Source organism: Heterocephalus glaber, unplaced genomic scaffold (assembly GCF_053883595.1).
Source record: "Heterocephalus glaber isolate CG9 unplaced genomic scaffold, H.glaber_assembly_v1.0 deba00000347, whole genome shotgun sequence".
In the NCBI taxonomy this organism is placed as follows: Eukaryota; Metazoa; Chordata; class Mammalia; order Rodentia; family Bathyergidae; genus Heterocephalus; species Heterocephalus glaber.
In genome coordinates, this window is record NW_028258143.1 from 3,392,559 (window position 1) to 3,455,000 (window position 62,442).

General features: G+C 38.0%; 1 long non-coding RNA gene across 2 annotated transcripts; it reads right to left on the minus strand.

Annotated features, from left to right (window-relative positions):
* Positions 1–17,776: 17,776 nt before the first annotated feature.
* Positions 17,777–50,304, minus strand: LOC147829836 (uncharacterized). 2 transcript variants are annotated; one of them, XR_015445966.1, is made up of 4 exons: positions 50,016–50,304; positions 33,499–33,735; positions 23,102–23,504; positions 17,777–18,334 (listed from the first exon to the last, which is right to left on the minus strand). It is a non-coding gene; the product is annotated as an uncharacterized LOC147829836 (long non-coding RNA). The 2 variants fall into 2 exon arrangements; XR_015445965.1 differs by lacking the exon at positions 50,016–50,304 and adding an exon at positions 40,377–40,667.
* Positions 50,305–62,442: the final 12,138 nt, after the last annotated feature.

Below are 62,442 nucleotides of genomic sequence, written 5' to 3' on the forward strand. Positions count from 1 at the left end.
GATCCCCGGCCCCTTGATTTTTTTTGTTAAAGATGTGGTCCAGGTTAGTTTCATTGCAGAACCAAATTTTGGCTGTATTGATCCCCTGTATTATATCTTTAATTTTCATTTAGTCTTTCTTCTCTTATTTTATTGTTTCTTTCCATTTACCTTGTTGTGTTGATGTTCCTCTCTGCTGTGACTTCAGGTTTGTGGCCTGTCACTAAACTATGACATTCAGGTTTCAGGTCACCAGGATTTAGCAGAAACCATTGGGCAAAAATCCACGTTAAATCTCTTTAACCCCTTGAGTTATTTGTCCTTGGATCCTATGAACTCATTTGTTATTAAGATTGCTCATCCGGGTATCACACATACATGTCTTTTGTGTCTTGTTCACTGCTCGTGGGTATATTTTCCGGAGAGACTTTTCAGAAACTCCTCTGCCTCAGAGCCTCAAGCCACTATCCATGGCCCCTGTTGTCTAGAAATAGTGTCCATGTTTCTTAACATAAATAACCTTCTAGGGGCTCAGGCTTCAACATTTCATGGCTTTTATTTTCTGGCCTTTTCTATATGAAAACTACGCCTACTTCTTCTCAGTATTGGTCAAAATAATTTATTGGTGATACCTTCTAATTTCTCTTCTAATTTCTGTTTTTCCTTTGAACACATATGGGTTCTGTTTTGTAACATGAGTGGTTATAACAATACTTCTCCTTTACAGCAGTGTTCCGTGTTTGCTAAAGGATTGAGTGTATGCCCACCTCTCCTGTTGGGCTTTGAGTTCCTTGACAGCAGGCACAGTGGTGACACAGAGCAGCTGTTTCCCAATCAGTGCTGGTGGAATGAACGAGTGTGATTTGGAATTATTCTCATTCAAAAAGTATTATAGCCCAAGTTTAACTTCAGCGCTCTGACTACAGAACTAATTACCAATAAAGTAATAATTTTTGGAATAGTCTCTAGGATTTCTTTTTTCTGTGGGTTCAAGTACCTGTAGCCCAGCTCTTAGATGGTATTCACCAAATTACACCAAGCATTTTGGTTGTACCTTTGGGTTATGGAGTCTAATTGCTTATAATGAAACACTGGAGTCATAATTTGATGGTCTGTAGGTTTCTCAGCTGTTTTTCTCTATGAGAAAATGTATAATGGGACATTTTGCACGTGACTGTCTATATTTTATATGCAACACATCAGTGTTGTGTAAATTTTGTGAACAACTTCTATTATCTTTGAAACCACAGAAGCAGCAAACAGTTATAATTATAGTCTGAAGAAGCTATAGTGTTTCAAATGTGCCTGCAGTAGTGGTATTACAATGGGAATGTTCTGTTTGCCCACAGCTTTCACTGTGCTCAGTGACATCACAATCGTACTAAATTTTAACAGAAACCTCTGTCCTTAAACAGAAACAGCTTTTTTGAAAATCTAAGAGTTTTCTTTCTTCTGAATTCTTTGATTCTCCACTGAATAAAAGTAGTAGAAATGGTGACTATCATGGCATAACTATGTTCTATGTTACTTCCCGGCTGGTTTTACTATCCTAGAGTAATAGGTATTCTACTTCACACCACATGGGGAATGAACACACATTATTTAAAACTTCTTTCTGTGCATCTGCTACTTGTCAACTCATGCTCTTCTGATCCTTGAAGATTTGACAACCCTGTGATTTGCTATAATGGAATTACTGAAAAGTTATCAACAGAGACATTGCAATGTAAGAATGCAAAGTAAGTCCTTAGATGTTTAGAGGGAAATAAACTTCAAAAAGGGAGTAGTGGCCACAAAGGAGTACCCGAATCATACAATTTTTGGTGTGCCTCTGTGTCTTCAATTTTGTCCACAAGGAGAGAGGATGTTTACATTGCTTTCTCTTTTCCTGGGCTGTGACTGACTTCTTTTATAGCTTATTCATCAGTACCTCATATGGCACTGAATATACCTCATATGGGGAAGCTAAGTCAAAAAATAGACTACTCGGAATTAGAAAAGTTGGATTCTAGTCCTGCACCCTTCTGTCATTTTTGCTACTAAGTTCAGCAGAAATATTGGATCCGTCTTTCAACTCTTCTGAGCCTTTGTTTATAAAGTTGAAGTAAGTGGTAGGTTGGATAGATGACCCTCAAAGTATAGTCTCCTAACCAGTAACATTAGCAGTCTGAGAACTAGTTACAGAGCTAACTTTTGGGTGTTCCCTGGGTACTAAGGAATCAGAACTCTGAGAGTGGAACCCAAAAATCTGTGTTTGAATGAGCCCTATAGTGGATTCTAATGCACATTAAACTTTGAACACCATGAGACTAGACAAACTTTTAAAAATTTTTAGCTGGAAACTTCCACAAGACTCAATGAATGTAAATTTAGCCCTCCATGGATGTTAAGTAGACATATTCCTCTACTTGTAGTAATTACGTTTGAAGTTTGTATTCCAAACACAGATTTAGAAGCATATGCAAGAAAAAAAGAGAAAGAATACTGAAAATATTGTCCAAAAAAGTAATTTCTTTGGGAATGTTTTTGAATGTAAGCATTTGGAGAATTTGCCTCCTCTTAACACTGTAAAATGAACTTGGTATATCTGTAATACATGTATCTTGATGTATATTTCCACTGAATGATCATCACTATTTAATGCCGTGTTTCATAAAAATAATTTAAAATTATTCATACTTATTGTGATTCAGTTCTTGTGTTTATAGAGGGGAACAATTAATAATTTGTTCTACATAAGTGCACATATGGCTAAAATTTTTGTTATTGAATATTTGGGCCTTTGGTCTCCTATATAGGAAAATGTCCTTGTGCTTAACCACTTACGTGCTTTGTTAACATATGCTTTACCTAACAGCCTATTTGGCTTCATTTTTTATTAGTATAGAAGAGATTTTGGTAGTGATTTTGATTTTTGAAGACTAGTGTAATTATATTAACCAGAGCTTTATGCTTTCCAAGGTCTCTGAAGGAAAGAGTTGGGGAATCCTTTATTTGTGGTCTAAATAAGTTAATAAATATGCAACAGAAAATGCAGAAAACCAGTTTTTAAATAAAAATAACATAACGTATTATAATAAATTCTGAAAGTAAAATGAGAACTTGAGAAATGGGAGAATTTTTTCTTTTTCTTTTATTTTGATGAACAAGGTAAAATCTGAAGACTTATTCTCAATAAGCAGTGGCTAGATTTTCACTTTAGGTAACAGAATCCAAAGTTAACTCAAAGGCAGAAAGTGAAGAGTGTGATATGCCACATTTCAAGTGACTGTTATCCTCATTGATTGCCAGAAGCTTGTGAAAATTAGCTAAAACTTTAATTGATTTGTTTTTCCTTTGTAGCTGGCAGTAGCCTAAAAGAGACAAACTAAAAGCAGTAAAAATCAGTTGCTATTATAAAATCAAGAAATATGCAGAAAACATTTGAGGCATTACTATTCACTGATACCAGGTACTGTATTTGAAACTTGGGATGGACCAGTGAATAAGATATTTACAAGATTTACCTATGGGAGATTAGGATCTAGATAAGAAGACAATTATCATTAAATCAGTTACACAAACTATGATTAAATATACAGTCCAATAAATGCTATTAAGGAGCTACATATACTGCAATGAAATGCGTAATACAGAGCCTACTTTGGGGACCAGGAAAGATTTTATGTAAGTTCCTGTGACTGCTCTTTTGGCAAAAGAAGGTAGGAGGAAAAAGCAACGTGAAAGTACCAGTTAGGGGACAGTGGTGGTTGTAATGATCCAGATACTCTTCAAGGCCTTTGGTATAAAAATCCTGGCAGAAGTGGAATTTACGTTCTAAAGCAAGAGTTGTACAACCTGATACAATAAAGTAGCAAGAACAAGCAATAAGGATTTGTATAACTTTTATTCTGGTTTTCGGTTATTGGATCACAAATCATATCATGATTCGGTGGCTAAAAACCCTAATGCATTGTACCTTGTGGTTCTATGAGTTTGCTGGGCTCCCCTGGTGGGGACTTGGAGAGTCTCATGTGATTGTGGTCATAGGACAGTGGGTGCTGGAGTCACCTGAGTCATCGATCAACATGGCCTATTTGTGCAGATGCCCGATATTTCAAGACACCTCCAAATAGCCATTCTTTTCACAAGAGCAGCCTGAGCTTTTATATGGTGGCTCACAACTCCAAAAGGAAGGAAATTAGAGAACTAAGTGTCCTCATGAAGGACTCTTAAGCTGGTGCTGGCATGCAAAGCATCATTTTTGCTGTATTCAATTGGCCAAAATAGCCACAGGCCTGTCTGGATTCAAATCGGTCAAAGAGCAGACTTCACATCTCGATGGACAAATCCTGAGTCACAAGAAATGACCCAGGTGAGCCCCAGTGACCTTTGCTGTCTGCTAGGCCGTGCAGAGCCCCCCTCACAGTGGCGAGGCTGCCTCACATGACCAGTACAGGGCTCTGTGACTTGCCAGGCTAGGTGTTAAGAGTCACCTAAGGCTTTTGCCTTATTCTTTCAGGTTGTTTTCTCTCAGGAGTTCTAGACACTATCTTGAGCAGCCTTTTGGGGGGCTCAGGTGGAAAAGAAATGAGACCTCTTGTCATCAGCCAGCACCACCTTGCCAAGTCTCCGATGACTCCAGCATCATGACAGACCCCATGCTGAAACCACCCATTTAAGTTGCTCCTGAATCCTACCCCACCAGAACTGCGTGACATAGTAAATGTTTATTATTGTTTGAAGCAGTAAAGTTTTAGGAAATTTTGTCTCATAACAATATAAAAATAATGCAGATGACTTTTTTGGAGATAATCTGAGAGTGGTTTTTATTTCCATTTCATTAATGAAGCTCATATAGTAGTTCTTGACTCACCTTTCAATAACCTTATGAAAGAAAGAAGGTCATGGTATCCTGGTCCCTCAATAGCCTGCCCATGGAGTGGCTTCTCAGAATACAGTAGCACAAACACTGGCTGCCAGCAAGCAGGATCTCATACAGATGGCATCCTGGGTGCAGAAGAAGTACAGTCCTTAAGCAAAGACAGACCAACTAAGACCAGGTAGATGGTCACTCTTTGGAATGGATGACCAACTAAGGCCAGGTAGATGGTCACTTTTTGGAATGGATGACACAATTGTTGACAACCCTGGCCATGACTGTGGAATTGAGAAAGCAAAAGTTTCCTGAAGATCAAAAAGACTGCGTCAAAGCTGTTTGTTTGTGCACATATCCTTTTCTTCTATCACAGAGTGTGATTAAACTGGTCTATGAAAGACCTTGCTCTTCAGGAAAACACCAGTTGCTGCTCCTGGCTTGAGCTCCCCTGGGAGACCGACTCCTGACTTCCTGGCTGACTTGCTCTTGTCTCAATATATTTCTGCTTTCTTCATATGAAAGATAAACTTGATGTTTTTATCTAAGGATTTTGAAGAAATAGCAGTTGAAAATCAGAAAGGAAGACCCATAAAACAAACTCTTAGAACTGCCGAGTGAGTTATAAACTAAAACAACTAACTATCCCTGTGTTTTACAGTTCACAAGAATTTCCTGTATCTTTGAAGTTTTTAAGAAGACAGCCAAGAGAACAAGCTATAAGCATAATTTATTAATATGATTTTGGCACAATTCTTCTATATATCAGTATTTTTCTAATATTTAATTGTGGAATGGAAAATAGGAATAATTACAGAGCTGAAGTGGTTTTCAGTTGGAACATTTTAGAATTCTTTCTGATCTACAGTAGTACTACAAGTAAGATACATGTATTAAATTTGCATGTATTGTCATTAAATGGACAAGAATGAAAGACAGGACAAAAGAGAGTATTCCTAGAGGGCCAAGTGACCTATAAGGTGATTGGGAAATGGGCCAGACAGAACGAAGCACATACAAAGGTCAGCAAGTGGATTTCTTTGGAGCACAGTGTGCTGAACAGTCCCCACTTGCTCGTGTACTGTCTCGCACCTCAACTTGTCCTTCCCTACAAGCAGCATGCACACATTCTCGTATAGGCTTTCCTTGCCTCCTGGAATGAGGTACTATAAGCCTTCCACCCTCCCTTAAAATATTCTGCTTCCATTCCCTAAATAAAAACTCTTGTGTTGATATTGGGAGCTAGGATTTAAAAAGGTCAGTCTATTTATGTATGGAAACAAAGGGTTAAGGTTAATTTTTTACATGTGGATACCAGGTGTTCTAGTACCATTTGTTGAAAATATTATCTTTTCCTCTGCTCTTGAGTTGAGTTTATGTTCTAGAAAATGTTAATGTTAAATAATCTTTCAAAAATCAGTGGACCATATATATGTTTCTAGATTCTCCTTTTTATTCCAATGATCTATATGTCTTTCCTTATGACAACACTGCCTTAATTACTGTAGCTTTAGAAGAAGTCTTAAAATTAGGTAATAAATATCTTCCAACACTGTTAAAAAAAAAAAAAAGGTCAATGTGAACAGAGATGAGGTAACCTACCAGAGTAAACTGGTGCAGGACTGTGGGCATGGTGAAGTAAGCTGGAAACGACCACGTAGGTGGACCAGCGTAGGCGGGGCCGGGGGAGGAAGGGCTATGGGGACCAGAACGAGCACATAGCAAGTGGTGACTCGCACAAAGGTTTGGTATTTTCAAATCAAACAGTGCAAAACATGATGAATTGCACTTTGCTCTTAGATGTATATCTGGTTCAGAAACTTTCAGTGAAGACAGCTAACAGAATTAAGTATTCTTTTTTAAATTAAAAAAATAAGCTTTTTGAAGGAAAATTGGAACTACAGAAAAGAACAAGAAGCAAGAAGAAAGAAGCAGAAGAGGGGGGTAAAGGGTAGACAACACCCATAAATTTACACTACTTATTTGGTGTATTTTCTTCTTTCAGCCTCCTGTCCCCTTTTGTGCTATGCATACTGCTTTGCACACAACACACACATATACAAATACACCATGTAATTTCATATTTTTATTTTTTCACTATTATAAGTATTTTTAATGAAAAAAATTCAGGGTAAACGTCACAACAAATGACTATCTCTTTCAATAAATGACTTTCACTGAGTGTGAAAATGTAGCCTTTGTGTCTTAATCATCCCTGTCTTTGAAGACATTTAGGATGGTTTGATACTCACTGTCATAGAATTATAATTACCACAAGTAAAGTTGCAATGTTTGAATTGGGGGCAAATAGTCACAGCTCTAATGACAGTCTCCCTGATGATCAATCTACCTTCTTTTCCAAACAGTTTGAGGAGTTGAGGAGCTCTAATAACATTTAAGACACAGAAATGCCTTCCCATTTTATTTGCTGTATTTAAAATACACACATACACACTTTTTGGAGTAGGTCTCTCTGTGAAAGCGCCACTGAAGATGCTGGAGTGGGGAGTGGTCGTGCACGCCTGTAACCCCAGCTCTTGGGAGGCTGAGGCAGGAGGACAGCTGCAAGTTTGAGGCCAGCCTAGGCTACATAGTTTTCAAATTCAGCCTGAACTCTATAGCAAGACCCTGTCTCAAAAGAACAAAAACCCCAAAATGTAACAAAGTTCCATTGAAATGAACATTTTACAGAATGTTTAGCTATACTATGAAAACCTTCATAAACAAAGAAACGATTGTGGTAGTGACACTGTGTATCTCTTTTTCTCTTTTAGAAGCTCACCTTCTCTAGATAAAGCATGTTAGTATTTTTACACCTTTTACTGTTTAAGACTGTTTGCTTTTCACTAACCTTTTATTATCATATAAATATTTTTATAAGTTGTTATGAGTGCATCCTTCTATTAGTTTCAAATTCCATCATGTCATAATCACACAAAAGACTGAAGTACTGATTATGCCTCAGATCCCCTAGTTGTTAATGATCAACTTAATGTTAAAAGCCATTACTACTCATTGACATAATTCTGAGAACATTATACTGTAGAAGTTCACCTTTTGTGTGGAAACAGAACGACAAAATTGAAATGTTAAAAGTTGAGTGTCTGAATAATAGCCTGTGAAATCATTTAGACAAGACCATTGTTGCCTCTATTGTTCAAAGACTAGAGAGTGACAGCGTGAGACAAAAAGCAGAAACACCACTGCAGCTCCACTTGCAGGTTTGAAGGGAGAGGGAAAGTAAAGAGGGTCCCTGTTCGGGGCTTCTCTCCTGTAAGGTCCTCTTCTAACCACAGAGCACCCTCCTCTGGCCATTTGCCAAAAGGGGACACTGCCTCAAAAGGAAACATTTGCCTGAAAAGGGGACTGGAGATAGGCAGGGTCTTGCTGCCACTGCTTTACAAGGATTTTCCTTGTATAATGTTGCCTGAGAGTGGCCCAAACCAGGCACCATGGCCTTTACTATGCTGCTGACTCCAGGATTTTAGCTCATAGAGCATATAGAAACTGGCAAGAGGCTTTAGGAGGGCACTAAGTATACAACTGCCTTCTCAAACAACCTGCCGACTCACTGGTAGATTGTCACTTGGTGTCCGTTTTCTTTGGCATCTTTGGTCAATTGAGGCAAATGAACCGTGAGAAAAGATGGTGCGTGGATGCAGTAAAGTAAAGGGTGAACTTACGTGAGCCTCATGCTTGTTTGATGGAGCCAGTGGGATATAAAACAGAGGTGAAGGGAGGGGTATAAGCTCAGTGGTAGAGTACTTGCCTAGCATGCATGAGGCCCGGGGTTTGGTTCCCAGCACCAGCTCTGCAATAAGTAAAAACAAAGCAAAATAAAAACAAAATAGGGGTAAGGCTGGATGAATAGCACAGTGAGGAGCACTTGCCCAAGCCACAGGGCCCTGCATTTGAGCTCTAGCAGTGGAACACAAAACAACACAATAAAACAACGCACAGTAAAGGTGGAGTCCATTGGCGGATCATTTTGGCTTCCCTCTTCATGAGTGTCTTTGGAAGGTGTGATCAGAAAATGTGGTGAATGCTGTTGCTACATGCCATCCCATGGAAAGGCAGCCTCATAAAGACGTTACAGTCTCTCCTCATCCACAGTGTTCATCAGATCTGTACCATACGACTTCTTGTTTTTTCCGAAAGTCAAAATGACTATCAAAGGTAAAGTTTTGAATCAATTTAGAACATCAAGGCAGGCACGATAATGCAACTAAAAAGTTCACGAGCGAAGACTTCCAGAACTGCTTTAGAAAGTGGCAAGAATGATGGCATAAGTGTATTTGAAGTGAGGGGGAGTATTTTGAGAGGGATCAATGGCAATGTGTCTTTCACTGTAATACATTTAAGAAAAAATTTAAACATTCACCACATTTTTCTATTATACTTATATGTTCCAGTGAGTTGCAGGTGTAGAACAAAAATTTCAGAATTCATTCTGAAAAATGCATCCTTTTCTTTACTTGACACCATTCACTGAACACCTCCCTGCTTGACAGACTACTGGGAGCACAGAGGGTACAATCTGCAATGGTGTCAGGTTGGTTTCTCAGTCTGCCAGGAAGGAGAGTCTACCAATAAAGCTTGGTAAAGAAGAGGATCTGATAGTTTCCACCCAAAACCTGTCACAGTGTCTACATCATAACCTTCCCCAGTTAAAACCCACTTGTTAGGGCTGGGGTTGTAGCTCAGTGGTAGAACACTTGTCTATTTTGTGTGAGGACTGGTTTAGTTGAAGCCCCCCAAAACAAAACAAAAAAAATCTACTCTTGTTTTTCTGCCACTGGAAATGGAGACTGACAACAAAACATTTATTAAGATCATTGTATAACCCAAAATTAAGTACAGTAGTAATAACCTAGCTGAGGTTGCAGCCTAGCAGTAGTATATCCATCCAGCATCCATGAGGTCCTGGGTTTGATCCCTAGCAAAACAAAACAAACAAACAAGCAACAATAAGTTGGGTGTGGTGATGTCTGTTTGCAATCTCAGCATTCAGGAGGCTGAGGCAGGAAGATCACAAGTTCAAGCCCACCTTGGCAAACTTAACAACTTAGCAAGACCCTGTTTCAAAATAAAAACACAATTTAAAAAGGGTATTTGGAAGAGTTACTTTAAAATCAGGCCCAACTGCTATTGATGAGTTAGGATGCATTAGCAGTGACTGCAGTGGACCCTAATTAGGAAAGGACAACTGCCTTGGGAAAAAGTAGCCTGAACCTTTCTTTTGTTATGCAATTATATTATTTTCAAAGTTAGTATTTTTCTAATTGCCTTCTATTTGAATTGTCCATCTTCTTTTATTTAACAGGTTGGCTTTCTGCTTCACCTTTTATGCTCACTGTACCTTCTCTTCTAATCAAATTGATCTGGGTTCCCTTTTTGCCATATGTCAATCTTTTCTTCCAAATTCCTCTACCCTTTTGTTCCCAAACATTTTCTTCATTGCTTATACCTACCATACTATTTTTAGTTTTTATTTTATTCCTATATATATTTATTTACATATTAATATTACCCCTTACCATTTATTACTGTGTTTATATTCTGTCATTACTCAATTTACCTGCAATGGCACCCCCAAAGGCAGTCATTCAGTTTACCCATCCAGTTTCTCCCCTTGCCTCAATCTGTACCAGCGTGGGAGATGTGAAAACAAAGAAGTCATTCCTATTTTTACAAAACTTACTCCAACAGAGAAACGTTTTGAGATAGTATCTTCTCTGTGTTTGGATGGCTTTTGAATGAGATGTAGGATTTGGGGAGGCCTGTGATGTCTCTTAGAACACCTAAAATATACCCAAAGAGGATAAAAAAAATTGGCCTCCCTCCCTGTGGAAGAAGAAATTAGCAGCTCCTATTAACCCTTGTTAGGTTTTCCAGAATGTAAAGATATGTGTAAGCTAAAACACGATGGAGGACAGGCAGAATTCGAGAGGGAGTGAGGGTGTGTGGGGGCTGTGATATTGGCTTTGTTCATAGCAAAGGGAGCTCGGGAAGGTAATGAAGGTCCTGAGGAGGAACAGGAAGGAGGACAAATGAAACCACTTGCTACCTTTGACATGGTGGAAAGAAATAGCATCGGTGTATTCGTGTGCTTCTGAACCTTAGTTCTCCCGGCACTTGGAGGCGGTGGGAAATCCAGATGCGGTTGTTGATCTCACAGAGTACATTAGGAGCCCATCCAGCCCTTGCAGCTCTATCTGGAGGCTGTGTTGGCAGCAAACAGATCCACTCCTAATGTAATTTGAAGGGAAAACTTAATGCCTTGGCTCTGTCACTGAATTTTTTGTTTGAAAGAGCATATAGATTATTTATAGTCCACCTAATAAACCTGAGGGTCTTTTAATAAAGTCATAGATTATATTGCCCAAAGAGTTTATTGAAATAATATCTGAGTTTGCCTGTGACAATGACGTACCATAAGTTTATGGCTCTATCCTGTGTGGCATAGGATTTCCCATCTTACTCCAGGGTATGTGTGCAACATTTTAACATTCAGAAGGAAGATGAAAGAGTGACTAGGTCACTACACTAGCTACTCTCACATTTTTTCCCCTCAAAATAAAAACACAGACCAAAGCAGGTTGAGGGTAACTAATAAAGGATTGGGAAGAGACCAACAATTTGCCTCCTAAAGCAGGGACATTTAAACCCTTTGAATAACTTTTTTGGGGGGAAAAACCCGTGAGTTTTATACTTCATAACCATTTTTGAAAGGAACTCCTTCTTTCCTGGTCAGAAAATGAGGGATTGAGGTAGTTAAAATCTTTGTCATCATAGCCAGAAGCTTTGACTTCAGCTACATCTATTTATTCTCTGACGAGCCTGAAGAGCTCACAGCGGTCTGACAGCACAGGATTACTGCTCACACCTTTCACACTGCCTCCCTCGTCCACACCCACATTCCCACAGGCAAGCATTTCACCATCTTTTTAGAATTATGGTTGTTTTCCCTTCCTTAAAATTAAACCACTCCGTCACATTGTATTGCGTGAAACCCAAAATTTTACAAAGTTCCTGATTGTTTTCCATTTTACCTTTATATTGTCTCCCATAAATACGTGGACGCCAAACTCCCCTCATTCCCTGTCAGGGCCTTGTTTGCTCTAGCTGGCTCTTCAAATCTCACTCCTCACTTGAAATTTCATTTAGAATCCCTAGACTCTCCCTGTATTCCTTACTCTTGTCTCCCTCAACTGCCATTTATTTAACCTTACAGTGACATTTTCTAACTCCATAAAGCCTTCTGAGGTAACAATCTTTATGAAACACACATGATTCTATTGTATTATTACTTTTTTTCCAAAGGAGAACATGGCCAGAAAAGAACAATGGAGAATTGTTTTCTTCCAAATAGGACAAATTAATAACAAAATCATGGAAACCTTAGAGTGAGAAAGAATTTTAAAAAATCATCTTGTCAAGGATCTTCATTTTATTATGAGAAAATAAGTGCCCCAGAGAGTTGGCATTATTTTCGCAAAGTGACATGTCACATTAACCATAGCTGGAGGTAGGTTCTCCAACTCTCATTCCAGTTTTGTTTCATTCACCACCCTGCCTTTGCTGGATACCCATCTCCATTAAGGATGGGTTCCCGTGCCCAGCCTACAAATACCAAAGTCCTAATACACTCAAATCACTTACATAAAATGGCATAGTATTTGCATATAATCTGCACACATCCTGCTGTATATGAATCATCTCTAGATTATTCATAATATCTAATGGAATGCAAATGATATGTAAATAGTTGTTATATTGTATTGTTTGTACAATAATGACAAGAAAAAGTCTGTTCATGTTCAGTACAGCTACAATTATTTTCCTGAAAAAAAATCTTGTTTTGCATTACTGGGGATTGAACCCAGGGCCTTCACACTGGTCCACATGCTTTATATAGTTTTTAGTTTTGAGACATGGTCCCGCTAAATGGCCAAGTTGCCTAGGCTAGGCTCAAATTTGCAATTGCTTGCCTCAGCCTACCATGAGCCACCACACTAGAGTCTCTCAGTTAGTTGCACTTGACAGTGTAGAACCTATGGATATGAAGAGCTCCATGCAGTTGCTCTAAGCTAGGAGTGATCTGATCATAGCAGTTTATATGGAGAAATGATTTTTCAGAATGATTTATTTCACTTACTAGGTATTACTAAAAACTCAATTGAGCGCTGTCTAGGTATCAGGGGTCCATAGTGAATAGATTCATGTCATGTTCATAAAGGTTGCACTGACGTGAAGGAGATCATTGGTACAGAAACAAGGGACTGTAATGACAAGTCATGATGTAAGCTGTGAAGAAAAATGAAGAAGCACAAAAGATAGAGGGAACAATTGGAGTGGGGCAGTATTGGGTTAGAATGGACAGGTGGACCTCTCTGAGGAGGTGAAATTTAAGAGAAGATCTGAATGAAGTAAAGGAATGATTCTTGAGACCACCTAGGGAAGAACCTTCCAGACAAAGTTAACAGAAAGGGCAAGGGGCCTCCAGTGGGCAAGACTACAAAGAAGTTTCAGTTTGAGAATGCAGCCACAGCTTTCAAAAATAAGTTATAGAGTGTTTAGTGTGTATTGTTTGACTAAAACCAAGAACGTTTGAGTTCTTCCAGCCAACACTTTTAGGACAGAATTTTATCAGATTCACTAATTGTACATATCATGTTCTTTGACTGTTTTTAAGAACTCAGAAAGCGGGCCATATCATTCTTGCCACAAAGATACACTTGCGGGAAATATTTTTTGAATGTGAACATTTCATAACAATCAGAACCATCCTAAAAATCTAGGGTTAGCTTTAGTTAAGTGCTTCTGTCAAAGACAGACTTTACAACTAGCAGAACTAACTGTTTCTTTGGAGTTCAGTACTGTCTTTCTACACTTCAACCCAAAGGGATGCTACAGGGGACTTTTCGAAAGCGAGCCTGTCTCATAGAACACTGGAGCAATGAGGGGAGTTTTGGGCATGAGCTCTTGCTATTTTTGTAAACCTATCTCCTGGGATTCCTGATCCCCTAATAAGGAAAAGGCTAGCCCACTTTGACCTTTATAGACTGTTGCAAAGTCATTGCTGAGCTATTATTTGAGTAGCTTGAGGTAGAATAATGTTCAACTCAGCTTCCTGGAGTTGCATTTGAAATGCAATTAATTGACTGCTGTTAGTTGTCAATTAACATTTATTATCAATTAGTTCATCAAATTGATTAGTTGGCAGGACCTTAAAGTCTAAATGCACTCCTTTCCATTATAAATATGTCTATAAGAGTAAAAGCTGCTCACTAATTGATGTCAAACTGGAATTGCTTATGTCGGACTTGAGTCTTGTCCATATTGCATTTTTAAAATCTATATCAAATGAACTTGGAAATACATGTAAAGTTTACACTTTTAAAATGTGCATGCTGCAGTTTGCTTTTTGGAGGTAATAATTAAATGTACCAGGTTAGAGCTTTATGCCAATGCCAGAAGTAATATTTAATAAGACTTGTTATTTTATGTTTACATGTCTAAAATGATTTTACTTTGAAATGAAAGCATTGTTTCTTAGTGTTACTGGAATTTTTGTACACATTTAAATCATGACTATATTAGTTTTTAACACTTTTTGAGTTAACTAATATGAGCATGTAAGCTTTCAGTAGGTTTCTGGGGGAAAGTAAAATATGAGTGTATAATATGCAGTTATTCCTATTTGAAAGACAGGCCTTTTAGTCACTTTCCTGTCCACAAAAAAAATCTTTTCTAAAATATACCCAGCTTCCTATGTTATTTGGCATTTTATGCATTATCTAAAGACTAATTAATAGATTTTCAATCCTTCCCTCAATTCCCCTTTCATTAAAAAAGACTATTACCATTTAAAAAAGACCCATTTTTGTTTAGGAAAAGGTGTCTTACAGATAAATGTTTAGGATTCGGCATATGATACTTTGTCTTATATTTTGTACAACCTGGGATGGAACATGGAACAGAAGTATAAAATGTACTCTCTGTCTATTTGACTAAGCGTAAGATACCTACAGGGACTATTCACTTTTATTGCTTTTGTATAAAAAGATAATTCCTACCTCCTCCCACCCCAAATTGTGACCTAAATATGGCTGAAAGACATAACATGTGACCTGCTTAGTGCTGCTCGCCATGGCCTGGAGCCACAGCAGGAACTCTATTAGAGGGAACAGCACAGATGCTACCAGATGGCCAACATATTGTCCAGAGATGACCCATGTATAATTGCAGAAAGTTCAATACATTCAGGTTTTAAATTTAATTGCATTGACCACCTTACCTACTGCTGCTGTGTGCTTTAATTTATTTAAGGTGGAAATATAGTTGCGGGGGGCGGGGGAGGGGGCGGGATCAGTGTTATTTTACTCTCTGTTCCCCAGCACCAAATTGCCCAAAAATGGGATTCCAGGTGTTTCTGGCTACTTGAACTATGAGCAATTTGTGACATATTTGCTTGGGCTTCATTATTTGGGGAGAGGGTTTTGTTTTTTAATCAGTTTAGCAACAGATAACATTACCTAAGTGCACAGAATGCATTTTCATGATCCTGGCTTTTTTGGAAGGGTAGATGGATGAGATGGCCTCTTTGGCCTTCCCTGGCTTACTTGAAAATTTACTTTTATCTCCCCAATTCAGCACTTCAGTTCTAACAGGGTGGTACCAGGGTAAGCTACTCTAGTCACCATGAATATATATTTTCGGTAATATAATACTTTATTTTTTGAAGGGATATTAATTTGACTTCAATATATATCCCATGTTAATATATATCCCATGTTAATATATATTGTCACTTAAAAACCTGCCCTTTAGTTACTATGGGTTTTGAACCTTTTCTCTTCAAAGAAAAATGGCAATTACATGTTATGTAAGGGTAGAGAACTATTGTTCCAGTTTCTTTTTGCAGGCTGTTATTTCTTAAAATGTTTCTGCTAAGCAAATGTAATCATGATGGCATGCGTTATTAATTCAAAATAGCTTCTCAAATGGCTCAAGCTCTGGGATGGCAGCATGTCTGTTGTGATGTTATTTGTCATAATTCTTTGCTCTTACATAGTGCCTTTTCTCCAGGCCACTCACATACTACATTTGCTTTGTGTCTATATTCAAGACAAAAGATAAATCCTCATTTTGTTGGAACTTCCCAATCTATTGCATCTTTTCATATTTACTCTGTAGACCATCTACTGATAGGTCTGATTGGTTTCCCTGATATGTCCTAGAAAGAGAATTCATGAAATTGTCAAGGAAAATTATATTCCCCTGCCATAATCTGATTTGAGAATTAATTTTTATGGTGGAAGCCATTTTATAATACACTCTGATGTTTTTCTGACCCTTGTTTTTCTGACACCATTAATTATGCTTTACAAATTTGAAATTTGAATCCAAATCATTTGTACCAAAAGAAGGATATTTTATGTGCTTCAGATATCTTTAAGTTTTTGTAAGCTTATGTTTTCATAAGATAGTAAGATGCAGAGCACTGTGTTAAAAGTGATAATTATAGAATTAAAAAGATATCCACATTATTGTTTTATGATTTGAACTCTCTGACAGGATTTTGGGATATCACAAACCTGGTTGGGTAGCGTCCCTTTAAAAGCAGAACGTCAGCTGTTGTCAAATGAAATAGACCTCCAAAACTTGCTGTTTATTCATATCCCAGTTAAAGCTGAAACAAACAACTGAAACTAATCACGCTTGAAGTTGGGTATCGCCTTTGTGAGCTTTATGAGCCTATTTTTCTGAAATTAGAAATTGCCTGAGTGAAATGTTTCTAGCTAAACTGCTTTCTACTGAAGTCATGATTTTTACAGTCAGATAAATGCCCCTTAAGCTTCATTTATGTAAGCATCAGTGACATCCAGTGGCTAGCAGGCTGATCACAAGTGCATCTCCCCACAGTGTGAGGGATCCATGGTACAGAATGGTACTGGAGTCTCCTCTGCATTTGATGATGCTATTTCTAGTCAAGAAAGTTGGTTTTACCAAAAGTGGTCTTCTGCTGAGGGTGACTAAACATTCCACCCTGAACTCTGAAATAACACTGATAGAAACGAGGCTTGACAATTGGAAATAAAAATGCACATAGAGACTACATAGGAAAATACTATTGCTTGGAAAACATAATTAGCATCTACACTAAACCCGAAGCTTGAAGCTCTGCAGGTGTTATTTAGAAATGGTTATCAGGGAGCTTACACAGCTTTCAGTTATACAAAGAGGACTTGTAAATTCTAGCAAGATTGGTTCATTATGCAGAGTTGGATGATGGTACTGCTAATGTTTCAAACACATATGCTTCGTAAAATGGTCCACCTTAATTTGAAAAAGGTATTACTTGCAATTATGTCAGCTACATAAATTTATTTGCAGACAGTCAATTCATATTGATCATAACCTGACCTCACAATGACCTTGAGGAAAGGTAGTCTGTGACGGGTATAGATATTGGGATCAATACCAGAGCACAATCGACTATACCTAGTTACTGATAAATGAAGTAAAAAGGTACACTATTTTCAGAAACAAAGATAATAACAGCTCATTTAGTCAACTGTTTATAAAGGTTTAATATTGATACATGTAGTTATAATGACATCCTTGGGCATTTTCAAATGGCAGAAAACAATAGGGTGCAGAGTCACTGAGCACATTAAGTGGAAAGAATCATTACTTTCCAACTCCAAATAAGAAATTCCACAATATTTATGTCAACATTGCCGAGAACTGGGCCATTCTGTAAGTCATACAGACAGATCATGATTCCAACTGCACAGGGCTGTTTGCTTCAGCGTTCTCTATGTGCCAGGTCTTGTGAAATGAAGCACCCTATTATGTGGGAACAAAGGCTCCAGGACTGCGCATTGTACGTCAGTACTACCCTCTCTTGCACATTTGCAGGAGAAATAGCTTGCCTATCCACAGGTATAACCAACTGTAATCATGAGGAAGAGAGCATTTGGTCTCAGCGCATCTGCTCCATATTGATGCATTCCCCTCTGCTGTGGAAAGTTAAAAGAAAAGATGTTAACAAAAATTTCCCTCAATCGTTCCTTTCTCTTTGCTGGGAATTCTGCAGGGTGAGCACTTGGCAAGTTACGCAGAACCTAAGTAAATAGAGTCCATTGGCAAAATGGTAACAGGTTGTGTAGCTTAATTGAAGGAGAGAAGTTCAGGAGCCAGCCTGGTGTCTGTGGCACCCAGTTGGTAAATGGTGCCTGTGGTGAGAGCAGAGTGATTTTGCAGGAAGCTCATTTTGGGGAACTAGTCAGCTTGCTACTGTGAGCCAAGAAATATGAGGATTTGGTTTCAGTGTGTTTTTCTTTTTTCTTTTCCTTTTGGTGTAAAATATATTTCTATATCTTGAGCTTTGTTTATCTTTTGCCAGTATAATTTTAAGAAGCCTGTGCCAGTACTCTGATATTGTCTTCCTTAGGGAGGGAAATGCTGAGAGACATTTGTGGCTATTAAAACCTGCAAACAGAAAGAAAAGCCTCTGTTAGCACAGATTCTACTTGAATGTTTTTCCTGAACGCTTAAGTTTCCTAGTTGGTCCCCATGGTTAATCCCCAGGCCATATTTCTTGAGTCACGTGCTTTTTTGCATGGTCTTTCTGTTTTGTGTGCCCTCATGTCATTTGCTACCTCCTTTTCCCTCGTCTTCTTTCATGAAGCTATTTATTAATAAACCTGTGTTTTCAATACAGTGTTGCATCAATAATCCTCGAGTGGTTCCGTCAGTCAGCATTCTGGGAAATCCTATGCTATATTGGAGAACTGTAAATCTCCATTATTGTTTCCCATAGCACAAATAAAGAACACTCTCTTACGTCCATGACATCCATCCCTGCTCATTTTTAAGGGTGAATGTACATTCTTGCCTAGGTGCAGAGAGGTGCTAATCTCATGTTTATCAGCACATGGAGCACTGCAGCCATCGGTGACACTTTGAAACACCTATTATCAAAGGACACACTAATTTAAAGTATTACTTGTAATAATTTAAAGTATTACTAATTTAAAGTATTACTAATTTAAAGTATTAGGAACCAAATCATGTACTTTGGTTTGCTTTGGTTTTCCCTTTTCCTGAAACCTTTAATCAAACTACTGGGACTGATGAATTCTGGTCTGCAGTATTCAGTTCTGTATATCTGATTTTCAGCATGTTATTAACTGCCACAAAGAAAATATCAGTATTTAGAAAGATAAGAATAGACTTTTATATACCTGCTTGGTAATAGACAGAAAGAGCAGAACATTCTTTGACTCGAAACTGGGATTTCCCCGAGGGGTTCCTTTAAGAGCTACAACTTGCATATATTTGGCAAGAGAACATCAACCTTTAATATTTTTAAAAGTGTTTTGTTAATGTAGTTCAGGAATCCTAAGAAAACTTCTGTGGTAATGGCCTAGCAATCTCTGTCCACTCTGATCCTGATTTCTTTATGACTGATATCTGCAGCTCATTTCAGAGCAGATTCACTTCTTTTGGAGGGGGCACAGCAGCTGTACTCTGGGTTTCTGACTATGTTGCTTGGGTCATAGTCGCTGCTCTGGCTCTGGGCTCTGACCAGGGGCCTTCCTGCTGCTGAGATGTGAACTAAGTCATCAGAAGGTCTATTGATTTTTGCTGCTGACTTCTTACTTTATTTTCTAATTTCAGTTTTGGTAAGAATCACCACTGAGAACCAGAAGCTGTCATTGCTGCTAGGGTCCTGTGATTCCTAGCACTCCGCTACTCTCTGTGGACTCCACCTGGGCTAACCCACCTGCCTGGTCCCTGGATGGCTACTTTGGCTGATCTTGCACTGTCTTTGTCCAAAATTTTCTTTCAGATTCCATGTCAGTTATATCCAATCTTTTGCCCATTCTTAGTAACTGCTATGGACTCTAGGATTCTAGGACCTATGATGGCATTTCACATGGGTCTGCCTGTTGAGCAATCCCATACTCTAGATCAGTGATGGTGAACCTTTTTGAGCTTTCAATGATAACAAACAGTTGGCTGAGGCATGTGTGCCATAGGTTCACCACCACTGCTCTAGATTGTCTTTCAGAACCCACAACTCCTTTAAAACTCTGATGTTTTGTTCAGTTGGAGCTCCTTTGTGTTGAATTGCCTAATGATGAAACTTTGGCGGATAAACAAATTATCCTACTGGACCTAAATATTATAATAAGAATAATGAGAAGCCTGAACGATTTTTCTCAACACTAGGGGTTGATGGTAGAGATTATTTTTAGACACTGATGTTTTGCATAGCAGCCATAGAATGATACCCTAACCCAGATATGTATAAGGTCAAACACCTACAGCATGGTACCCCAGGAAGTGTCACATGCCACTGTGCCATGTAGGGGCAGAATGGCAACAGCAATGGAAAGTGACAAGGTGAATTCCTAACTGAAGGTCACAGATGGGCATTCTAGACAAGTAACATTTGATTTAGACCCTGAACCTCAGTGGCTTACCATAAACCTATGTTCAACAGTTTCAACTTGCTGAAATTTTTGTGTGTATCTTGAACCTTCTGGTCATTCAACATCATTATTAGTACGTGGAATTCCTTTGTGGGCGGCCTTTTACTCTGACAGGGACAAATCATCCTTGGTGAGAGACAGACATCTCGAGGAAAATTATATCCTCATTTACGCTGCTCAGCCCAGTTGTGTTAAGAAAGTGGGTGTACTCGGCACATATGATCATTTTTCTAGGGGTTAAGGCTTTTTCTACAACCTTGACTTCTGGGACTGAAATCTCAAATATTTTTAAGACATGAACACAAAATTTTTAAAAAAGGGCAAATTTTCCATTTATCATTCAGAGAAATTGTCCTCCAAAGAAGAATCCCTTTGATACGTTTTCTCCTAGGGTCCCCCTGCTGAAAAAATACCTTAGATACATTAAAAATGTAAAATTGCAAAAGCAATAACACTTCACCATATTAATTAATTTTGAATTACAGCTGAACTCTTACGTAAGTGCCTAGGACACGTGATAATACCAAATTAATTCTTTATGATCAGTACTATTGCAATCAATACTAAATGAATTCATAATGATAAGATACTTAAAATAGAGAGTTACCACAAAACAATAAAAAGACCATCATCTAAACAATCGCACACTAATAAAGTATTAGCTCAATAAGCTGGTGCTATCCATGACAATCAATGGTAGATACTTAATTTATTTCAACTTATCCATGTCTTGCTTTCCTGTAAGGGCTGTTCAAAAGCATAGTTCTTTGCTTCTGTTGTAAATTGTTTTGAGGGGAAGAAATACAGTACTCTTATTATTAAATAATTTTGTTGTAACATTTATATATCACATCTCTGCCAAAGAATACAAAGCAAACTATATGTACTAATTTACTTTCCAAATGTGCTCCTGTTTGCCTCTACTTCTTCCTCACGAGAGCCATATAATTTTTCCTTTCTTAATTTCTCTCTCTATCCTTTCCTCCTTCCCTCCCTCCCTTCCTTATTCCCTCCCCCCCCCGTTCTTTATGGGTGAAGGTCCATGCAACGTGCATGGGACCAAAAACTAGGAAATGGCAACGCTGGCCTCTACATTTTGCCCTTTCACTTTAATACCGACACTGTGACAATGGATGTTAACGATTGTATCACGCCTGTTCTTTACTGAGCATTAAACAATTGATCAATCATGAAGTTAAGAAACAATAAAGATCCTGTTTTTCTTCCCTTCCTCACTCCCCTCTTACCTCTTACCTTCTCTTTTTATCTTTTTCATTTCTTTTCTTCTTCTTCTGTTTCTTTTTTCCCTCAATTCTTTTCTTCTATCATAAGAACTGTTTGAGCACCTTCCCATATGTTAGGTATACTCTGAGCCTTACAACTTCGAACGTGGAGGGAGTACTGGGCTTTGTATCAGATTTGGATCAAATCTTAGTTTTTTTCATTTTGTTTACTTTTTGATTCTGGGCACTGTGGCAAAGATAAATTTCATTTCAAATTCCTCTTTCTTAGGAGCATGGAAAGCATCCTTACATTTAAATAGGTCTTGTGACTAGCTCTGGATAATAAGTTATATGGGTAGAAATTGTATGTGTCACTTTTGGTCCAACTCTGTAAAACAGTCATATGTAATTCTTCAGTCTTCTCCTTTCCAACCCACAAGGAGGCTTCATGTTGAGGTGGTGGAGCCACAAGACAGAAACAACCTGGTTCACAGAGCCACTGTGTATTAGTCAACGTTCTCCAGAGAAATGGAACCACTAGGAGATTTAATAAGGGAAGTGGTTCATTCAACTATGGAAGCCAATAAATTCCATGATATGATGGCTGTAGGCAGGAGAACTGGGAAAACCAGTAGTATAATTCAATCCCAAGGCCTGAAACACTGACTGGTTGTTGGAATTTGAAGGCTTGAGAAAACCAGGAGCTTTGACATCTGAGGGTAGGCAAAGTGGATGTCCTAGGAGAGGGAGTGGGAGAGGGAGAGGGAGAGGGAAGAAACTCTGCCAAACTCTGCCTTTTCTCTTCTATTTTGTTCCATTAGGGTCAGCCCTCAACAGAAATAATGCCTGTCCACAGTGGTGCATTGGTGAGGGCAGATTTTCTTTTTTTCTGGTACTGGGAAGTGAACTCCCGGACCTTGAGTTGGCAAGGCAGAACCACTGAGCTAAATCTCCGGCAGGGGGAAGATTTTCTTTACTCAGTCTACTGATTCAAATGCTCATTGTCACAGACTCCCTAGAAATAGTGTTTACCAGAGATCCAAGAAACTTTTAACTCCATCCACTTAATGCATAGAATTACCTAGCAAGAAAATAACAGCCATAGAAAGGTGCCCAACCCATGGGGTACATAGTGTGATGCAGAAACAAACATTGCGATTACATCTTTTGAAATTGCTTGTTATTGTAGCTTGAATTTAACTTATCCTAACTAAAACAGGCAAAAACCTCTCTGAGTATCTGTTTTTTCATTTTGAAACAAGGATAATAAATTTCTTTTTTTTTGAAACAAGGATAACATTTTTCTTACCTACATAATGAAATTACTGATAGCTAACATCTTATGCAAACTATTGAAATCAGAAGAATATGATGGTTGAGTTGAAATACTTTGCATACTAGAATTACAAATCACAATTTTATAGACTCCATTTGGCCCAAATATTTGTCTGTCTATCACAGTAGCAGGCAATGCTATTTAGCTGAAGATTTTATAAAAACAAAAATGATTTTTTAAAGGAAGATTAATTACTCACTCTTGGAAATGATGGGCTTTGCCTGTAAGTATTCACCATGGTGGGTGTTGGTGGTGGTCTCCTTTTTCTTCCTCCTGAGGTACTGGTACTGTTGTACTAAGTTACACATTCCTCTCAGCTGGAGCTCCCTGAGTGAGTTCCACCCTATTGTACTCCATGGTTTGCATCAAGATTTCCAATTTATACTTAAAAGACTCATTTCCAAGCTTGAACTTCATTAGTACTTCCTGAGACTGTAAGACTTTATGAACCAAAATTTTATTAAAACGTTTGCTTCCTTCCAGTATTCTGGCTGTGTTTTCTCCCTACCAACCTTGAGAGCTGGGCCATTTTTCACTCTGTTGGCTTTCTGTTTCTGTGAAACACAATTCCATTCAGGTAGAAGATGGCATTTTGAAGTACCCTGTAAAGAACAAAGAGTTGGTAGAGTTTCTTTAGTTTGTATTTAAAACTGAGCCACTGTCCCAGCTCCCAATCTACAACAGTAGATCCCATTGACACTAATACCTTTGGTTGTTACAGTTGAAACCAATACCGTTTAGTTATTTTAGCCCTACACAAATGTACATCAGTACTATTATATGATATTAATGTACTAAATCAGTATTGTTATAGTTATCCTAGGATGTGTGAACTCATTCTCTCCTGTAGCTATTCCTTTGGCTGATATTTATGGAATGATTACTATACGCCAATCAATGTTTAGGGCAGTGTTGGGGGGGCAATGCTGAAGAAGACAGCCATTTGTGTCTCTGATCTCATGAAGTTTACTTCTAGCCACAGGAAACAGACTGTAAACATTGAACCCAGAATAAGTTCAGATTATGAGAAGCACAAAAAGTAATGGTGAAGAGAGACTGAGCATGAAGTGAGTGGTTATTATGGGATGGGAAATGAGAAAGCGCCTTTTGTGAAACGTGATGACATATGGCATGAACTGGAATGGCAACAGCAGGACTATTTCATCTATTAGAGATTAGAGCATGATATCTGTGGCTATTTTTTTAAGAGCCCAAGAAAGTATTTCAGGCCCTGAAAAAATGTTATTGGAATTAACTTATGGAGAGAATATTGTAAAATTGAAATAACTAATATTTATTTAAAATGCCAGTTGTAACTAATCAGCTGCAACACAACAGTTGCAATTTTGTATAACTTCTTCTGCTAGTGCAATGTGAGTATATTTGAACATGTTTGATCTATACTGGGAACCCACAAGGGTCTTGGATAAGAGAACGAGGTGAGTGAAGATCTTGGGGAAGATATTATAGGCAGAGGATGGTTCAGAAGAGAAATGAGTTTGATACAAATAAGGAAGAGAAAAAAAGACTTGCATGGAGAACAGGGAGTGAACAAGAGTGGTAGAGGATGAGGTTGGAATTAGTGTCTGGATAGTGTAGCTTCATACAAGGTAAGAAAAATGGAATAACAGGATTCTCAGCAAACTCACCTGGTCTCATTCAGAGGTGTGGGTTTGAGTATTATATGAGCATACTTTGTTCTCTTTTTCTTGTGTGTTTGTCATTGAGCAGTTGTTTAAGCGAGGAATGAAAGCTGTTAGTTATTTTTTATATATTTTGGCTCTTCTTCTACACAGATTCTTGCCTTGATGCCTCCACTTATGTGCTCAGAAACAAATACTCCACAGTATGTCTTTGTTTTTATCATTCAGGAATAGATGAGAGCATCCTATATACTGCAAGTAACTAATTTGATGATTGAAATAGAGTCTTGACTTTGACACTTACATCCAGATATATTTGTCTTGTTTTGTTTCACCTCACTTCAAAATGAGTTCAGACAGTTTCAAAGCCAAGGGGAACTCTGGGGAATCTGGACAGAGGTTGATGGCATAAGCTGGCCACTCCATGTCTCAGCATAGAACCAGGGGATCCTTCCAGAGTTATGCTCAGTGTCATTGCCCCAAGTGCTGGATCATTCACACTTGTTTCATAACTATGCTCAGTTACCCGGGAATGTGAAAAATATCTCAAAATAATTACTCTATCAGGTGTGGCCAGAACCTTCTTTTTTGCCATTTAGTGGAGAAGCCAGGAAGCAGGCAGTTTACTGCTTTGCCTGCCAAGCCACAGAACATCTCTGCTGCTTTACTTTTCCCTCCAATTGTCATTGAAAATAACTAGTCATAATGCCTTTGTAAACCCTGCCAGGCCTCTGCTATGCGTAAATCATGCTCCCTGCCAGGGCCCCTTGGTTTAGAGACCCCATTGTGGGAGTGATTTAGGTAGAGGCGGGATCATGAATAAAGAACACTCACCCTCTTCTTCAGAGGCAGGGGAGGGAGAGCCCCTCCCAAACATGTCTTTTCAGGACCAGTATTTGGCTAAGAGCTTTAATTTCATTAGACAAATGGGGGCTGGGTTTTTCCATGCATCTCAGCCTCCTTTTAATGTGTAAATGACCTAGGATTTGCCACTCATTACAATGGTGATATGATTACGGGCCTGAAACAGACCACACTGTGCAGACCTTCAGTGATAGGCCAGCTAAGAAGTGGCATATGTGGGAAAAATTGGAAAGCACATGTTTTCTGATCATAAGCTTTCGAAAGAATTGCATTCGCAAATGTGAGGCTCCCACTGGGTTTACTAAGAGAACTTAACGAAAAGTCAGTTTCTGTGTAGACATGACATCGTGACAGGTGACAGTGTGGTTATGCTGTAAATAGCACCCTGGGGTCAGAGGGAGTGGCACAGGAGAAGCTTTTTGGATTTAGAGGCAGGAGGTATAGACTTGGCTGTTCAGAGGAAGTTACATGACTCAACTCCTGTGAATTTCAGTTTCCCCAGGTACAAAGAGGGAATAATAAAGGCTTCTCCATTACCTGCAGGTTATTCAGAAACATTATTTGTGGAAAGTCTGCTATGGGTAACTGTGTGCATTCACGCTATCATGTTCATTCATTACATTACACTTGAGCAGTAGCTATGGCTGAGGATACAAAGGCAAGTGAGATAATCCAATGCAGCAGCCCACTACCGATCGATCACCTGATGATCCATGATCCATTTATAGCTTAGAAAGTTCTATATAGTCCATCCAGTCTTGTTGGCCCATTCTCAGGAGACTTCTGCACAAGTTAGCACATTAAAGGCTCCAGGAAGCTCCATTTAAAAATATTTATTTATTTATTTATTTATTTATTTTTATCCAGAATATCCTCTGAGACCTCCTTTCTTCTACCTCCACCCCAACAAATACATATACCCAGGTTCCAAGAGCTGAATCTCCCACCGTGGCAAAGGCTGTAGTACCAGTGACTGATTAGGGGATGGAGACTGTAGAAAATCCACCATTCTCTCTAAAGTGACATTGTCTACATGGCAGAGACCATCTGGGAAAGACGCTTTCTAGTGAAAACATTCTGTGAATACAAAATTACAATAGGAGGCCCATTCTGGCAGAACTGTGCCACTATTTGAGCATACTGTGGGAGGAATTTATTGTCCTCCTCCAACCCTACAAAGAAAATTTATTCTACAGTGATAGAACATGATACTATTTCTACTTTTTCTTCATTCATTTGGTATATTTTTATAAGCTGAAATATATCCCCCATCTGTGGTCTGTATCATGCTAGAAATTTAGACCTTCAGCCACACAAGGCAATTGTCTTCGTAGATCTATACCATATAAGAGCCAACCTTTTATTGATGGCTTCTAATACAACCATTTTACTTATTTCCATGGGCACACATTGACCACAATAAACAATATTTTATACCTATTTAATACTTTGTGTTATAATATTTTATACCTGTTTAATACTTATATTTTATACCTGTTTAATACTTTGTGTATGATACACATTTCTCAGATTTTCAGAGACAATTACAAAGGACACTAGATCAGAAAGATATAAATGTTTCTGAAATAACAATTACATACATGTGCATGTTTGTTGGGATAATGGGGTAATGGTTTCATTAGAAATTCTTTTTTTTTTTTTTTTTGGTACCTGGGATTGAACTAAGGACCTTCTGCTTGTGAGGCAGGCACTGAGCTAAATCCCAGACCCAGGATAATCACTTCTTTAATACAGGTTACCACAAAGATTTTAATATGCATTGTGATTGTCTAAGAGTATAAGTAAAAGAAGGGGGAGTGGCTGTAGTAAACAGCATTGCCCAATCTACATAGTTAGCTATTGAGCTCATTGTCCATGGCACAGTTTTGGAGAAATGCTGCAAGGACTTTTTTCTTTGCTGGTGGGTGCAGCAGTGACTACTTCTGAGAGTTATTATGGTAAGGAATGAGGGACGTGGATGATGCTTCCTAGCACAGTGCATGCATCATGGGGCCCCAGCAAGTGGTGTCCTCTAAAAATAGAGGAATCAGGCAGGTCTCGGCCTTTCTCCCTGATGTGCCTGCTTTTCAATCTGGCTGCAACTTGTGCTGATTTTTTGGTGCTGGCCTTGCTTGTCATTCCTCTCTGGGTCTAGAGGTCAGTTTACCCTTATCAATGGGCCATTTCTTTTCTCTTCCCTTAGGTCCTGCCAATAAGTGGACTAAGGCTGGATCTACTTCTCTCTCGTCCACCAACCTCTCTCAATGGTGACTCAGGCACTGCTAGATGATGACAACTAGTGGTAGTGAAACTTTCAGACATCTAGTGGCCAGACTACAACCCCAAACCCAGTTGTTTATGGTCAGGTGACAAACATTGCCCCTCTGTGAGCTGTTATCCAGTGCCTGGCTGCTGGGGCAACTTGGCTGCATATCAACAGAGAGGGGTCTGCATGCCCACTGTGGCACACATGCCAGAGGTTTGCCACCACTGCCCTAGATGATGTGTTACCATGTCTTACCATTAGATCATAACTTAGATGTGCATGCTGGCTTGGTCTGCCCTTGGGTTTACTGTTTCAGGGTCCTGAATATAGAATATCCTCTCCCCAGTCCTGCCTGTCTCAGCTCACTCTATCCTCCCAGTGGGGAACTCCCACGTTGCTACATATCCAGGGCTTCCTGGGATTTGATTATCTTACAGATGATTTAGAACTATATCTCACACTGTATATGAGTACATGTGTACCTACTTTATAACAGTGTCAAATGACAGCATATGGCTAGAACTCTGCCTCTAAACTACAAGTGTGATTCTCTTTCCAGAAGACTATGCTAGTTGATTTACAATTCTTTTTTTTCCTGTTTACTGGGAAAGGAAGATAACACATGGGAACATTTTTTTCCATAATATATTTGGCTATTTTATGTGTACTAAGTGGATGGGAAAGTTTGGCCATTTTCATAAACTTTCTGTATAGGAAGGATAAAACTTAAAAAACAGTCTTTGTAGCAACTTATGTCTGAAATCGCTGTTCCTTCCACAAGGCATAGGATGGAGCCATTTAAGGGTAAGCTGTGAATGCCAAACTCACTCCCAGTAGTACTAGCTTTGGAGACAGGTTTCTGAAAGAAATAGACTTCACTGTCTCCAATGCTTCTAGCAGCGATCCCAGAGAAAGCTTAAGGATGACGACATTATAGGACACTGGAACTAAGACTCAACACTGGAGGCAGGTTTTCTATGGCTTTCCCAAAGGCTTGTCCACAGCCTGGAGTTTCTTACTGCTCTGTCCCACATTCACTGGCCTGATCATGGTTTTGCTCAGACCCTGGGACCAACCATGGTTTCTTAGAGGTCTGAACTTTGTCAGTGTGGATGTAGCATCATTATCCCTAGAAAATGTCAAGGATGAATACTTGAATGTGGACTTGTCACGCTCACATCAGCTCAGGATGAAGGGCACCAGAGGAACAGAGCTGAGGTTGAGCAAGCAACAACAAAATCACTGAAGGTTGCTAACCACTGTCATTATATTGGGCATCAGCATCAGGGAATATTACCTGCCTACTCTTAAACAGCTCAAATTCCAAAATCTGAATAAAAGGGTTTGTAAAGAAAAGAATTAAGGGATTGGGGTGGAAGAAATTCTTTACAAAATCTGGCCAGGATGTTGTCAAATTTCATTTTTCTGTCTAAAAACTAAACACAGAACTTGTTTTACTTTATGTAGAAAAATAATGGTTCTCTAGAGGAGCAGAGAATGTCCTCCAAACCAAAAATTTTTGATAATTTATCTATATTTTCTTAAACTATATTTGTGATCAAGGATGTAAATTTGAGAGACAGGAGAGATGCTTAAAAGCCATCATGTTACGCCCAGGTAATGACCCGCCCAGAGAAGAAGTTAAAATCTTGCTCTTAACTTGCATAGAATTGTGCCAAGAATGACTAAAAGCTGAGTATTTCCTATCTGAATTCTGGAAATTACACTGTTTGTCAACTGCCGAATGTTTCATTCTTTGCCCTAAACTACAGATGCCATTTTATGAATTCTTCATCAAAAATTTTTGAGGAAAAATACAGTATGTAATGCAAAATATTTTTTATTCCACTGTAATTCCTGTGATCAATGAGTTTAACTTTCAATCTTACTACATTTTGAACTACTGCAGATTGTGTAGATGGTAAATATTACACATTTGGTTAGAAAACCTCCTGGATATAAATATCATTGTCTTTTTTCTCAGATCAGTGGATAGCTTTAAGAACAGGCTAAATACCTACCTGCCTGGAAAATTGCCAGCAGGGTGATGGACTAGATGTTTTATTTAGGTTCCTTCCAACCCCCTGATTTAGCTCACTCCACTACTGCCAAGAAGAGTTAGTTCTGGTGGGATATGTCCGGAACTGCAGCCCCTTCTGCATATGTACAGGATGCCCAAAGATTGATGTTTTCATTGACTTTAGTTAAGAACAAGCTCTCCTAGTCATCTCTGTGGAAATAGGGTGCTTCTGAAGTGCTATCTGCAGACTTGACTTGACTTGTGGGGGTTTGGTCAGAACTGATAAATGAGAATGGATTAGGTGGGGCAGGTCACCTTTTCAGGGGGCCAAGCATCTTGATGATTCATGTGTCTTCAAGGGGGATGGCATGGAGCCCAAAGGCATTACCTAAGCTCTCCTGCCAGGTGATGGCCTGGTGGGATCAATGTGGACTTGGACCAATGACCCATGGGATGTATTAACTAATGGTCAACTTGGAATGTCTAGCTGAACTGAGTCAGCATGGTTCTTGGTGTGGAAGACCCCCCTGAAGATTGTTACCAACATCATAAAACTGGAGGGGAAGATCATTTGGTGTTGATTTTCTTGGAGATGCTTGCTGCAGGGGGTTTTCCTGATGAAAATTTGGCTGTTCTCTCATCTTTGGAGTAGCTCGGATTCCTCCCTGTTGCTGGGAACAGCTGCTCTTCTCATCAGCGGAGCTCTGGTCTTTACCTTGAGCATGGATTCCTGGCTCTAGTGCAGATCCCTCAGTCTGGTGGCACAGATCCTTCACCCTGCTGGTGTAGACTCTCTAGCTTCAACCACTAGCCTTTGGGCCTTCCTGGTGCAGATCTTCCATACAGACAAGCATGAGGTATTGCCATGGGCTCTAGGCCATTGGCTGGACTCCTGGAGGACCTTGCCTTGGACTCTAGGCCTTCAGCTGGACTTGTGAGAGACATTGCTGTGAAATCCAGACCCTAGGATGGATTCTTTGGGTCTCTAGTGCTCGGCTAGATCTCTTGCACTCCTCTGCTTTTGACCTTTTGGGTGAATAGTATAAAATAATCCTATAAATTATGTGTCCTGTATTAAAACTACTCCCTTGCAAACTCTGACTACAACAAAATAATTCTATCTTAGTTACTTTTCTCTCATTGCTGAGACAAAATACCCGACATCCAAAGTTAAACGGGGAAAGGTTTATTTGGCTTACAGTTTGCAGAAGTTTCAGCAATCAGCTGGCTCCAAGGTAGGGTGGTAGAGGGATAACAGTTCATGGCAGACAGTAGCAAAGCAACAAAAGACCTTAACAGCATCTTTCTGCCCCCTTTTGCCCCTCTAGACTACCAGGATTAGAGTGGTGCAAAACCAATCACTCACTTGTAGTGGTTTAGTAATCACACACCCTTAATCCCAGCATCACACAGTCCAGATTCAGCTACCTCCAAAAAGACTGCATGAGGCTTTGAGTGGGCCATCTAGACATGGGCCACAACAACCTGACACTGTTGATGGTGCTTCCACCTGTGCAGAGGCAGTGTGGTGTTACAGTGGAAAAGGTGTTCCAGATATGGCCCCAAACTTCTCATTCATAACTCTTGTGAGAAAAAGAGGGCTTTTTGCTTTTGTTTATATATATGAATGTGTTGTATTTTCTTTTAAAAAAAATTTAAAGCAAGCTGTACTCTCTTCAGAAAATTTTTGAGAAAGAAAAGTATGAAGAGAAAACAGAAATAACCTCCAATTCCTCAGCACAAAATTAATCACTATGAACACTATGACGTGTTTTAGACACTTGACAATTCCAAGTGGACATACTGAGCACACGAAAAATTGACATTCACTCATCCCTTGCATGGCATATAAGTTTCCCCTGAAAAACAGCATGGTTTAATAAAAAATGTAAATGTTCACTTCAGAACACTAGTGACTAAAAATTTTTCACTAGATGAGTAATTTTTGCATTCCTGGAATACAGCCTGAAAAGGTTGAGTTAGTTTTGCTTACTTCCAGGGAGGAAGTGATGAACCCATTGGTTAAGTACCCAACTTAAACACCTCTTCCCTGCTCTTCCTTGTCACATTTCTTCACTTCTGTCATCAGCTCCAGAAGTTGGCTTCTATTTAGACCCATCAATGTTTTTGTATTTTTAAGAATTTGGAAAAAAGAAATAATGTTGTCTTTGGAGGAATTTAAATCACTTTGCAGAGTGTTACTTTATTTGTAACAATAGTATTATTTTGAGCAGTGGCTGCTGATGGGCTGCCCAACTACAGTTGTACTCTATGTAAATTGATCCCTCCACCCTGGTGCTGTACTTCTAATTTTTCAAATTCATAATCTGCAATGCAAGTAATCTATATGTTTCATGGCCTTTGAGTTGCTCATGATTAGAAAACTTGCATATGAATGTTACAATTTTACTATTTTTAACCTTTTTTCTTTCTGGTTCTGGGTGTAGGGTACTGTATGTGTACATTTATCCCATATGTGGGATATACATATACATATACATATATATGTATATGTATATGTATATATACACATTTCCTACCTATTACATATTTTACTTAATGATTCTCAATGGAGAACTTTCCCAATTTGTTATTAGTGTTAATTATTTTATTTATTGGTTCATTTGTTTTTTGCCTCACCATGAAATATATACAAATCATGAAAGCAGGAACTTTTGCTGTTGTTGTTCATTGTTATATCCCCAGCATCTAGGTTAAGCCCTGCCATGTAAGGGATGCTGGATAAACATTAGTTTATTGAGTAAGTAAATGAGTAAAATATTCACTGGATACATAATTTTTACTGACTATATAGTATTTCCTAATATAAATGTACCAAAGCTAAGTTAGCTATTTCTCTGTTGTTGACATTTTATGCGACCAATGTTCTGTGGAAAAATCTTGGACACTAATTTTGATTTTTCCCCCAAGGACAATTTCAAGTTGTAAAGTATACGATATCAAAGCATATGAATTAGGTAAAGTCCTTATGGTTTAATATATTTTGATTATTTTCCCTTTCAGAACACTAGTAAAAGTCTTATACTCCCATAAGCAATGAATGAAAATGCAACTTAAAGCATCCTTGCATCCTGGAATGTGTCTTCAACTTTCTCAATTTTGCAATTCAAGGGAATTCCATTTTTATCAGGGGCATTCTAGTCAAAGCACCTCTAGCAGTTGTAGCAAAGGCTTCCCAATCTTAACAAAATAAAAGTATTTTTCCTTTGTTCATAGGGTCTGATGTTTGAGTGCATCTCCTGGGTAGCCAACCTCTAAGCAGTGACTTGAGGATTTTAACTCTTTCAATCTGTAGTCTTCCAGAATTTCACTTCAAGATGTGTAAACGTTTGTGAGTGTATATGCGTGTCTGTGTGTGTGTGTGTGTGTGCGCGCATGTATGTGTGAGTGTGTGAGAGGGTGGGGGAAGAGATAAAGATGGGCACTTTATGTCTGAAGTAGAATTCAAGTATTTATTTCCTCCCACATTCTATTGGCCAGAACTCAGTCATGTGGTCACAGATAGATGTCAGATGGATTGGAAAACAGTCTCCCTGAGTACCCAGTAAACAAATGCATTATACCAAATTCTAAAAATATTTTCTTTTCACTTTTTGATACCTGAAGAGTCCTGGGTACCTCTCAGTCAGATGGTCTACATCCTTCATTACCTGTGACAGTGGCTGGTATTTGGCCAGCAGTATTTATAAAGTTAAGACAAATAAATAGAACAAGTACCAGTCTTGTCAGAGACAAGGTGGCTTGTTCTGCAATTGAGTAGAAACGCCGTTCAATTTACTTACCTTTAGTGTGTGGCTTGGTGTCCTGGAATGATTCCAGCTTGGATAATTGCATTGGGCTGATCTAAAATGCCTGTGTAGTTTCCTTTGGATGAGCTCGTCTTCATTTCCCTCTTTGCACATTGCAGTGTACTGTTACTGCACCTAGTGATTGCTCCATGCCACAGAAGAGCTGCTTACATTCACCACCAGGAAGCGATCCCTGGGTAAAGATACAGAGTCTGCAGGTTTCTTTGGTTCCTTAAGCATAGAAAACGTATATGTAATAGATTATTAACATTAGTGACTTGGTAGTGGATGAAGTTAGTAATTTTTTCTTATGCTATACTTTTAATTCTAGGAATTAAAAAAATAAAGAATCTTCTCAAGAACATGTAGTATCTTTTTATCCAACAAATAATGCAGCACATTTTCTATGGGGGAATAGGAAATATTATGATGTCATCTTGGATGATATTGATGGGGTCTATACTACAGTATACGCATAGCAATATGTTTATCTCTATCCAAAATAATAAATTTTTTATCCCAGATTTCAATGAATAGAAATAGCATTTAGAAAACTACTCATTTATCTCCCAGTAATATTTATTTTGCTAAGTAGTCCACAACATCTCCAGTTAAATGTGTGTGTGCTAAAATAGAAAGAGATGATCTTAATTTTTATACAAAATAAAATACTGCTTGGCAGTCGCAGATTCTGTTAAAAATTGAAGGCCAGTTTGCAATTAAAGGGTCTTTTAACAGAGTATCAGAATAATGTACTACTCATTGATGTGACAAAAACAGGAAAATGTATGGCTTTCGAGTAGTTATCAAGGTTGAGTTTGAAACTTGTAGAAATCTTCTTTTTTGTCTAAAATTAAAAAAGAAATCAGGCTTACTCCTGATTTATGAATTTCAAAGCACCCCTGGCCAAAAGGGGGGATTTTCTAATAGTAGGGGGCTATACTATTACAATTCATCATGATTCTCCTTATGGTAAGAAGTAAATAAGAATCAGTTTTCTTAGTAAAGAAGTTGGCTGCAATGCAATTCAGCCTAGGACAGGCTTGATGGATTTGTATGAAACGTTTACAAAATAATTCAGAATCAGAATGCACAATTTGCGTGCAATTCTTTTCCTTTCCTTTTCCTTGGGCAGGGGGAGAGGGTGAGAGGAAATCTGTATTAAGGAAGAAAAAGAAAGCCCTGTAACACACACAGAAGGATTTTATAGCTCTTAATTCTGCTAAGCCACCAATACATAGAAGATGCACTGTACTGTAATTATCTGGCTAGAGAGATGTAATTGTATCTATCAAACTAAATACAACACTGCCAGATGACAGCCAAGATTGGATTGTCTTTAAGGGTCAGACAGAAACCTAGAGTGACCTCATTCCTCCCTTCTCACCATGCCTGTTTTCCTAGTCTTTGATGGGGACCCATTTTGCTACCCATGTGAGAGCATATACAGTAACACTGTCATTTTGCTCTATGCCAGCAGCCTCCCTAGAGATTATGTTCGGTTTACTTGGGCTTGGGGGATTAAGCCTGCCCAGACCTCCCTTGTATTTGAAATGTATGATATTGATATCAGTGCTTAGAGAGAATCGGGCCTCAGCACTGAACAGATCATGCCTGGCTCCATAAAGTCTACATTGCACAGAGGGATGTATAGGCTGGGTGGAGAGGGGCCAATTCAGGCTTTTGCTCTGGAAAGCAACTATTCGGTACTGAACTGAAGAGTGTTTTCCTGGCCTTAATATCAGTACATTTCCATGGGCTATAGAAATAGATTTGAACCTCTGAGTAGTCTGACACTTGCTATAGTGGTGATTCCCTGTCATCCCATAAGTGTTAGCTGGGCTGCTGGCATTTATGTTTCTTTGCCATGGTGTCTTTAAAGTAAGCAGACCCCTCCCCTTTGCTCATTTATAAGCAGTTGGGATCTATTTTTATGGACTTCCTCCAATCTGGACCATATCCAAACCATTTTGGTTTTTTTTTTTAACTTTCCATACTATATTTATTGTTTAATGAAAAGCCTGGATTCTCCCTCTACTAAGTAGTGAACCCACAATGGTTGAAATACTCTACTAGTCTTGTTGCATTTATGAAGAGACAAAACACACAGAAGGTGTATGGTTACTAAGTGAGCTACTCCATCTCCTCAGTAGTGTGTGTATTTCTGGCTATACTGTTGTATCTTGCTAGCCCTGATTTATATGGCCCCCATTGTTTGTAGCTTCTGCTTCACAGGGGATCAAAAGTCCACCGAAGGCAAGTTTGCCTTGTGCCTATAGCTTAAAAAAGTTCGACTCTCCTACATATGCTGTGTGTTAAGCCTAACCAGGTTAACGCCCCTCTGCCGGGACTTTGGAAAAGAGTCCCAAATTGTCACATGTAAAGGGACATTTCAATGCTGATTTTTATTTCCATGAGATTAAAAGTGAAACATGTAACCACAAAGCTGGTTTATGTCATCCCCCGGTCGGAGTCAGCAGTCATGCCAAAAATTAGATATTTGATAGGTTTGTGAGAGAAACAGATGCAGAAGGATGCCATTCCCACAATTTAGACTCCTTCGTATCTTTAAGTGAGAAAGAACATTCCAGATGAACAAAATCTATTTTATTGGCTTTAAAAATAGCAAAGAAAATGAAGAAATAAAAAAATGGTAATTTAAAACTGATGTCATTCTTGGGGACTTATAAACTGCAAATTGGTGTTTCTAACTAAAAAAAAGTCATTCAAGACATACATACTTGATGGTTACATTTATGTGCATTTTTCACCTTGGCTGTGGGTTTATAATTCAGAGAAAATGTCCATGGATTATTCACATATAATAGTATGTGGCCATAGGCAAACAAACAAACAAACAAACAAATAACTAGAGAGAAAACCATAAACCTCTAAAAGGCTAAAGCATCTAAAAAGTATTTTCTCAGCTTTTTTGGGGGAAGCATTTTGTGTTCCATTCTTTTTATTTAATTCTGCCAGCTGTCTGCTAAACATATCTAGCCAGGTGGGGCTTACAACCCATGACTAAAAAACTTACCAATGCAGCTGTCCAGCTTGCCCGGAGGAAGAATTCAGACAAATGGCAGCAACAAAAAGATTGTTTTGTTTTCAAGAAAGTAGCTACTGTACCTTCTTTGGGTTCAGTTTTTGTTCTGTTTCCTTAAGTTAATCCATAACTTCTGAAGTTTATATGGTGAAATAGAAAAATAATATCACGTTTTAAAAATGTACTGCATTTTTGTTATAGTCTAGCTTAATTTATTATAATTTGCCTTTAAATAAATGCTTTTTAAAATATTGCAACCTGGGACTGAAGCTGCCTGTTTTTTGTTTTTGTTTTTGTTTTTTTTTGACTTGCTAAATCCCTATGTCTCTCTTAGGTGGGTGCATGTTATTAGTGAACTGTGACTGAACTTTATTTCTAAATATTGCATAATTAAATATGTAGCTATTTAAAGGTGAAGGTTGGCATGGCTTATTCATGAGCAGAGGAACAGAACAGGCTTCTTTGCACTGCATCATCAGTCGACCTCAACTGTGAATTTCAAGTCAGCAAATGGGCCCTTCATTTGGTACATGTGAGCGGGGCCAGAGAAGAGCTGCAGTAAAAATGATGACATTGCCATCTGATCTGCAGCTCTATTGATGACAGATCAATGCAGAAACTACTCAGTTACTTTCTCCCTGTATGTGACACTTATCAGTTCAATGAATCTCTTCTATTATTATCTCCTGAAAAGGCTGTGAGAATTATAACTGGTCTTGGTGTTTGGTTCCAGCATCTGTTCAAAAGATATGTTGTTCAGGATAAGGGCATGGCACCGACTGCAGCCAGACATTTGTAGCGCTCCACAAGGAAGTTTGTGGGACACCAGTGTACTGGTGTCCTTCAAAGAAGCAACTGGAAACCCAGCATCTTAAACATGCACAGGATAACACTATGTGCATTAACTGTAGTTTGTGTTTGTGTTTAAAAGAAAATGAGTCTCAATGGGATAGTCAGAATTTTCTTAGCAAGGGCATATGCCATTCTATAAACTGGTGAGGATATTTGGTTAAATCTCACAGCAGATTTGGCAAAGTGTAACTGAAAGGTTCACATATTCAGCTGTCTTATTCCACCACTTATCAGGACACAAAGAAGAAATGCCCCAAGTCTGAGTTGGAAAGATCCAAATGGCCTTCAAGAGAAGCAAGCGAAGCCAGATTGCCTCTTGAGTTGCCTTCATTTCCTTTTGTTACATAAGAGCGGTATTGGAAGTGCTCACAAACCAAAGGAAAGAAGGACAATTTTTCATAAGGAAATTGAGGGCTGATGCAGAACTAACCCTCACAGTTCATCGTCATTTAATGAAGAGGAGTAATGGGGAATTTTTGGAAAAACTGGTATATATTCATAACAAAAAAATACCACAAAAGAGTAACGACTCTGGTTAACATTCAAAGGATTTACAAACACTTTTAAATATTAGAAGTGAATAAATTGCACAGATGCATTAACAATCCAGATTAAAGGAGGTAAAATATCATTTTTTTCTTTCCCTCCCTGTCATCCTGAAAACCCAGATCAGGGGCAGCTACATTTAGTAGTAACCACCTTTGTTTAAATTCATATTTTCTTAGAGAATTTAGACTTTACTCTTTGGGACAGTGTGAGCAGCCAACATGTTGCTACACTAGTAACTTTGTGGTTAAGCAAGAATAAACACCAAGAACAATTTCAAGAATATTATAAATACAGTGTTACTTGTTTTCAGTGTTTTACACTGATAAGAGGAAAAAAAGAATATCTGTTTAGGAAAAAATACCTCAAAAATATACATGTAAGAAGTGGTATTTTGTATAAAAAACTAGAAAGGAAATTCCATAGCATTTTCTTCCTTTCTTTCTTCCATTATATATGCACGTGCATTTGAATCTGTTTATATTTAAACTCTCTTTAAATAAATCTTAAAATGTGGGCAAGGATCGCTCCATAGAGTGCAGACAAGGAAATCTATAATACATGCATTTTCTATATTTTCTCCATTTACAGATTGATGAATGGAGAACTGAAAGAATAAATAATTTATACTTATAGAAATAGAAATGTGTATATGTGCTAGACAAAGATCTTAGAAATCTTAATTTCTAACCATGTGGTTGGCATAAACTAATATGATTGAGGGAGAAAAATTTTCTTCAATGTTGTCTCCATTAAGAAAAAACATGTACAGTGGAAACAAAGATGTTCAGTATGAAATAAGTTTGTAATTAATATAACAATTTGCCTTTGTAGACATTCATATATGGTATGTTGCTTTGTAAAAAGTAATTTCATAAAGCACATGCTCCTATAATATATTAATCTAAAGTATAGTTGTTAGATTTCTTGTTTTACATCTACATTATAAAAGAAATATCAAGTATCTTTTTTTTTTTTTTGGTACTGGGGATCGAACTCAGTTCCTTGTGCTTGCGAGGCAGGTGGCAGAACCACTGAGCTAAATCCCCAGCCCTAATATCAAATATCTTAGATTTATGTCTTCTTCATTCCTAGGCTATTCTGAGATGTGGATCCTAGACCTTATACAAATTATTTCCCTTTTTCTAATTCAACATCATTTTAAAGCATTTTGTTCCCCTCTAATTCCTAGGATCATGAACTGAATTTGAATGTTTGGGCTTTAAACAATTTCTCCATGAAGAAAATTAACAGTGAATATTTATCATACTTTAAGTATATTTTTCTTATAAAATGGTGGTATGTTCTTAAAACTCTACAATTGATGAATACAAAAGCACAGGATCAAAACTATATAAAATATAAATGTATAAATTCTATGCTTCAAAACTAGAGGAGCACAGACAGAAGAATCTCTGAGTCTTCCATCGTCATATACTTATTTTGACATCCTTTGGAGTGTAGCCCACTGCACTGTGTTTCTGTGTCATGCAGGTAGCAGTGAGAATCTGAGGCTCATTTAACTGTGTGAATTTTACCAGTGTATCAAAATTATAGAGACACCTGTGCTTTCTAACTTTTTGCTGATCCACTCTGAAAGTGCAGTGTTTAAATCTATATGTTTGTATTCTTATCTTCCACATTTTATACTATTCTTTATTCGCCCTTTTATCCTTTCTTCTGTTTTTTCTTCTCCTTCCTCTCTTCTTTCCTTCTTCCATTGTTCAGTTCTTGCTTTTTCCAATCTATCTTCATGTTCTTTTCTTTTTGTTTATTTTTCTTCTTTCTCTCACATTTTCTTTCCTCTTCTTGAAGTTTTAAAGTCTGCCTTTAAAATAATAGTTTTTTCGTAATGGCCATGAAATCCTAATTCAACATTCTCTATGGTCCATCAATCATTTTGCACACATGATATTTAATGACTTAATTTTCTCTTGAACTTGTTTTCAGTTTCACAATTTAATAATAATGAAAATAACAATGACAATAAAATCTACAGGGCTCTACAGTCCTGCTATTTACGTGTAAGCAGCTAGGCTAACGCATACTTCTGCCTTTGCACAGGGGTTGCATGCTGAGGCAGAACAGAGAGTCATGTAGGCTTCTTCTGTTGTACTGTTTACAAGGCAGTCCTGTACTTTTGGTTTACTGCTCTGCTTAGATCCGGTTACAGTTTTTAGATCTTTCCTTTGGTATAATGGAATTTAATGAGAAGAAAAGTGTGCTTTCAGTTTGCACTTTCAGAAGAATTTATGGTTAAACTTAGGGTATGTAAAACCACATTCACTCCCCCAAATATGCAAAGAACTCATTTACAGAAAGAACAAAATGTCCCACCTGAATCAAAGATAAAGGAATTCTTTCTCAAAAGTTTTTGGAGTACGCCAAACATCAAAACATATTTTTCTGAAGCAAGTGTGTTTCCTACCTTTCGCTGAAGTTCCCCTTAAGGTTGATTATGACTCTGGCGTGCAGATCATTTGCAGAGCCCACTGTAGCAACCAAGCAAGGGTGGGGCTGCATCGGGAGACATCTGTGGGCCAGAGTTGCTGGCAGGGACCATAGAGCTTTCTACTGAAGTGAGTGCTCACACAGGCTGGCTGAAAGAACGCTCGACCTGAGCTAACTACTTCCATGGATCAACACCTTGTCAGCAAAGGTCTGAAAGACACCAAGGCTCCAGAGAAAAGGAAGTACCTGCTTTATAGAAAGCCGATCAGCTCTCTCTCCTTTCCTCCACCAGATTTGCAGTATGAAAGAGAAAATGGAAGCCACGTAAGAGAATGGTAATAAGGCAAATTAAGTGTCTAAATTATGGCACTAGTTGGCATTGGTTGTTGGTATTTAACTACATAATGAATTTCTGAAAATTCAGAGCACATATGATTATCTAAATTTAGGAGAATTTAGTCAATTTGAGTCAGTCGTTCTAAATACCCCGTTTTGGCGCATACATCTGTTGTGATTCTTTAGGGGGCAGTTCATAAGTAATTTGTGATTAATAATCATTGTTGAAATGATTTACTTAAGAATAAATTAGATCAGAGGATTCAAGGTTATTCCTATCCTAATTCCATTCTCACTCACTGATATTCCCATGTGCATTCTTGAGCGAATGAGAAGGGGGGCGGGGTTATAGCCAATGTCCCAGGATTGTGCGAATCCTTAAACCTCCATAAAACGACGCCACGTGTGAACTTCATTTGCCCTGTGTTTTGCAGAAAGAACAAAAACCAAATGCTGAGATCCATCGCTTTAGGATGTGAGTTGCTAATATGTTTCATTGGTCTGTATTTGATCTCATTATGACCCTTGTGTAATAATGAAAAAAAGCATGATTTTGTTGATTACTTAAAAATAGTGATAGATGAGGCCCTTAAAGACTGTGTAGTTGCTCTTTCTCCGGCCTGGATCACACTAAACGTGCCCTGAATAGTCAGAACGACTCTCTGACCATCTCAATTTAGATTCAGAATATAAAGTTCTATGATGATTCGCTGGAATTTATAACTGGGAACTGTTCATGGGCCTCCAAGATGCAGTTGCTATATGAAAGATGTGTTACAAAAGAAGCTTTAATTCAAATGAGCTCAAAATTGATCTTAGAATAAGTAGACCCTAGTTTGCTTGCTTTTGCTAAAGTGTAAAGTACTTTAATTTTAGTAGGGATACCTAGCACTTCCCGAAATTATAAGATGCCATTACTTTACATATTTATTGAGTTTGTTTCACGGCCATATTCTTTTCTAGAAAGTAAGCTTCATGAAGACAAAGATTTCATATTTTCCCTTGTGCTGCCGGCAGCGTCGATAACAATGTAACAGCACCTATGAGGTGTGAAGGGCAACAGACGTTTATTGAATAAAGGAAAAAACCCTCTTCTTTTCCCTAGCAAAAGTCAATGTCACATTCTTATCTTCCCACTCCCTGTCCCAATAACCCTTTCCAGGTTTTACCTTACGGAGCCCTTCAGAAGAGATCAGTAGATATTAGCCATTGCTTTTTAATTTTCTTTCAAGTAAAAGAAGAAAAATTGGATACAATTTTCACGAGTCAACATAATATTTCTCATTTCTTGACTTATTTGGCAAAGAAAAGCACAGGTTGAACTGTTTAGAAGAGATAAAGGATCCGTTCTCACATTATGGAGACCAAGGCTTTTAAACAAACCTTTCAAAGTTGATTGAGCATATAAAATCTAATGAAGACAGATTCTGCAAATGCAAAGAAACCCTATCTGATGAGAGCCACAAGTGTGAACACACCACACCATAACCATGTGGAAATAATAGCCTATATTGGCAGCAAAGATTTCTATTGAATGAGAGAAATGCCATTGTCTGAAAGTCTAATTTGGTAAACATCTTACAGCGCTGACTCATCATGACTGAAAATCCAATAACAAATCACCACTGTGATTTAGGACCAGGGCTGGAATTCACATCACGCAGTGTGCTATGGCATCAGCTGAAACTCAAACAGGTCGCTGAAAGGTGCATTTCATCAGCAAGCAATTTAATTCATATCAAAGGAACTTTACCCCAAGTGAATGGCAACTTGCTACTTTTGAAAGCAGTTAACTGGTGGGGGAGATGAGTTGTATTAATCCCCTATTAAAAGGTAATAATCTATAATCTGGATGTTTTAAGAGCTGTTTCCTCAAATTCCACAGCAAATCATATAAAATAACAGCCCAATGTCTTTGTATCTTAATCATATTTGGTAACGAAGCCCTTTAGATAATTGGCTCTGCTGCTGTAGTAGGCCAAACTTTCTTTCAAGTTACAAATCTCACAAAAGGTTTACATCATAAGGGGCTACTTTGGAGATGTGCAGATTTAGTTTGTAAGTACAAAGTGAACATGCAAATTGCCTTATCTTGTGGGATTCACAAACAACCATTATTCAGATTGATTTAATACATGGCTTTTTATCTTTAAAAGTGTTAATTAGAAAATAGGGACTGTTCTCTGAACCCTTAAGAGCAATAAATAGATCAAAACAGCATCCATGCTTCTGTGATGGAACTTCTGAAGGCTTTGTAAAAGGATGAATACAATTGTCAAAAAGACCACAGTATACATATTTAATCGTGCTACCAAGCTACAATTACATTTTTAGACTTTAATGCTAAGTTCTTCCATACTCGCTATGCTCAAAAAAACCAGATATTTTATACCATTTCTGTTCTATACTTTGAAGTTAGCATCTTACTTTAATTTTTCCACCTTGGATCTCAAACATGCTCTTCTCAAGAGGATTCTAAAACAAGGTTTAGAATACAGGAAGTTATTTGGAGAAGAATGAACTGTAATGTTGTACAAAATAAAATAGTAAGGGAGAAATAATAAAACTATTTTCTGATAAGTTGCTTCTACTTTGAAATTTGTCTATACATCTTCCAACCCCCCTGCATCACCCAATCCCTTTTGAACAGAGACTCACACTCCCCGGGCCTTGGCCTTTTGAACTGTCATCTTCCGCAGGTCTCCCAAGTAGCCTTTTCCTTATTTTCTCTATCTGCTCAATCCTGCATCTAGGCACCTACTTGCCCATCAGAAACGTTTTAATTTCCTCTTCTTCCCCGTACTATGAATCCTTTTCACTAACTGCTTTAATCCATTCTCCCTTCAAGACAACAATTGGAAATCACCATGGATTTCTTCCCTTTTTCTCAGCCGTATCCTCCTCTTATTTGTTTCAACTATAATGAGTTTGTTTGAGCACACTGATAGTCCTGGCAATATACTAAGAGCTACACATATTATTCATTTATCTTTTAGTTATGAAAATCACAAGGGAGCCATTACTCCCATTTTGCAGGTGAGGAAAGAGGTTTAGACAGATAAAGTAGTTCCGCTAAGGTCCCTCAATCTGTAAGTGGCTAATTTAGAACTGGCCTGACCTGCAAAAATTTCAGCCACTGTGCCTGGCAGTTTCCCATGGTGTATCTTTAGCTATTTCTCACTGGGTTCCAGTACCCTACATGATCCCCCATTACCATCACTGGGCCACATTGCTTCCTGACTTACTGAGTGTATTGAAGTGGCCCAAATCTTGTTTTCCCAATTCTTCTTCCCTTCCACATGTTTATATTCTACATGTACCTGATCAGCTGTAAGCTAGAATGATCTAGGACATTTCCCTCCTTCTTGAGCAATGGAAGCTCAGAGAGATGAAACTTCCGCATAGGGGCAAGAAAAGGACTAAAATGCAGGCCTTCAGACCTTTGGTCCAGTACTCTCATTGCCCTGAGTCTCTGAGGAGATACTGCAACTTCAATTAGCTCTCGGCCCAGGCACTGCTTACATATCTTCTTACTTTTCCCTTCCTTTTGCCTTGAGATCTAGTAGCTTCAAAAATGACTCCTCTTTCCAAAAATGACTCCTCTTTTATTTTCATTACTAAAAAAATAAAACCACAAAGAGAAAACTCTCTGGACCTGGCTACTTTCCCCCCCAACTTTCCTACCCTCATCCCCACTGCAGAAATTCATCAGAGTTAGTTATTAGTTATCACTAAATTGTTGTCCATCATTCATTCTTTTATGTTGTGCTGTTTGGCTCTTATACCAGATCCTAAACATCCTGGTTGAAACTGCTCTTCCTAAAAGCACTCCTGGGCATTTTCTTTCTTTCTCTTTTTTATCAGTACACTTTTGCAGTACATAGTCATTACATTCATTGCGGAGAGTTGGTACATATACATAACACATTTTAATTTTTTTCACATCCTCATGCATCATCATTGTCAAATTCCATTGCCTCCATCCAAACAGTCTTCATGATACTTACCACTAGAAGCTCTTGAAGGGTTATACTTGCCCCAGATTTCAGAAACCATCTTGACCCCAAGGAGATATTTTGGAATCTCTAGCCCTATACCCTAAAACTAAGAAGTTAGTCGTGCTTGTTGCTTTTTTTTAACCTTGAGTTTATTCCAACTTTTGTCCAATTTCTGCCTCGCTGCTTTTTTCCTGTACTTGAATCTATATTTTGGAATCAGCCTAGAATCCCATGTACTTTAGTATTTGGACTCTATCTTTTTTGTTTTTGGTACTGGGCATCGAACTCGGGACCTTGTGCTTGTGAGGCAGGCGGCAGCACCACTGAGCTAAGCCCCTGGCCCTTTGGGCTCTGTCTTGCCACTATCAGTCTGTAGAGTTCCATAGCCTCGTGACTGGGATTATCTCAACCCTTGGTAGATGGACAGTTCTGGCATGTGCTCCCAATATCTTTGCCTTTAGGGACCTCTCTACCTCCCTGGTTCTTGGTTCTTTGGGTTTTCTGGCATTACAGAGTTCTGAAGAGCACTACCTGCCCCTCTGACCCATCTCAGTGTTCTATTGCTGCACTTCCTTCCAGCTCCAGCAAATGGATCTGTTTTCTTCACGCAAGGGAGAGGCCAAATTCTAGCTTCTAGCTTCTTTCAGAAGCTGTGTGGTTAATTGGGCCATACCTACTTCTCTCATGACCTGTTTTATTTTTAGAGTCTCTAGCATCATTTCTTGCTTGCTCAAAAACTGTCCTCATCCTTTCTTCTTCATGGTCTCTAATGTCAACCCAATAGACATTCTCTTTATATGTTGCTGATGGCGTTCTTACCTCTTTGGCTGGTTCTTCTTAATATCTTCCTCCTTTCTTTTTACTATTTCCCACTTGGAATTCTCATTTATTTCTGCAACTGCATCTAGATGTAACACATATTTATAGCTCCCTGCTCTGGAACACATGCTAATTCTTCTTTTAAGTTCCCTTCCCCTCCTACTTTGACCCCCTTCCTTCATTTCCAGTCCCCTTCCCATCTGCAGTACACCTAGCTCCCTGGTCATGTTTGAGTTTTGTTTCTCACAGCTGCACTCCCAGTGGCATGACTTAGTCTTCAATGATTCTCTAGTCCCCACTCCCCACTGCTCGCCTTCCAGCCCTGTTTTGCAATCTAATATTTTAGCTGCTACATTCTTTCATCACATGTTTTGGCTTTAGATCATATTTAAAATCGTTCTATTCAGAATTGACATGTATGGCCTTGATGCAACATTACTAATATCAATGGGAAGAAAAAGATTACCTATAATCTTCTCATAAGTCATAGAAGCAGTTGAAAAAGCATGAGCAAGTGTAATTTATCACCCAGAGAAGTGGGCATGTAATTACTTGCAAGGCTGCTTTTAGTTTATAGCATAGTTTTCTATTTCTATCCTTAAACATTTTCCATGCGTCAAAGTTTTGGAGAATTTGGCACATTAACAAATGCCTTGTGCCGATGCTTCTTTGCCAAAATCACATGCACATCATTTCAATGTCCAACTATGAATGTGCAACTATGTCCAATTTAGCCAGAGGGGCCACTAGTATTTGTGCTTCAGATTCTCTTAACTAGTATCTTGGCCAAGTTTTAGTTTCCCTGTAAAATACAATTAAGGATGATGTGTACTACCAAATAGTGTTTACCTACTTAAGCTCTCACAAAACCCTCTCATAAACTTTCATAAAATTAGATGTCAATTCTTCTGGGTGTTATTGCTATTGGCAGAGTACAGCCACTGCATTCAGCAGGTTGAATCCATTTATGTATTTGTTTAAAGGAAATATTAAGTGAATTTGATATAGATTTTTAGTTTGAATTTATCCCTGAATTCCAAAATTTATATTGATTCCTCTACATAAAGGCTTTCTGTCACATTGTTAATTTTGAAAGTTTTATCCTTCTTGATTTGGAGATTTTTAAGCTTGCACACTGGAAGTCATGGAGCATGTTCTCCTATTTTTCTTCATGAAAATGTCCATTCAAAGTAGACTTGAGAAGATTTCTCAGGTTAGCCCTTCTGGGCATGACTCGACATGGCCATTGATCCTGACATTGTCCATCAGGGCTATGATGACCATCATCTCTGTGGCCCTCAGAAAGAACATTCCTGGGCCGGGAATTTAGCTCAGTGGTTCTGCCACCTGCCTTGCAAGGGCAAGGTCCAGAGTTCGATCTCTGTTACCAAAAAACAAACAAACAAGAAAGAACATTCCTGACCAAGAGTTTGGATGGCTTAATCGGTGGATCAGTGGCTATCATACGGACAGAACGACCTATTGTTATTTCTCTCTCAGGGAACTGTAAACTGGGCAATTTCAGCAAAACTTGGACACAGAAAACAAATTAACCAACGTATTTTACATAGTGCTTAGATTTTAGTTATCTTAGTTAATAAGTGTTATGTTACATCCAAAAATCTTTTTAGATTCGAGATTACTATTCTATCAAATAATTATAAATAATGAAGCTGCTCTGATAGAAATGAATTCAAAAGTTCTCAAGAGCTGTTGAGTTGTCTTGGCTCATCTTTTTTATGTCTGTGTACCTCATTTCTTTCTTCCAGTTTAACTGAGGACTGACTGAATTAATCATTAGCTAGTCATAATTGAAAACAATAACACTGTCTATATATCAGTGTTTGTAATTAAGAGTTGAGGATCAGGGCCAGGGATTTAGCTCAGTGGTTCCGCCGCCTGCCTCCCAAGCACAAGGACTCAAGTTCAATCCCTGGTACAAAAAAAAAAAAAAAAAGAGTTGAGGATCACCTTAACTGTACTTCTTGAATATTCTTACCCAAAAGGCATGTTTTATAAACACCTTAGATAAATTTAAAACTCTTTAAGATTCAGACATTGATATATAGTTTGTACTTTATTTTCTGCCTTCTTTTATTCTAAATCCTAAATAATATTTCTTTTGTTATAGAGTCATACAATTGTGGTCTTTTATTGAAAACATGCTAAATTTATTTCTACCGTAGAAAAAGAGATATACAGATACTTGAATTCCCTCTTTACCTTTATTATAGGAGGCAAGAGCCTAGTAAAATGCACACACCAATTTGAGTGGGAGAATATGGCACATTTTATGACGACTACATTTAGGTGACATCATGACTCCACTGACAACATGAGTTGAGATAAAATATATTCATTTGAATTCAAATTCCATCATGTCATGGATAACTTGTGATCTCTAGCTTTGGAATGTTAAGCCTTGTAGATTATGCCAGGGTCTATGTGATGTCTGTTATTAATAAGAATAAATTGTAACCCACCACTCCTTGGGTCATTTAATTCACATCAACAGTCAGCAACTCAACACAACGTTTAGTAAAAAGAGAAAATCTAGCACATTCTAATGGTTTGAATAATTGCTTAGAAACTTGATGATGTGTTCATCTGCTGAAAAGTGGGACAATGACAGTTAAGCAATTTTATCTTAAGATGGATGTGTGTCTATTTGTATCTATCTGTGACTGGATAGCTCCTTGGTTGGAACACTGGGCTCATAAAATGCAGATTTGCAGCTTTTCCTCGTGTGATATTGCCAACTTTTTTCTTCATGGGCCAAAGTTTTCTCCCTGCTTCTAACCTGGTCTTATACACATCTTTACTACTTGCCAATAAGGAGATTTGACTATAAATGATACATTGCTTAAAGCAAATCCATCACTATATTTAAGAGAACAACTTATAACACATGACTCATAGTGGGTGACTCTACAGTCTCACATCAAGAAATGTATCTCTAGGCTTGTGCAAAAGGCCATGTCTAAATGTAAACACAGATGTGCACACACACACAAACACACACACACACAACAGATAGGCACTAATCATGCTGCCTTTGGAGATTCATATGGGAAAGACCATAATGAAACAGTGAGCTTTTTGTATCAAACATTAGTTTAAAGACAGCTGTAGATTTATTATTTTAAAAACTCTGGATGAGGCTATTGGATTAGATAAACTTTAAAGCCCTTCCAGCTCTAAGTCCTTCCAGCTTCCTACAGTCTCTAAGTGCATTGATTAACATACATAATGCAAAACAATGTAGTTTTGTACAGTGAAATTGGCAGGAAGAGAGTATTCTCTCAAGAAAAACTACTTTCTGTGAGTCTTCCCTTTAAGCTACCAAAAAAAGGTGATCAAGTAGAGCTCAAAAATAATTTCTGGGCTTAAACTTAAAATTCTTTTATCTGGAACAGATTATTTCATTCCACAATGAGAAATGAGATCCAAAATGCAAATATTACTCAGAGAGATAGCAACTTTGCCTCATAGTCACACTATGGTGTTAACAACTGCTATAAGAGCCATTTTACAGAGTAAGTTTGAGAGGGGGGAAGCATACCTTATTCAAATATATGAAGATGATTTTACAAATCATATCCTATTTTATTTCAGTCCCAATTCTGCCAACCCTTCTGGGTATGTAACAGTTTTAAAGACAGTGCTTCAAAATTTGAAGAAGGAAAAAAGTGGAAACAGCTTAAATGAAAATACAACTCTTAGACTTTCACCAAATACATTTTCATAGTTTTCAGGTTTTTTATATTTTCTTGGGAAAGGGTGAAAATTCTTGGACTCAAATGTATAATAAAATACCAAGTATGTACTATTCCTTTAAAGCTTTGTATCTCTATTTTCCTAAGCTACCTTAGTTCAGACCGAATCTCTCTCACTTCTGAATTTGGTGAAACATGCTATTAATCGTTGTATTGACCAGAAGGAAGTCTGTCTAATATCTGAAGATTTGTTTCATTAAGAGTCTGTTTCATCACATTAAAAAGTTATTTCGATTTTAATAAAATGAAATAAAGTAGGAGAAAAGTAAATCTGTAAATAAACTGAATTTTGAAGTTGCAGGATAGCTATTCTCCATTGTCATTGTTCCTAGAAAAAGAAAACCAAGCTCCAGATGTGATGAAGGAATGTAATTTGGGTTTACAAATTCCGCATTTTGATGTAAAGGTTAAAGGGGTTACAAAAAGACTTAGTTACATTTTGTCTCTTTTTGATTTGGCTGCTCTGTCTATGTTGGATCATGTGGATGTAGGCTTCCCTGGGGATAGCTGGCCGGCCATCTGAACTTCCTAAAGTCAGCTGAATAGAAATCCCAGTCAGAGAATAAGTCTAGGTGTTTTTCAAAGAGCATTTCCTATGCCCTGGCTGAAAAGGATTGGTAATCTGATCTTTAGTGCTCAAAAAACATCAGGGCACTTGAATAGTAATGAGAACAACAACCCACTTACCCCGCTTCACTGCACCTCCATGGCTGTTTTACAGAGGCAAGTTGAGTCCTTTTCATCTGTGAAGCTGAGACTGGAAGCCATTGGCAGCCTCCATTGCTGTGCCCTCTACTCTTGCGCTCATCTGGCATCAGTGTTTCTTGTTCTCGATTCCAGCCTTGACCTTGAGACTAGATGTGTGCCAGATCCCTTCTCTGGCAAGAGCAGCTGTTACTTTTGGCCCATTTCAAGGCAGTTTAGGTTTTAGTAACTCTTCAATGAGATCATTTTGTTTATCTTTTGAATGTTAGGTGACCAGACCTTTGAACAATTGATATTCTTTCTCCCCTATAACTATAAACTAGAAACTTCACTCATGTGGGTATGGTGTATTAGAAGACCAGGCTTTTATTCTTTGCAACTTCCCATATAATCAAAAGAACCTAATGAATTCAAGTTGCCTATAACATTCTGTGTGTTTCTGAGTTGAAACCAAATCCCCAAACAACCATGTGAGCAATATGTAATGAAATTCAGGCAAAGGGGCTCTATTTTCCTGCTGTTAGAAAAGAGAATCTTAGGGATGACCTCCTGGGTTCTACTCCCTGTGATTTAAGATGACATAACACTTAGTACTGATCAATTGCACTTTAGGTCACAAATTATTTTGCAGGCACTGAAGAAAAGTAATGGTTGAATTGAATTTGACTGGGGATGAAACATTTAGAATTATATAAACTTTCACTCTACCATGTTAAAAACTACATGGCATACTCTGTGGATTACAGCTTAATTGTGGAGATGACACAATAAAAGAATTCCTCATACTTTTATATGAAACTTAGGTACAGTAAGAAAACCATAATTATTCCAATTGGAATTTGGCCAGAAGCTGAGGATTAAAAACCCTTAATGTTATGAAAAGTTCCATGGGATGTTTAATGGCTAGAAATAGCCAGAAGCTTAGGTTTATGGAATCCAAAAATAGTACCTCTAGCAAGATTAGTTCACCCAGGTCATGCTGGGGCACAGTTTGGGCAATGGTCAAAAAACCCATTTATTGAATCATAAAGGTAATTTCTAGCAGCTCTGGGCTGAAAATTGCACTTGAGCACTACTTACCAAATTTCAGCAGCATCGTTGGATGCAGCATCCCACTGGTATTCAGTAAATGCACAACAATAAGGGAAATGTCAGGTAGGCTTAACTAGTAACAAGGATACTTGGTTCAGGACAGCAAGGTGCAAAGTTGACTTTAATAGTAGGCTGCTAGTGTGACTCCATTTGTGATGTGGCTTCCAAAGGAATGGAAAGATGCAAAACACCATCATGTGTTATTTGCTGATGTGTGCCATTTCAAAAATGAAATTTAGTTCTCTTTAATTCATAGCCACTCATTTCAAAGCAAATGTACTTGAAAGTTAATGCATAGAACTCAGCTGTCATACAAATCATAAAATAACATGAACTTTTCACATGGTGTTCTAAGGAGTTTTGGGTGAACTTGAAAATGAAGGATTTTCACAAGATATTGGGAGTGTAAACGTCTCAAGAAGGAAAACTTAATGGGGAGGAAAGGAGAAGACCCGAGTAAGACGCATCCTCCAGCCTCACTGTTAGGGGCTGAATTGTGACTCCCTAACATTCATATGTTGAAGCCCTAGTGCTCAGAGCCCCAGAATCTGTATCTTGAGATAAAGTCTTTAAAGAGACAATTAGGTGAAAATTGGTTCATTAGCATGTGCTCTCATTCATTCTAATTGGCATCCTGATAAAAAGAGGTTAGAACAGACAACACAAGCTGAGATGTGATCACACAAGCGTGAGGAGAAGATGACCATGTGTGAGCCAGGTAGAGAGTCTTCCTGCTGACACCTTGATCTTGGGCTTCGATCCTCTAGAACTGTGATCAAATAAGTTTTGTTGTTTAAATGTCTCAGTCCATGGTATTTTGTAATCACAAACTTAGCAAACCAAAACACTCTTTTTCAGATGGAATGTGTCAGGAATACTAGTGAGATTCCTGAGCTTTTTTGAGGATGCAGTTTATATTAAATGTGGTTCTAATATTTCTTGGCTACCTCTAAATGCAGGGAAAAATCCTATGGGTCAGGTCTATCACCTCGCATTGCTTTTGTAAGGCATAGTTTAAATAAATTCAAAATGTTATCTGGGCATATATAATACAAAGAGAGGTGATGATTAGGAGAGACTGATTGACAGGTCAAAGTTATAGTTAGATAGATATAAGAAGTTCTGGTGTAATAGTGTTATATAGATGCATGTAGATGTTCCCCAAATGCCTCATGTGCTCATAGGTGGGGCTTTTTGAAGGTGACTGGATCTAAATTGTGTGATACTGGCATTAAGGGTGTGTAATGACTAAATTAGTTCAGCATTGTTTTGGGTGTGGGTAATGAGAGGCCCCACCCTGGATAGGTGGCACCCATCAATAGGCTTGTAGCCTGGATGGAAAATACAGGGACAGAAAGAAGGCTGCTGCTGCTGCTTGCTGCTTGCTATTTTGTTGCCTTCTGCCTGCAATGCTATGAACTGTTTCTCCTCTGTGATGCCCCTCTGCCATGCTGCCCTGCCTTGGAGCCAGCCAACTATGAATTGAAACCCCTACAAACCCACCTCCTTGTGGGTGTTGGGTATTCTGTCTCAGCAACAAGAAAAGTAACTAAGACAGTTATTGTACAGTAGGGTGATGATTATAGCTAACAATTATGTACTGCACATTTCAAAAAGCCAGAAGAAAGGATTTTGAATGTTTTCACCACAAAGAAACAATAGAGATTTGAGGACACAGATATATTTAACCAGATGTAAACATTACACAATGTACACATGTATCAAAATACCATGTGTTGCCCCTTTAATATATACATTTTTGTGTTCTTATGTGTAAACTAAAATAAATTTAATTATAAAAAAGAGAGCAAATGAGGCAATGAGCAGAAATTAAGCTGGAAAGTACTAATTGTGGGGCTTATCAGCCTTGTTATTAAGACAAAGTCCAATGATTCATGGCTGGAAGCTATGGTTCATTGGCCAATCCTTCATATTAAAGTTGAGGTACATATATCTCCACTACTTAGAAATCATGGGTAATATGGCATTATGGTCCTCTGTTGGGTGCTTCTGATGTATTAAATAAAATTTTTTGAGATAAATTTAAACATAGGCTTTGAGATTGTTAAAATGTTGGTGCCAGCAAGCAAAAAAGGACTTCTTGCATCCATATTTAGGAATATGAATGTAAAATAACTACAGTAACAGCACGTTGGAATATTCACGCTTACAACCAGTATTAACTGTTAGTAACAAAAGTGTAGCTTTTTAACACATTGTTGATGTGCTGCTTGTGGAACCTGGAAGTCTTGAGGGCAAGGATAATTTATACTTGCCAAATTACTGAGAAAATTTCAACTATGTGGAAACGTTCATATTCAGTATTAGAAAGGGTAATTAAGGATAGGCTAAATATTTACTGAGTTCTTCTCTTTTTAAATCACAAATAAGGTTACTCTGGTTCCAGTTTTCTAATAAGAGGTGGGCTGGAAAAAAAAGTGAGAGGGATAGTATTTTTCTTTTTCTAACCAAAATGTATCTTACAGCTCATGAAATGTAATCTCCTTTTATTTTTCTTTTAGAATTTATTCTGTGATTACTTTATTTTACTAAGAAACTGCTAATGAGACTTAGTTTCTGTTGCATCAAAAATATCAAAGGCATGATATTGAATATGCATATAAGAAACAAAGTTAGCAGCAAATTAAGGGACAGGTAGAATATCTGCAGAAGATTATAATGTTCAAACATTCAAGGAATCCTAATTGTCATCATTTTAAAAAGCAGTCCCACAGAGAGCTCATTTGTGAGAGAATTGTTGTATAGGGGGTGTCTTATAAAGGCTTTTCTTTCAGGTACTCTTTTCTTTTGCCTTCTTTCTTTCATCACTTTCTCACGAGCAGACTCTCAAAGGGACTGACCCCTGAGAAGGCAGTTTCTAACCACGATTGTCCTGTCAGTCACAATCCAGGCAGGGAAACAGCAACCATGCTAGGTTTTTCAAACAGAGGAAATGTAGTACAGGGGCTTGCATACATAGATGATAGAAGGGTAAATCAGATGAGGGAACTCAGAAATTAGAAACATTAGGAAGCTGTTTTCATATCTATAGGAAAACAGTGGGAGATATCTTTCTCATAGCTCAGAAATGAGAACCACCTTTGAGGTACTAGAACCCTGGCAGGAACTTTACTGCTGTAGCTGCGACCACTTGGGGAGAGGTTTCTCCAGTGGCAGTCAGAATCACAGGGAAGGCAGAGACATTGCCACGGGTGCAGATCAGAGGAGATAAAGAGCTGAAAGTATAGCCTGACTCATCTTTTTTTTCCTCCACCCAGTATGCTTCAAGTACTTCCCTGTAACCAATTCCACCAAAAATCCCTTTGGCATCTGGGCAGTGAGGTTTCCAGAAATGAAGAATGACCAAGGCTAGGTAAATGACTTGTGCACACAAAATAGCATTGCTTTTGTTTGTCTGTATTTTTCTTTATTTAGTTTAACTTTATTCCCTTAAGGCTGTGATACAATGAAAATCACTTTGCGCCCTTATGAAAATTGTAGATTTTGTTTTGCTATGAGATATTTAATGGTGTAGTTAGAATCGCTCTTGGTTTCAGAATTGGAAATTTACTGAATGCTAATGTGGTAATGAAAATGGGGACAGCAGAGGCCAAGAAAACTCAAGTGGTACCTGTTGCTCACATTTGTGTTTCAGACCTACACTCTGAATAGTCTTCAGAATATCAGCTAGTTACATGACATTTCAACTTTGGCAATTCTGTACTAATGAACTCCTTTATTTCTGCCTGTCTCATTAGGACACTCCATGCTTTCCAGAAATGCAAGTGAAGTTTAATAGAGATAAAGCTATTCCACTGACACTGCTATGATCAAGAAGCTACAATCAATCTTGTTTTCTTCAAGCATGTCATAAAAAGACCCTTTTCCTTCTGATTAGCATTCTTGAACACAGTTCAAGCTGATGACTTGCTTGAAGTCATTCACTGTAGGCATACAGCACCTACTGCACGTGATAAAATGACATAAGGCATATGAACTGCTCATTACAATCTAATTAGTTTGGGCTTTTCATTTCATTTTATGTCCTGAATTGAACCTGATTCAATATGATTCTGAGTTGGAGTTTATCATATCTTGTCCCTGCTTCTCCTGGCATGCAAGCTCATGGTGTTTGCTTGCTAGAGGCCATGGTTATTTAATGGTTCATTTTTTCTCCCTTTCTCTCTTTCTCTTCTGTTCTCTTCTTTCCCTCCCCTCTTTCTTTTATTTACTCCAACCCCACCAGGAGCTGCTTGAAATAGCAGGTCATTAATACAAAACAACAGAAGCCTTTGCTATTATATTTTCCTCTGTGAGTAACCTTGATTTAACTTAACACATAACTCGGTTGTTGAAGTATTTCAGGAAGGTTTGGCCATTATATTAAGCTAAAGCTGATTTATCTGACTCATAGGCTCATTTCCTTATCATGCTACAGAAGAAATATTCCTAGCCTTTAGCATGCATTCCAAAGGTTAAAAAAAAAACAAAACCCAAAAACCTGGACTCATTTTGATGGGTGGCAAACTTAATTACACTGAAGTCTTCTTGAAAACAAGACATCTTTCATTTTCAGGCTGCTTCTAATAACTTTCCGTGTTTTAAACTAGTAGGTAGATTATATACCCCTTAATTTGTTTGAGCTCAATGTGTTAGGTTTGGTAAGAAGATACTGTAACTTTTTTCTCTTTTCTTTTTTGAAGACATACACACTGTTGTCTGGATCCTTATTTTTGGCACAATGGAGATCCAGATATTTGCTTTTTCATTTGTCATAACAAGGTTATGGGTATTGATCAGACTCAGTCATTTTTCTGTTTTTTTTGTGAAATTGTTGAACATGGGCAATATTCATATAAAATACTCAAAAGTATTCTTTGATTGCTACTTATAAGAGCTTCACAATTTGTTACATCAAATGGAAAGCAAAGATTGTTTTTATATTCATCTCATAAAACACTTTAGGCTTTTTCCAAACCATTGTCTCTTGGTTCCATGCCATCTCAGCAAGACCTTCTGGAATTTAAATAATGAAATAATTTTGAACACAGTACATATCTTCATGTTACTAATTCACTGTGCAAATAATAATAGAAAAAATAATCACACATATTCAGTGGCTTTGTTGAGGGCACATATTCAGATGATAAATATAAAATACTTGCAATTATATGCTTCAAGAAATCTATGTTCACCATACATTCTTCTGCCCGCTCTTTCTTCAACCCTACTCTGGAGCAATCTAATTTAACCAGATCCTGGTCTTAAATAATATCATGAAACTCCGTGTGGCTCAGCTGATATAATTCCTAGATCAGCTATGCTCTATACAAAAATGTTTCTTTTATGAAAGATGAGGTTAATTTAATTTAATTCAATTTTTTAGTTTTTAAACTGATGATCATCATGTATGTTACCAATAACAGTTTTACCGTGAATTGGATATTTGGAGCCTTCTGCTTAAACTTATTTTCCAAAACTCAGAAAATAGTAATGTTTTTATAATAGTCATTGACCCACTTGCTAGAGAGACTTAACTAAACAAATATCTGCTTTATTTATTTAGGTTTTATATCCTAACTGGTAGTTCTTTATTTCTGCATTAATTTGTTGAAAGCTTGTGGTTAGGTGGTATGTAACCTTTAATTCAGCTATTGCTAGCACTTTTGTATGCCAGAGAGAGGTTCTGAAATGTTCAGTAGGCCATGGACTTTTAATAGGGAATCTTAATTGTTCCCTTAGTACTTAAGAGCCATTATGACATCTGAGTTATATACCTTTCTTATGTATAACCTTCAGTTCAACATTGAAGGAAGGCATTTGTCCCACACTTCCTACAAGAAGAGGAATTGAGAGCATTTTTTTTTTACTTACATCATCAAGGATTCTTAAGGGATTGGTCTTGGTTAATTAGCAATTAGCAAAATGAGTATCAAGCTCCTGATAAAATATTGCTAGGGAAATTGGGAAACATAAGGTTACACAAGCCAATAATCCACTCTTGAGGGAAGAGGAGGAGGAAGGAAGAGAGGGAATAAAGGAACCAGAGGAGCCCATGGCAGTGTATGGTACTGTGGCTGCCTGTGTCCTCTAGCATATTATCTAAGACACTCACTTTTCTGCCCTGAAGCTAGTTTTGAGGCCCATGAGACTGGAATAAACTCAGAAATTATCACTTGATTAAAGACTACTGAGATGTTCATATTGGAAGTAGAAAATGATATTAAGAAAATCAATGTCCTTTTTGTTTACAAAAATAGTGCAATTAACTTGCCATCATTTGCATTTGAGCTAATGGCAGGCTTGGTCTACATACACCCTGGAGAAAGGCCTCAAGTGTGCAAGATAATTGTACATAAACTGGGGACAGGGTGGAGAAGTCCATGCAGTGAAAGGCAAGCCAAGCCACCTGACTAACAGAGTCAGACCCAGTGACCCTGGCATCCCTAGTGCACTGAGGATGACCAATGCCATTTTGTTAATCAATATGAGTCTTGGAACAAGAAGAGACCCAGAATAGCAAAAACAATTCTAGGTAACAGAGACATGGCAGGGGGTATTACAACCCCCAGTTTGAAACTATACTACAAAGCTACTGTGATAAAAGCAGCATGGTACTGGCAAAGAAACAGACTTGAGGACCAGTGCAACAGATTAGAAGATGCAGAAACAACGCCAGACACACTCAGCCACCTCATCTCTGACAAAGGAGCCAAACACCCTCGCTGGAGGAAAGATAGCCTCTTTAATGAATGGTGATGGAGAAATTGGGTTTCAACTTCCCAAAGACTAAAACTAGACCTGTATCTCTCACCATGCACTAAAGGAATATCAAAATGGATTAAAGATCTAAATATAAAAACAGAAACACTGAACCGGCTGGAACAGAGGTTAAGTAGAACTCTTGAAGACATTGGTGTAGGAAAAGATTTTATGAACAAAACCTCAGTTGCCCATGAACTAGCACAAACAATCAACAAGTGGGATCTCTTCTTATTAAAAAGCTTCTGCACAGCAAGAGAAACCACCGGGAGTGTGAAGAGACAAACCACAATGTTTGAAAAAATTTTCACCAGCCGTCCCTCAAACAAGGGTCTACTATCTTGAATCTATAAAGAACTTAAAAAGATCAGACCTCCCAAATTTAAAGACCCAATCCAAAAATGAGTATCTGAAATGAGCAGACATTTCTCACACAAAGAAGTAGAAATGGCAAATAAACATATGAAAAAATGTTCAACATCACTGGTCATTCAAAAGATGCAAATGAAAACAATGCTGAGATTCTACCTCACTCCAGAAAGAATGGCTGCTATCATGAAATCAACCAATTACAAATGCTGGCTGGGCTGTGGGGAAAGATGAACCTGCTCCACTGCTGGTGGGAGTGTAGACTGGTGTAACTATTGTGGAAATCAGTATGGAGGTACCTCAAAGAACTAGGGCTGGAGGTCCCATTTGACCCAGCTATTCCCCTGCTGGGGATCTTCCCCAAAGAATTAAAAGACTCATACCACAGTGATATATGTGCACCCATCTTCATAGCAGCACAGTTTGTAATAGCTATAACTTAGAAACAGCCCAAATGCCCGTCAACTGGAGACTGGTTAAAGAAAATGTGTTTTTTAAAAACATAAAGTGGAGTACTACTCAGCCATAAAAAATGAGAAATTAGAGACATTTATAGCTAAATGGATGCACATTGAGGCGATACTCTTATGTGAAATAAATAGGACACACATGTGTGAATACCAAATAGTTTCTCTGATGTGAGAAACTGAAAGTGTAAATAAGGACTAAAAGGTATAATAGATAATGTGAAATAGGAAGAAAAGGGGCAAAGGGGAAGGGGAAGTGGGAGAGGTAGGGGAAATGAAAGAAGGGAATGGAATTAATACGAGAAAACGAAAAAAAGGAAACAAAGTCTTTGTAAATAGGGAGGGATAGAGGGGTTGAAGGGCAGGGGAAGGGGTAAAAATAAGAACCAAGAGAGTATGTAAAGGTGCAATTTCCAATGATGAATGTCATTGTATTGTATGTCTAAAATGTACCAATAAAAGGATATACAGTTAAAAAAATGAGTCTTCATCCATGTCTTAAGGGATAGACATGTAACAGTCTTCATACTTAGATTCGTAGAGCTGAAAAAAGTGCAATAAAATCTTTATAGGGAATGGGCCAGTTTCAGTGAATGAACTGTGATTTGAGAACACAGAGAGGTTATCTCTTACAACATAATTCTTTAATTTATTGATATTGAAGTAGAAAAGCTTTTCTTGAATCTTGATGCTCACACTTCTTCTATGAGATGGAATTAGGGACATTGAGAAATGAAATGAATTAGAAAGCACCTAATGGATCAACAGCTGATAAAGGGAGTATATATTTTCTTCAGATGGTTGTCTCAGGCATTTCTTGGCCCCACTCTGATTGAATTTTTTAGATATGACTGTATCTTTAATTAGCATTATATGCCCGATTATATGAGATTTCACATGGTACTGATTTTTATGTCAATTTCTTCATTATCTTATTAATTCTAATACAGTAGCAAATGAGTATAGGAGACTGCCGTGGTTTTGAATTCTGATCCTATACTTACTGATTTTGTCTTCTTAATTCTTTATCCTCCATGGACCTCAACTTTCCTTCTCCATATAATGAGAACAAATTTATATCTAAGGCTTGCTGTGTGATGTCCATAAAATAATGCATGCAAAATACATGAGAAATAGTGCATGCTAAGTATTACTTTATTTCTTCTTCCTTTCCATGCCTAATTTTTAAAAAACAGGACTATCTTACTCTGTTTATGCTACTGTAATAAAATACTCAAGAGTAAGTAATAAATAAATAATAGAAATGTACTACTCAAATTTTGGGAACTGGAAAAATCCTTGATCATAACAGATGTGGTGTCTGCTAAGTGTATATTCATGTGGTGTCCTCATGTGGCAGTAAAAGTGGGAAAGAAAAAGTGCACTAAGAGTTTGTCTTTACAGGGTGGAAGGCGTGGAAGAGCCAGACAGCTCTCTGAAACCTCTTTCATAAGAGCCGCAACTCCACTCATGAAAGTGTAGTATCTTAAACCCAGCCCCAAAGACTCCTCTGAATCTCATCACTTTGGGTACTAGAATCCAACTTGTGACTTTGGAGGAACGCATCTATTCAAACCATAGCAACAACTGTGCTGATAGCTTTCCACAGACAAATCTCATCTTCACAATAAGCAATATTTTAACAGAGAAATAGACATCCAAAAATTCATTTTTGGAACTGTCCACCTAACTATACCTTTCTTTACTTAGAAAACTCCAGTTTTCAGATTTAAAAGAATCCCAAGTTCTGAGAGGTCTGTTGAAATTACATTTCTACCCTGGTGGATAGTTGCTTCACAATGAGTTTCAAATGGCAGGGATGTAAAATTAAAATAAATCTTTGAATCTATTTCATAGATTTTTCATGGTGTGTTCACAATAATAAAAAAGTGAGAAACAATGGAATGGTATTGGTTGACTTAAAGAAGAGTCCTTGTATTTGTATGTCAGATTTCTTAATGTGTGATAATAAGTAAGTCATTGTTCATAAAACTTTGCAAAAATATTTTTAATTGATACAAATCCCCTTGTACTTGTAGGAACAGGCAGCTATGTTGAATCTATTCTGTCCAGTTAAAGACACTTCTAATATTATTCAGGAAATATTCGGGTATGTGCTTTAGTCCCCAGGGATTGTTTTAAGCCTTCTCCAGAGATATTTTTCTGGGACACTGTCAACAACTTAGCTATTATATAAGCGATGTTGGATAGAGTCAGATTGCCAAGTGCAAGCTTGGAATGCCCGATTAGGCATCCTGCAGCTGGAGAAGGTAGGTGAATTCCCCTCAAGAATTGTGTGCTGGATCTGCAGCTGGAGTGCTTAAGTGGTCGATTGAACCAACAGCTGTGAGAGTTCCCTGCAGCTGGATCAGGTCCTTAGGTAGTATCAGTGATAAAAGAATAGTCATGCAGTCAGTAGCACCCTACATTGATTGTTTTTCATTTTGTTTTGCTTATTAAATACTATTTCATTTATTTATGTTTTGGAGAGGGTGATTATTTCTAGTATTTGACATTGGCAAAAGGAGTGACCTTCCCTAGGTAGCACTGAATTTTTAAAAAGAAGAGGATTGTAAGTGATGATTTTATTACATAAAATTAAGGCACATAGATTTCAGTGCTTATTCATGTATACTTCTATGTATGTATTGGTATGTTCAGTTTTCCTAACAGTTTTTCTTAAGTTGTTGGGGAAGAAACATTCTTTACACATTTATTACAGCAGAACAATGTAAACAAATCTTTTGTTGATGAACACAATGATCAAACCTCTCGAGTTGGGTTAAATTTACTTAGAATTTTTTATTTAACTAGTATCTAATTTAACTTGCTTATATAACATTAAGTAAGGGAGATTCAGATGTGCTTCTTTAAATGTGTATCAAAGATCATTTATGAAATCCACAGTAATGGCAAAAGCCAAGGTTTTCCTTAAACTGCAAACTGCAGTCTTTCTGGAGTAACAGAATCCCACCGATCTTGAAATCTTTTCCACTGTTTGGAAGAATATGGTTACTTTGTATTTTTCCCTTTGCAACAAACGAGGAAACAAAATACTCATTTACGTCACTTTACTCACATCTCAGTGGCCAAGAATTAAACACAGAACTCTAATTTAGTTCGGATTTTCCCCCCTGAGAAGTGCTTAGATGCTGAAGAGAAGGCATATGCTCTGAAGAGTCAGCACACTATGAACGATGCTTTATATTTTGAGCATAGTGCTACCCTAATTTGACAGGAAGAGAGAAAAATAACAAAGCAGGAGAATCACACTACCTCACCCCATAGGATCGCCCACACCCCCTAGAGACTCAAGGAAGCAAAAATGCACCAAGTGATGTACTGCATGCTACAGGGTAACCATGGTGGCAAAGGAGTCGTGCCAGGATCTTCTCACTGATTTGGCTCTTTCTTTGCTCTCAACAGAAAGATGAGCCAAAGAAAGGCTCTCAGCATGAGTTTTCATTGGCTGAAAACTTCTCTAAGCCCATTGGTCTTAAATAGTTTCACCATGGGATTCCTAAACATGGAAAGGCTTAATTATGCAAATATTGTTATATGTGGAGTAAGGGCGAGGCAGTTGCTTCTTGGTGAGATTTAAAGAAACGACTGTGGGAAGTAAGTTCCACATTTGGAGCCCCTGGAGGCAAAGGGGCTTGGTGACTAGAACACATCCATATGTATTTGGTGGGGGTAAATTGCCCTTTTCTTTGATTTTA